The following is a 72,089-nucleotide window of genomic DNA, read 5'->3' on the forward strand; positions in this document are numbered from 1 at the left end:
GAACCTAAAAAAGGTAAGGCAACGAAACTACATGAAATGAGGTTGATGGAATAAATTAAAGATTTCTAGATGAAACCTAAATCATTTCTTGCGTAAGTGTTTCCTTTTTGAAATCACGCTTCTCATCTAAGAAACGGCAAATACTTGTAGCTGAAGATCTCTTCGAGCCGATTTAAATACTCCGGTAACTCGAGGTCACAGTGAGAAGAGTTTGCCATGCTATACTGTCGTTATACCAGTCCCGCTGCGATGCAATTCCAAACTAGCACCATACAGTTTCGTCGGAAAGTTCAGGAAGAGATAAAAAAATGGATGGTAAAAATGTCCACGAATTGCAGGAAATGAAACGTGGCAGTTTCCATGGATTCAATAATCTATAATCTTAGTTTAATAAGCCTAATTACATCACAGCTGCCGGCCGAAGTGGCCGTGCGGTTAAAGGCGCTGCAGTCTGGAACCGCGAGACCGCTACGGTCGCAGGTTCGAATCCTGCCTCGGGCATGGATGTTTGTGATGTCCTTAGGTTAGTTAGGTTTAACTAGTTCTAAGTTCTAGGGGACTAATGACCTCAGCAGTTGAGTCCCATAGTGCTCAGAGCCATTTGAACCATTTTTTACATCACAGCTGCCACATTGGATTCCAGGGTGTGGTGGTTAATTTCCATAGTATATTTGTTTCTGAAGATCGGCATAAGGGGCCCATAGGGGCTGACCGAACTATGTTTCAGGTGCAGAAATACTGCAAAAACTTCGTGTTCCATGCGCGGGAGTGGTTTTACATCAGCAGTATCCTGAACCTATATGTTACAAGGAGGAGCTGGAGTAAGTCTCTCTTTAACACAATCGAAACACCGCTTGGTGAAAGAAGGGTGAAAATAAATAGTTAGTTATTGAAATGTGCGTGTAGTCCTAAGGGACTAAACTGCTGAGGTCATCGGTCACTAGACTTACACACTACTTAAACTGACTTATGCTAAGAACAATACACACACCCATGCCCGGGGGAGGACTCGAACCACCAACGGGAGGGGCCGCGCAATCCGTGATACGGCGCCTCTAACCGAACGGCCACTCCGCGCGGCGACAGTTATTTTGTCTTAGGTACCAACACTCGATAGTTTCCGAGAAAGTGACAATCAAAGTTTTGACTCTACTGTATCATTTCGTACAAATGGCGTTAAAGCAAGCGAGTTGGTAACATAGTGGTTAACAGCACATACTAGAATTTTTGTGCTCCTATTTTTGTGACATCGAGAAATATAATGAAATTATTTACAAAATAAATTTTAAAATTAGATTTTATTATCGCAAACGTTATATAAACTAAAGTACCTCTTCTATTTTAACCTTTATACCAATGTATTCCCCAGTGAGACATCTATCATAAAAACGTTCAAAGCATAAATCATCAGCAGTGTGCGAAGGCACATTACCAGTCACATTCTTTAATGTGATTATGATTTGGAAAAAGCAACTCCGTTAACGTTCTAGATACCTCGCGATCTGAGGATAATTTCACGGCAAATATCAAAATATTTTCTCGACACCTGGAGCCTGCAGTTGATTACGGATCCAGATGTATATTTTAGTAGCTTCATCGCTTCTACTTCTGATTTTATAGTTTGCTGCGCGATGAGAACAGCGCACTTTTGCAGTGGGCAAAGGTAACACTTCAGCTGTCAGTAAATGTATACGTCATAGGGTTGACAGAACGACACACACTCTGGCGGAATGACTTTTAATGAACATGTCGATATTCCGATTACATCGACAACCAGGCCATCATATAAGAAGGGATAAACTTTGCCCATCCCACGAGTCCATAGTGCACAGAAATGCATTTATGTAAGGTCACAAAACTTTGTCCAAAAATTGAGATATCTTCAGTGAGCTTCCCATCTTTTGTAACTGTCGTGTACACTTTATAATTCCGTTCCATTGGCTGGTTTGCATCTTCTTGGACTCTTGAACCAGATATACCAGTGATTGGTTGGAGACGAAAAAAAATGTTAGTAACAGTTTCGGAAAGTGTACATTGATACTGTGGTGTATATAACTGCACAAGCTCACAAGTACAAATCAACTATCACGATGAAGGACCCAAGTGACAAGCAGAGGATTAATGCGAGATAAATACACATGATTGATTCGTGTTTGGTCGAACGTTTTACTGAGGTCAGATATAGTGTACATGTGGTTACTACAAGAGCACTGTGGCAGGGACAATGGTTGCAACAACTTCTTCGCTGTCAGAAAGCTATGAATTCATACTATCAAACACCTGCTGCGATTCATTCAAAAGGAAACACACAATTGAAGCTCGGCCAATCCATAGGGGCCCAATATGTCGGTCTTCAGAAACTGAAATACTATCGAAATCAATCACCACGTGCTGCATCCCTTTTGACAACTATCATGTAACTAAGCTTTGTAAGGTAAGATTAAACAATACTGATTGCCTGGAAATTGGCATGTTGCATTTCCTGCAGTTCTTGGATTTTGTATTATCTCTTTTTGTCTCTCTTCCTGAAACTGTAAATTTGCTGAACTTTTCGATGAAACTGCAGGATGTTAGTTGGGGACTGCATCGCAGCAGGAATGGCATGACGAAAGTATCAGGTGACAAACATTCCCCACTGCGACCTCGACTTACCAAAATGTTTAAAACTATTCGAAGAGATCTTCAGCTACAAACATTTAGCGATTGTTAACTGAGTAGAGGCGATTTCAAAACGGAAATACTTACGGAAGAAATGATTTAGATTTCATCTCTAGATGTTTAATTTATTTCATCAACCTCAGTTCATCTAAATACGTCGCCTCTACAATGCTTAACTTTTTCAGGTCATTCCATAGTGACATAAAGAGTGAGGTGTCTAGTCTCCACGCATATGTGTTCTTCTGGTTTTATCCTCTTTATGTGATCCACAGCTTTTAGTTAAGCAAGAGCTGATGAGCAACTGTCTCACGAGACAAGTCGATGTGTGCAGCGAGTATACTGAAAACGTTATTAAAATTTTGCAATAGTCTACAACATAAAATGAGGCTACAGTTAGCGTTGTTCACTGAGTCATATCTGGCCACCAGAGCAGTAATATATAAAATTGCACCCTGTTTAACAATTACAAGTCAATAGTTCACGCTGGATTGTTGTGATATCCTAGAGGATTCGTTACTGTGAAACAACTGAGAAATAAACTACGATGAAATGTAAAAACTGTCAAATTCTTTGGTTCCTCTCTGTCTTAAGCCGTCTGAAAACTGAAAAGCTCATTCATGAGGCGATTTCGTTGATACGATCAGACGTGTCTTTGGTTTTGTCAAAATCAGTGACAGTTTTGCTTAAGAATGACATATCTGACACAATTACTGTCGGCAATATTTGTTTCTTTTTCATATTCTCACCACAACTGCTTCTCATTACATGTTACCCGAATATGGAATCCAACTTGCACTACAATGACTCACTTGTTTAATTATCCTCGAGGCTTTTTCGATCATTGCGAAAAATCCCCTTGCACGGTTCACTTTTGTGATTTGAAACGCATTGGAGAAATATTGAGTCATGCTACAGAGGCAGCGAAGGTGTTGCCAGTGCAGAATTATGTACACGGACTGACTCTCGATTACGTCCCTTAAATTATCGATGGGATTCATGTCGGGCGATCTGGATGGCGAAACCATTCACTCGAATTGTCTAAATTATTCTTCAAAACAATCGCGAACAATTCTGAGGCAAACGCCTTTGCTCTCGATTGTTAAGTAATGACCGTAGACAGCTGCGTTGTTCGCAGCGAGAGGTAATGCCTGCAATTTGCCATTCTCGGCACACTCTTCATACTGTGGATCTCGGAATAGTTTGTTCCCTATCGATTTCCGAAATGGAATGTCCCATGCAGACAAACAAAAATTACGCGAAGCGAAATGTAGTGTGAGAAGGGCTATGCGAGAGGCTTTCAATGAATTCGAAAGTAAAGTTGTATGTACTGACTTGGCAGAAAATCCTAAGAAATTTTGGACTCATGTCAAAGCGGTAGGTGAATCAAAACAAAATGTCCAGACACTCTGTGACCAAAATGGTACTGAAACAGAGGATGACAGACTAAAGGCCGAAATACTAAATGTCTTTTTCCAAAGCTGTTTCACAGAGGAAGACTGCACTGTAGTTCCTTCTCTAGATTGTCGCACAGATGACAAAATGGTAGATATCGAAATAGACGACAGAGGGATAGAGAAACAATTAAAATCGCTCAAAAGAAGAAAGGCCGCTGGATCTGATGGGGTACCAGTTCGATTTTACACAGAGTACACGAAGGAACTTGCCCCCCTTCTTGCGGCGGTGTACCGTAGGTCTCTAGAAGAGCGTAGCGATCCAAAGGATTGGAAAAGGGCACAGGTCATCCCCGTTTTCAAGAAGGGACGTCGAACAGATGTGTAGAACTATAGACTTATATCTCTAACGTCGATCAGTTGTAGAATTTTGGAACACGTATTGTGTTCGAGTATAATGACTTTTCTGGAGACTAGAAATCTACTATGTAGGAATCAGCATGGGTTTCGAAAAAGACAATCGTGTGAAACCCAGCTCGCGCTATTCGTCCACGAGACTCAGAGGGCCATAGACACGGGTTCACAGGTAGATGCTGTGTTTATTGACTTCCGCAAGGCGTTCGATACAGTTCCCTACAGTCGTTTAATGAACAAAGTAAGAGCACATGGACTATCAGACCAATTGTGTGATTGGATTGAAGAGTTCCTAGATAACAGAACGCAGCATGTCATTCTCAATGGAGAGAAGTCTTCGGAAGTAAGAGTGATTTCAGGTGTGCCGCAGGGGAGTGTCGTAGAACTGTTGCTATTCACAATATACATAAATGACCTTGTGGATGACATCGGAAGTTCACTGAGGCTTTTTGCAGATGATGCTGTGGTGTATCGAGAGGTTGTAACAATGGAAAATTGTACGGAAATGCTGGAGGATCTGCAGCGAATTGACGCATGGTGCAGGGAATGGCAGTTGCATCTCAATGTAGACAAGTGTAATGTGCTGGGAATACATAGAAAGAAAGATCCCTTATCATTTAGCTACAATATAGCAGGTCAGCAACTGGAAGCAGTTAATTCCATAAATTATCTGGGAGTACGCATTAGGAGTGATTTAAAATGGAATGATCATATAAAGTTGATCGTCGGTAAAGCAGATGCCAGACTGAGATTCATTGGAAGAATCCTAAGGAAATGCAATCCGAAAACAAAGGAAGTAGGTTACAGTACACTTGTTCGCCCACTGCTTGAATACTGCTCAGCAGTGTGGGATCCGTACCAGATAGGGTTGATAGAAGAGATAGAGAAGATCCAACGGAGAGCAGCGTGCTTCGTTACAGGATCATTTAGTGATCGCCAAAGCGTTACGGAGATGATAGATAAACTCCAGTGGAAGACTCTGCAAGAGAGACGCTCATTAGCTCGGTACGGGCTTTTGTTGAAGTTTCGAGAACATACCTTCACCGAGGAGTCAAGCAGTATATTGCTTCCTCCTACGTATATGTCGCGAAGAGACCATGAGGATAAAATCAGAGAGATTAGAGCCCACACAGAGGCATACCGACAATCTTTCTTTCCACGAACAATACGAGACTGGAATAGAAGGGAGAACCGATAGAGGTACCCAAGGTACCCTCTGCCACACACCGTCAGGTGGCTTGCGGAGTATGGATGTAGATGTAGATGTAGATGCTTCTAGCTCCATCTACCATTCCGCGTTCAAAGTACTGCTTGTCTGTTAGCTTTGACAACTCTACGTAAATGCCGCTGCTCTCGGTCGTTAAGTGAAAGCCGTCGGCCACTGCGTTGTCCATGGTGGGAGGTAATGCCTGAAATTTAGTACTCTCGGCAGACTCTTGACACTATGGATTTCGGAATATTGAATTCCCTAACGAGCTCCGAAATGGAATGTCCCATGCGTCTAGCTTCAACTACCATTCCGCTTTCAAGGTCTGTTAATTCCCGTCGCGCAGCCATGACCAGGTCGTAAGCCGTTTCACATGAATCACCTGAGAGCAAATGACAGCTCCATCAATGCACTGCCGTTTTTTATACATTGTGTACGCGATAATACTACCGCCGTTTGTATATGTGTATATCGCTATCCCACGACTTTAGTCACCTCACAAGGAACCCCTTGAGTCCAAGGCTGCAAAATGCCAATGAAGTTTACGGCATTTGACGCTCTACATATTGTCTACCATGCAACCAGAATGCTGGTTGCCCGAAACAACAGGGGGGCGGAACTGGAGGTAGCCATTGGTGAGCACAGCATGAGGCTACGGAGCGTAGTTGAACTGCTTAGTCGGCGAGTAACTCACAACGATGCTGCAGTGCTGGTGGCGTTCATACGAAGGAGTACAAGGGCAACGATAAACGAACATTACATTATATGTACAAGAACAGTTACCGAAACTGACTTTTCATCAGAATTTCGCAAAATGAGAAAAATGTAGCATATAAAATAATAGCGTTTTTACAAGATGAGTCAGTGAATGTGTTGTGTCATTTACACTTGACTCTGCGGGCCACAGGACTCAGGAATACAACGGTGACGATACGTTCTAAACAAGTGAAAATGAAATTGAAACAGATGTCGTGCCATGTAGTTCATAATCCTTGTCGGACAGGGAGGTACATGTCCCGTCTCCAGTGAAACGTAGTAAAGAACAGTCGGCCAAGGAGCGTTTACTGAATGTAATTACGTACATGGAAGGTCAGCCGCATAAAAAAAAGAAAGTAACTATTATGAAAAAATTTCGAATTATTCCGCTGCAACACGAACGGTGTAGTGCATGAGAAAAACTATGGATATTCGAGGGAGAACAAGTCGCATTTGTTACAAAAACTGGTGTTTGCACATTTCAAGAATGCTCGATAAAATTTACAGGATGTGTCTGAAGTGGCCTAATACGTTAGGCACTTCAAATTGCGTGCGACGTCGATTACAGTGATTTCAAGGGAAGCAGTGGATATTTGCAGAACTTCAGACGGTGTTGCAGAACTGGGAGACGTAAGATAACGGAATTCGAAACAAAGCGTCAACTTTATGATGCACAGCAAACTGTGGATACGGTCCGAAAATTTGTGGCTGAGGTAAACTTACCCCATCGTTCAGTAAGGAATTTGTTTTCAACTATGATCAATCGAGATTTGAAGAGGAAAAGAACATGAAACGAATCCTGGAAATTAGAGGTGCCAGAGATTTGTATCATGATCAACTAACTTAGCATTCGTATACAATCATGCCAATTGTTAACCTGGATGGTAAATTGTCTGGGAAGTTATATGTTGCGCTGCGAGAAGTTGGAGGTGCTCTGATTCCTACGATTCCTTCTCGTGTGTGATCTTGCAAGGGCAGAAGGGAATATTTACGTTGCAGCAAGCGGGAGTGAGAAAATGGGTGTAAGAGAACTACAACTGTGATACGAGCACTGCTTTTGGCCAAAAGCTGGTCAAAATGACTCGCATTTGCTTGAAAATGGCTCTAAGCACTATGGGACTTAACATCTGAGGTCATCAGTCCCCTAAACTTAGAACAACTTAAACCTAACCAACCTAAGGACATCACACACATCCATGTCTTAGGCAGGATTCGAACCTGCGACCTCAGCAGCAGCGCAGTTCCGGACTGAAGCGCCTAGAACCGCTCGGCCACAGCGGCCGGCACATTGGCTTGATTCCTAGTTTGTATATAAAAATCATACTCCTTTAGAGTAAACTATCCCTCCTGAAAAGTGTGTGACATCGCAATTCGTATCATCTGGAACTACTGGACAAATTCAGCCTCTGGATGTTTATTTTTTCCATGCATATAAAACATTAATCGTAATATCTGCAGTTACTTGTTAAAGGACAGCCAGTTTCACTGTAAGCTGCAAGACATACTGTTTTGCATTCGGTTGCAAAGCCATCACATTCCATCAGTTATCACCACCCAGTAACTCCAATATGTTTCTATACGCATTCTTTAAGAGTGAATACCTAGCTGAACATTCTGCACTGTTGTAACTCCCAAGGTGTTCGCCTTCGATCTTGATGGTGCGAACCTTTAATAGTGATCACTGTGGGGCGCCATTTTTCATTTGGTGTTCACGGTGCAAGTTAATGGTTTCTTTTGAACATTTCTTGAATGTCGACAGTGTCCACTTTGTGAAGTGTAATGCATGCATACCTAGACACTAATTTTCTGTCGACCTCCTGATGCATATGGTGAGTCATTAGGAGCTAATACTTTTCCTGTCATAGTTGTGAGGCGCGCGGAGTGGCCGCGCGGTTTGAGGCGGCATGTCACGGATTGCGCGGCCCCTCCTGCCGGAGGTTCGAGTCCTCTGTCGGGCATGGGTGTGTTTGTGTTGTTCTTAGCATAAGATAGTTTAAGTAGTGTGTAGGTCTAGGGACCGATGACCTTAGCAGTTTGGTCCCTTAGGAATTCACACACGTTTGAACATTTTTTGAACATAGTTGTGAACACAACACTTTCAAATGACTTACTAAAGATTGATCTTGCGACCTCGCACCCAAGGTGTTCTTTGTCAGTGTATTCGCAGTAGTGATTTCTAATGTTTTGTGGTAAAGATATATGTCATTTTAGGATGGTTAAAATAAGTTTTGGCACAGAGCTGGGCTGTGTTGTGGAAATGCAATCCGCCGGTGTACGATCTCGGATTGTTTTGAGGAAGAGTAATAAAATCGGCCGTGCCCTTGCAAAGAAACCATCTCACTATTTGCCTGGAGCGGTTTAAGAAAATCACGGAAAACTTGAATGTGGATGGACAGACTCGGATTTGAACCGTTGTCCTCTGTACTACGATACCGCCCACTCGCTCGCTTTTTCCTCCAGGGGCTTTGCAATGTTCGACCTTAAGAAACGCTCATTTTGAGGCTATTTTCTAAAAACATTTCGTCTCAACATGATTACCGAGTTCAAAGACAAAGCGGCAGAATCAACCAAACGCTGTTACTGAAATAACAATGTTACGAGGTTAATGGGAGAGAGACGAGCAGGTAAACTACGCGGTTAGTGCGTTAGCTGTCGCAATAAACATGGTGTCCTTTTCACTTAATGGGAAATAACACACATATAAATTTCCGCGGGACAGCGCCATTAAGGTAACCGTGCAGCGGACAGAGCTCCTCGGCGTTTGGTTATGACGCAGGCGTGTCGCCTTAACGGGAGGGTCGCGGTGATTAGTGGCTATCCCTACGCACCCTCATTAGCTGCGCCGGCTGCGAAATCGGGTTAACAGCTCCACATGTCTCCACCACTGGCCACTCAGCTCCACTAAGGTAAGCCGGCCGCTGTGGCCGAGCGGTTCTAGGTGCGTCAGTCCGGAACCGCGCGACTGCTACGGTCACAGGTTCGAATCCTGCCTCGGGCATGGATGTGTGTGATGTCCTTAGGTTTAAGTAGTTCTAAGTCTAGGGGACTGATGACCTCAGATGTTAAGTCCCACTGCGCGGCTGGTCCCGGCGGAGGTTCGAGTCCTCCCTCGGACATGGGTGTGTGGGTTTGTCCTTAGGATAATTTAGGTTAAGTAGTGTGTAAGCTTAGAGACTGACGACCTTAGCAGTTAAGTCGCATAAGATTTCACACACATTTGGACATTTTTGTTAACTCCCATAGTGCTCAGAGCCATTTGAACCATTCACTAACGTAAACAGCCGGTTTCTGCCGCACAGATGACCGGTTTCGCCAAAACAACTGCGGCGCATCTCTGACTCGTTGTTCTGCCCAGGACGTCACGATGCACTGGCTTTCCATAGATGAATCAATACAGAGTAATAATTGTTGAAAATGTGGTGATATTCAGTCCAAAGGCCGATTTGATACATTCTCCACGCTAGTCTGACCTGTGCAAGCCTCTTCATATCTTCTCAAGTACCGCACCATACTACAGCCTCTTGAAGCTGCTTATTGTACTCAAATCTTGGTCTCCCTCAACAATTTACACCCCCCCCCCCCCCCGCCCCCCAAGCACATCCCTCCATTATCAAACTGACAATTCCTTCATGCCTCGTGATGTGTCCTATCAACCGAAATCTTCTTTTAACCAAGTTGTGCTACAAGCTTCTTTTTCTCGTGTTCGATTCAGTACCTCCCTTAATTATGCGATTTACCAATCTAATCTTCAGCTCTCTTCTATAGCACCACATTTCAAAAGTTTCAGCCTTTTCTTGTTTGTGGTGTTTATCACCCACCTTTCATATTATCTTATCCATTAGAGATGGTTTTTCAAAGCCTGCGGCTAAGAAAAAAGGGTTTGCTTGTAAATAACTTTTCTGCTATTAGTAATGATTTGCGTTCATTTATTTATATTTCACATGACGCGTTTCGGGAAATGTTTTCCATTTTCAAGTGCATTTCTCTCTGTGTACTATTCGATTTTCTCGTAATGTTTTTGATGTGTGAGCTTCTGCATTTTTCTGTTGGCTTTAAGTTTTCTTGTGCTCAATATGTGCAGAGTCTCATACGAATAAACATTTTACACAACTTTTTGAGCACAGTATACATCGAGAATAACAAACGTACGTAAACATTTTCCGAAACGCCTCGGGTAAACTATAAATAAATGAAAATTGTGACTGGTAGCACAAAAGTTATTTATAAACAAACCAACCCACATTTCACTTCAGTACTTGTCTACATTCCAGACAAATACATTCATAAAAGATTTCCTAACATTTAAATTTATATTCAGTGTTAACAACTTCCTTTTTTTCAGAAATGCTTTCCATGCTAGAGAGAGTCTGCATTTTACATCCTCTCTACTTCGGCTACGATCAGTTATTTTGCTGCCCAAATAACAAAACTCGTCTACTGTGTTTAGGGTTTCATTTCCTAATCACCCAACATTTCCTGATTTAATTCGACTTCATTCCCTCAGCCATGTTTTGCTTTTGTTGATGTTCATCTTATGTTTTCTTTTAAAGATACTATTTATTCCATTCAACTGCTTTTCCAGGCCCTTTGCTATATCTGACAGAATTACAGTGTCATCGGCAAATTTTGAAGTTTTTATTTCTTCTCCCTAGACTTTAATTACTTTTCCAAATATTTCTTTGGTTTCCTCTACTGCTTGCTCAATTTACACATTGAATAACATCAGGGATAGGCTACAACACTGTCTCACTCCATTCTCAACCACTGCTTCCCTTTTATTCGACTCTCATAACTGCAGTCTGGCTTCTGTACAGGCTGTATATAACTTTTCGCTCCTTGTATTTTATCCCTGATAACTGCAGAATTTCAAAAAGTGTATTCCGTTCACCACTGTAAAATATTTCTCTAAATCTACAAATACTATAAACATAGGTTTACCTTTCTTTAACCTACCTTCTAAAGTAAGTCTACGGTCAGTATTCCCCCGCGTGTTCCTACACTGCTCCAGAACGCAGACTGATCTGCCCTGAGGTTAGCTTCAACCGGTTTTTGCCATTCTTCTGTAAATAATTCGTGTCAGAATTTTGCAACCATGATTCGTTAAACTGACGGTCCAGTAATGTTCACACCTGTCAGAACCTGGCTTATTTCAAACAGCAGCTATTGCATTTTTCTTGACGACAAAGGGTATTTAGCCTGTCTCATATATCTTCCGTACCATATGGAGTAGTTTTATCGTGGCTGCCCCTCCCAAGAATGTCAATAATTATGAGGGAATGACGACTATGCCAGGGGCGTTCTTTTCATTTCTTGTCTTGGATTCTGCGGCAAACTTCATTTAACCATTAACGTTGTCATCAGCTTGATATTTAATTTGACAACACAATTGTTAACTGGTATGATATATAGAATACAATATTTTCTAACTGTCGCTGACTGTGGATTGGTTCACGCAGGCAAAGACAAAAATTACATGTGACATCCAGTTCAAGGACGGGAACACTGTTTATTGCTCAGAAAGGTGTAAAGAAATGTTAAGCACCACAAAACATCTATATGATTTCTTGGACGTTCCTGAGTGAAGGGTAGTCTTCGTAAGCTGCTACGAGAGATAGTTTTGGAGCTGAGATCTGTCTGACTATGCTCAATCTTGTCACACCGAAGGTAATCCATCACGACGTCTGGTGATTAAGCCAGTTATCAAAAATTTTTGTATCCTTGTCGCAAGTCGGAAAAAATATTTTTGATTGACCCCAAAATCTGTTGATGCTTAACTTCAACCTGGCGTTAAGATTCGTTTTCATGGGTTTAAGTGATCTCGCTCTCGTTTTCCCAAAGTTGCGTATGTCAAGCGTGTGGGTATCGCGTCATTGATTGTGCCGAGCGATTTCACTGTGCAGCGTAATGTTTTTATTGATGTGTACAACTGCGGGATGAAAGATGGAATCTGATAGCAGTACATAGTCTACTCCCCCAGTTCAAATGCACTGCTACCAAAGCGTAATGCTCCCATGCTGTGGATGGATCACCATGAACAATGTCACATTCCCAAACTCCGTGAGATTGTATGGAAAGTTTTAGAATTGAGTCCAGTACATTGTAACGTAGTCTGTTTAAAATGGTTCAAATGGCTCTGAGCACTATGGGACTCAACACCTTAGGTCATAAGTCCCCTAGAACTTAGAACTACTTAAACCTAACTAACCTAAGGACATCACACACACCCATGCCCGAGGCAGGATTCGAACCTGCGACCGTAGCAGTCCCGCGTAGTCTGTTTATCAGCTGTACGCAACCATTCGTCGTTGCTTCAGGTCCAAAAACCAAAAATAAAAATTTCTTCAAAACTATCACCCGAACTGGCTACATCCACATGCAAAGGCCGCCACACATACTTAAGTTTGGTACAAAGACAAATGTACCATATTACTAACATAAAGGTGGAAGTGCATCCAATAAAATCCATGACAAATTCACTTCTTCCTAAATCTCACGGAATAAGGTTGTGGCCTGCGATGTCGTAAGTAGTTGTAAAGTGCTTTTTTGGCCTGATTTTCTGGGGCGCTGACGTCATCGATGACGTTGTCAATGAGCCATGCGATTTCCTCACCTCCCACCACCCACCCCATCTCACCCGCGCCCCTCCGTCAACGGCCATTTGCCCTATGTATAAAATGGAGAGAATTAAAATTTTGCCTGGAATTTCAACATTTTGGCGGAGGCTGTCCGCAGATGATGCTGTTGCATGTAGAGAAGTCGCAACGTTAGAAAACTGTGGCGATGTTGTAACTGGAAGTTGACTCTCAAAATAAACAATGTAGCTTAATGTGCGTGCATAGTCTATTGACCCATTATTATTTGCTTAAATGACTGCCAAAAATCGTTGAAAACAGTCACACCATTAAATAACTTGCAGTATATGTACGGAGCGGTTTAAAGCGGAATGACCACCAAGACAGATCGTAGGAAAGGTAGATGCCATAGAGAGATTTATTGGGAGGACACTATGGAAGTGTAGTATACATGCGTAGGATGTAGTTTACAAAACTGTCGTTCAATTGATCCTAGAGGTTTACAGGTACAATGATTTGCAGCTTGTACGAATCTCAGGAACTTTATGGCAAGTAAAAGTCGACGTCGGTGTCATTCAAAATAAAGTTTCATCAGTACCTGAATATTAGTCATGTCGAGGATCCTTCCTAGGGGCACTGACAGAATTTTTATTCAAAATAAAGTTTCATCTCTACTTGAATATTAGTCCTGTTAGAGATTCTTTCCAGGGAGGACTGACAGAGGTAATAGAGGAGTACAAAGAAAAGCTGAGTATTTCGTCGCGGTTTCCTCTGGTAAGCACGAAAACGTCATGGACATGCTCATCCAACTCTAATACGCGTTGTACATCGCATTGTGGTTTGCAGTGTACTTTCTCAGAGGAGTCAACGATCATGTATCAACTTCCTACACATATCTCGCGAAGATACCACGAGCGAAATACTAGATACACTCTTCCTCTTACGGAGGCTTTCCAACAACCATTACAGAATGAATGAATGAATCTGCGGATGACTGAAGATACGAATGTCCATCCCACGTGCTAATTGCGACTGGAACTGGAGAGGAGGAAATGAGAGGGGTACAGGAAGTAAGCTCCACCACATACCAGAAGCTGATTTGCGAAATATGGATGAAGAACAACTGAATAACGTCACTGGGTAACTAGCCTATACCATAGATCTTAGTCATGACCATGATTTTAGATTGCAACAAATCTTAAAAAAAAAAAGGTTCAAATGGCTCTGAGCACTATGCGACTTAACTTCTGAGGTCATAAGTCGCCTAGAACTTAGAACTAATTAAAACTAACTAACCTAAGGACATCACACACATCCATGCCCGAGGCAGGATTCGAACCTGCGACTGTAGCGGTCGCTCGGCTTCAGACTGCAGCGCCTAGAACCGCACGGCCACTCGGGTCGGCAACAACAAATCTTATTTTATACTGTGTAGCCAAAGGGATGTGTATTACCTTGAATTAATGACGGGTATTTTGTGACCCTGTTAACCCATCATGCATTCTAATTCAAGTTTGTGGCGATGTTTCACATGTCAATATGCAATGTAGATACACTTTCCATCCACCTCATTGTGACCACTTGTCAAAAAACTGAATAACCACTTTTTGCAGCGCGGATCGCTGTGAGACAAGTAGTAAGAGGGTCAATGAAGTGCTCGAAGGTACGACAGGAGTGTGGGGCCATGCCTACTCCACTGCCAAGGCTAGATGCGCTAGGTTTCGACCCTGAAAGTGGAGTAGAAAAGAGTTTGGCACCTGCAATAATTTAATTTGATGAAAGAAAGTTTCATTAGCGTAGTGAGAAATGAAAGGGTTGCTCTACCCATCTACAGAATGGAAGTTCTGTCCAAAATAACAATTATATTTATTATGACTAAACTCAAAATAATAAACATTTACAATACGTCAAATTGGATACTCAAATAAATGCTATGAGGGTGAAGTTGTCCATAAACTAGCTTGACATTTATGACCAAGTGGTATGTGGAGCCAATTCCCTGCAACTCAAATCTTAAGAGAAACACGCAGCCAACCCAACATTAATTGCTGCTACAGTAGTGAGAACTCAGACAACGTTAGAAAAGACGCAAACAGGCGCGCTCTGCTGAGCTCTGATTATCACACAGCAAAATTCCCTAATCTGCCAGTGCTGCAGACATTCATTACCAAGCTGTCTTCTTAACTGCAAGGACACGATCTGGCGTACCAGAGGCGATGACTGGTTGCTTCGACGTCCCGTCGTGGTGATGATAATGTTGCGAGTATAGCCCGAAACAAATTATCATGGTCTGGTCCTTCCAGACTAAAGACTGCCTATCAATACAAATCCGCCTCTGAGGGAGACGTAGAAGCCTCGCCACACAATCACTGATGGTACAGTGATTGATTTTAACAAGCCAAGTCACACAGTAACTCCGATACAGTCAACGCTAGCCAAAACTGCTCAAGACGGACAACATTGACCGCTTGTACGCAGAACGCTCAATTTCCAACTGTACTCGGAAAGTTACGTTGAAGTCGAAACTCCAGCAACTTCGTCAAACAGTTACAATTAAATGAAAGTATATCAGACAGCCATCGGAAGGCAGGCTGTCCAGAGCAGTGAGAGCTCAGTCTTGTAACTTACTCCGACTGAAAAGCGAGAGCCGACTCTACCCAGAGCACCTGTACAAGCCAAACACAGAACATTACAGCCCCCACCACAGTGGCTGTGGTTAAACATGCCAAGCAGCAACTCGAAAACCGGCGGAAAATTCCACTCTACTGCCGAAGCACTACCATTCCACCAATGGAGATACTTGGTGCCAATTTCTGCGTCGATTTTGCTACGTCATGGAGCTATCCCCTGAGCAAGCCAATCACAGTTATGATTTTGCAGAAAACGCGGGAATTTACACGACAAGACTGCCTGGGAACACAAGTCATTCCCACGCCTCGCTGGTAGCGCGTCAGAAAGCGTTTTCACTAAGTTTATGCGAAGTAACGGAATCTCTAGCCCAGCCGCTCCGTCAGACCCCTGTGGGCGTGTCGCTGCCGCTCTTATGTCAATGTCAGCGTCTGGAAACCATCCACTCGACTCCCTCACACCCGTCGGCTTAACCCTTTCAAGATCAGCAGAACCCGCCTGTCACCGGACCACCTGGGTGACGAGAGACACTGCGTAGGTAGTCCACGTGTGAAGGAATAGCAACTTTTCACTGCATGCAGTTAGAGAGGAAAATATTCATATCTTCTGAGTTCTCAATACTAGCCTTGTAATGACAATACTCGGCTATACTTCCCCAAATCAAATTACTCAGAGTAATATATAAATATGAGAGGGGGCAAGTAACTGTGTGCATCGTAAAGGCATGCCACCTCTCAATATCAGTCTGGACATGATGAGCAAAGTAAATGGACTACGGATGGAAAAGACCCACTGTGGCTTAATAGCAAAATTCTGAAAATTCTGTGGAAGCACATATTGTTGCACCTTCGGTTCAAAATAGAACATCCAAATGTCGACAGGAAAGTGTTAGTAGAAATTCGTGCATCCGTAAGAAGACCGACGTGAGAGGCATATAGCAATTCACACTGTCATACCTTAGCGAAAGATCTCTCCGAAAAAGTGAAAAAATTCTGATCATACATAAAATCACTAATCGGATCGAAGGCGTCCATCCAGTCATTTCGACCAGTCTGGTGTGGCAATAGAAGACATAAAAAAGGAAACGTGAAGTTTTAAAATTTCTAGTTTAGAAAATCAGCAGAACCATAGTACAAACATAGCTTCGTTTGACTGTCGTACAGATTCCTGCATGGATGACATAGAAATAGGCATCAGTGTTGTAGTGAAGGAACTGAAAGAATTGAAAAGCAGTATGTCACCCGGTCGGAATGGAATCCGAGTTCGGTTTTACAGAATATTCCCCGGGGCACTGGCCCCTTACTTAGCTTGCATTTATGGCAAATTACTTGCCGTGTGAAAAGTGCGAAGCGCATGGAGAAAAGCGCAGGGGACTCTTGTATATGAGAAATGTAACAGAACTTAGCTTGCCTGCTTCACACATGATGTCCTGCGAACCATGAATGAAGGGCAACAGGGAGATTCCACATTTCGAGATTTCTGGAAAGCGTTGGGGGAAGTGCCCCACTGCAGACTGCTGCCGAAGGTCCGAGGATATGAAATAGGTTCATCGGTATGTGAGTAGTTCGAAGACTTCTGAAGTAATTTATCTCAATAGTTTGTCCTCGAGGGTGAGTGTGCATCACAGACTAAAGTATCGTCGGGAGTAGCAGTTTCATAGCCTAATACAAAAGAGCAACCTGAAACCTTCCATAAATTGCCTTTTCAGTTCATAAAAATCAAACGTCGACTTCGCTAAAAAGCTATCCCTAATTTCATACTAGTTAAAAATTGTTAAATAAAATGTAACACATGGCCTTCTTATCCAACTGTCAGGGTTAGATGGTCAGACAAGTAAGGGATACATGGCCATCATATAAAACACTTTAAAATCAAAGAGAAAAGTATTAAAAAGCTTTTAATAGTTTAAACATGTTTTTTGGAATCTCTTGATGAAAAAATATTTTATAAAGATATGAATTGTCAGTAAATTATATCTTAAACACAACTCCATCTGTAAAAAGCATCTTACAATTACTGAATTTTTTTAACATTTGTCCGTCCCTCCCAATTAGCCGGGAGAGACGACCATAGCTCGTCATTAAACATAGTCGATGCAAACTCAGACAAAATCTACGAGGGTCACTCCAAAAGAAATGCACACTATTTTTTAAAAAATACATTTTATTCTGCATGTGTGAAAGTTTTACAGTGTGTAAATACATCCTTCCCGCTTGTTTTCACACTTAGTTCAACCTGTTCCCGTGAGTGGCGCCGTCACAGGATGTCTTCAAGATGGCTGCTACACTTCACGTTCGTCAGAAGCAACGTGCTGTCACAGAATTCCTATGCTGTGAAAAACGAGACAGGTTGAAAAATGTGTATGGAGATTCTGCTGTCGATCGCAGTACAGTTAGTCGGTGGGCAAGCTGGTTACGTGATGAAAGCGGGCACGGCAATATTGAGGATTGTCCTCGCAGCGGCAGGCCTCGTATTGCACACACTCCAGACAATGTGCAGAGAGTTAACGAACTGGTGACTGCTGACAGACGCATCACAGTGAACGAATTGTCACGCTACATTGGGATAAGGGAAGGAAGTGTTTGCAGAATACTGAAAGTGTTGGCGTTGAAAAAGGTTTGTGCCAGGTGGGTTCCCAGGATGTTGACAGTGGCTCACAAAGAAACAAGAAAAACGGTATGCAGCGAACTTTTGGAACAGTACGAGACTGGTGGAGATGAATTTCTTGGAAGAATTGTGACAGGTGATGAAACATGGCACCATCATTTTTCACCAGAGATGAAGAGGCAATCAATGGGGTATCATCATGCAAATTCATCCAAGAAAAAAAAAGTTCAAAACCACACCTTCTGCTGAAAAAGTTATGGCTACGGTGTTTTTCGATTCCGAAGGACTCTTGCTTGTGGACATCATGCCAAGTGGAACCACCATAAATTCTGATCCATATGTGACGACATGGAAGAAACGTCAAGCTCGACTGAGTCGTGTTCGACCACATCGGCAAAAGCGGGATGTTTTGCTGTTGCACGACAATGCACGGCTACATGTCAGTCAAAAAACCATGGAAGCGATCACAAAACTCGGATGGACAACACTGAAACACCCGTCTTACAGTCCTGACCTGGCTCCATGTGACTATCACCTCTTTGGGAAACTGAAAGACTCTCTTCGTGGAACAAGGTTTGAAGATTATGACTCCCTTGTTCACGCTGCGAAACAGTGGCTCCAACAGGTTGGTCCAGAATTTTACCGTTCGGGTATACAGGCGCTGGTTCCAAGATGGCGTAAGGCAGTTGAGAGGGATGGCAATTATGTGGAGAAATGAAAGTATTGTTCCTAAAGGATGTGTCTACACGCTGTAAAACTTTCAAACATGTAGAATAAAAGACGGATTAAAAAAAAAATAGTGTGCATTTATTTTGGAGTAACCGTCGTACATATCGGAGTGCAGTTAGACCTAAACAACGCTGCTTATAGCCTAAGTTATGTTTCAATCGATAGGTTAGGACATACTACATAATTTCACGGAATACTGAAAACTAAAATCATGGAAATCATTTACTTTTAGTTGAAATAAAGAGTCATCCGGAGCAGGAACACTCGCTCACGTTATTAACTAACTACTAATTGCTTTGCAGCGCTGTACAGCGGATCTAGGAAGAATTACAGACGTTGGCCATCTCTCCGGTATGGCCGTCCACCCCACGAAAAGGTGACCGGTCTTATTATCTGTATACATAAATGATCTGACGGACAGGATTAGCAGCTGTTTACGACGGTTTGCTGATGACGCTGTGGTGTACGGCAAGGTGTCGTCGTCGAAAGCCAGTTGAGGATGCAGGATGTCTTAGAATTTTTAGTTGTTGTGAGGAATGGTAGCTTGCTCTAAGTGTAGACAAATGTAAATTAACGCGTATGAGTAGGAAAAACACACCTGCAACGTTCGAATAAAGCATTAGCCGTTTGCTGCTTGACACAATCACACCGATTAAATAATCAGGCTTAACGTTGCAAAGCGATATGAAATCGAACGAGTACATCATGTTGGTAGTAGGGAAGGTGAATGGTCAACTTCGCTTTACGGGGAGAATTTAAGAAAAGTGTAGATCGTCTATAAAGGAGAGGGCGTGTAAAACAATAGTGGGACCCACTCTTGAGTACTGTCCGAATGTTTGGAATCCGCACCAGGTCAGTTTAAAGGAAGAGATCGAAGCAATTCAGAGGCGTGCTGCTATATTTTTTACCGGTAGCACGCAAGTACTGATGCTTTGTAAATTCAGATGGGAATCCCATGAGTAAAGCCCAAGTTGTTTTCTCGAGGCACTATCGAGGAAATTTAGAGAACCGGCATTTGTGGCCAACTGCTGAAGGATTTTACTTCCGCCAACTTACTTTTCGTGTAATGACCGCGAAGATAAGATGAGAAAAACTACGGCTTGTATGAAGGCTTACAGTCAGTCGTTTTTCTCTCGCTCTGTTTGCAGATGGAACTGGAACGGAAATGTCTATTAATAGTACAAGGTACCCTCCACCATGCTCCGTACGGTTTCAAGGTTTCAAGTGCAGTATCTCAATGCACTCGAGTACAGTTGGGATTTTATTATTGTACTCCCCCCCCCCCCTTTCTTTGTTCAAAGGACCTTTGCCTCTGTTCCATATTTCAACATGTCTTAATTTATGAATTACTTTCTCAATTCATTGTACATTGATTTTAATTTATTTAAAGTTTGGGTGAAACGGCCTGAATTAAGCACTGTCCACAGTTGTATGATGTAAGAATTTTCAGGTTTATAGGTAAGTCTACGTCGCTGTGAAACTTCGAGACTCTGCCGGTGGAGACGGTGTCATCGAGATGATTTCTGATACCATACAAGCTCAGGTTTTTTCAGATTATTAGGTGGCATAGGACACAAATGGCAAATACATTTGCCTCGCACAAATTGCATCTATAAGATAAAATTTATTTACGTAGACAGTCAGTAGATACATGATATCTACTATGAGGATTCTAATATCTGTTTAGTCTTAGTTAAGTGTAGCGAACCTGCCATTCTTTCATAACGTTTTGCGAAAGCGCTGCCACTCAGAAACTTTAGTCATCACAGTGAGATTGCGTTTGCTTGCATGTGGGTCAGATTTAATACAGCCCGCATCTCGTGGTCGTGCGGTAGCGTCCTCGCTTCCCACGCCCGGGTTCCCGGGTTCGATTCCCGGCGGGGTCAGGGATTTTCTCTGCCTCGTGATGGCTGGGTGTTGTGTGCTGTCCTTAGGTTAGTTAGGTTTAAGTAGTTCTAAGTTCTAGGGGACTGATGACCATAGATGTTAAGTCCCATAGTGCTCAGAGCCATTTGAACCAGATTTAATACAAAGGAGTGACATTTCAGGGTGTAAGACCAGGGCCATAAACTCACATGAACTCCGAGGTCAAAGTGAAATAAAAGAAGGCAACTCTAGGACGCGAGCTATGTGAACAACGGTCCTGTCGTCTTGGAACACAGCATTGTCACTGGGGAGCACAGGCTGACAATGGGATGGGCCTGATCAGCCAAAATGGTCAAATAATCCTTGGCAGTAGTGCGAATTTGCAGAGCAGCCGCGGTGCCCACGGTATAAAACGATATGTCTACCCAAATTATCACCGGACCCCCACGATGTTTCACTCCTGCGACGTAAAGTCGGCCAGATACTGGAAACAGTCTGCAACAACACTTATGCCACCAAATGACTTCCTCCTACTGCTCCACAGCCCAGTTTTTGTGGTTTCAGTGCCACGTTTTCCTGTTACGGTTATTTGCATCACTGACTGGTGGTTTTGGAATTCCAGTTCACCTTGTAATTCCCTCCTTCTGGAGCTCCCTTCGTGTTCTTTTGGTGCTGACAGGGTTCGTGAGTGCGAAATTCAGTTCAAAATGGTTCAAATGGCTCTGAGCACTATGGGACTTAACATCTGAGGTCATCAATCCCCTATAACTTAGAACTACTTAAACCTAACTAACCTACGAACATCACTCACATCCATACCCGAGGCAGGATTCGAACCTGCGACCGTAGCAGTCGCGCGGTTCCAGACTGAAGTTCCTAGAACCGCTCGGTCACAGCAGCCGGCGACATTCAGTTCTTCAGTGACTTTTGCAGCTCTCGTCCCATATTTTCCGCCACAATCCTCTTGAGTGACAGTCTGTCACGATCACTCATCACTTTCGTCGGTGTGGTGACTTAGTAGATGATGTTTTTTTTTTTTCGCTTACTCTGTATGTGATATAAATCCTCGATACAGTGCCTCTTGAAACAGCAAACACCTCGACTCTCTTGGTTCCGAAAGCAGCCACCAAATGAGCACCAACAATTTTTCAAAGTTCGAATTCACTTGTTTCCAACACATTGCACTCACAACTGCACAAAACGCTGTTCTGACAACGACTGACAGTTGCAACGTATCGTGAATATTGCACGGGTCATATACAGCAGTGCCACCTATTACCTTGGCTAGCATCTGCATTTATGTTCAATCAGGCATTGCTCGCAGTGTTTACATATTTTTGTTCAATGATTGTTACGTGACAGTACCTCCGGCACTTGTCTGAGCAAATGATCTGTGGCCACACGCGACTCGTGTATCCTGAAATAGGGGAATACCAACGAGCGCCGCTACTCATAAGTCCAGGTGACCTGTCTACGAGTGACCGACGGCGGTATTCCTGTTAATCTCTATGATCTGTGGTATGCAGAGAGCGAAGGTGCAACTGAGAGGCAATCGCTTTTGTACACACAGCGTCGAGCTGTTTACAAATAGTTCATGTACATTGAAATGGCAGGAAACTTGCTTGATCATCAGCTGCTACAATACGCAATACTCCACGACAGTCTCTGTCAAAACAAGTTTCTGTCCACGGAATTGGACTTCGGCGTGGTCGGTTCCCTCGTATTGCAGCACTCACGGTACGCACTTGACACGGTGGAAGGGTGAAAAGCTCGGTGCCTTCACGATGTCAGAGATGGAGCGCCCTCGCGCCGACACCCACCACATGGTCGCTATCAAATGCACTGATACGGCGTGTCCTGCCCGGAAGCAGTCGCTCTTGTCTCCTGCCCCAGTCCCGTACGGGGTCTGACAACATCCCCGTCAGGTAACTCACCAACTGTTACCATTCACTACTGTGACAAGGACGCTCTTTCTACATCTACATCCATACTCCGCAAGCCACCTGACGGTGTGTGGCGGAGGATACCTTCAGTACTTCTATCGGTTCTCCCTTCTATTCCAGTCTCGTATTGCTCGTGGATAGAAGGATTGTCGGTATGCCTCATCCCGCTAATTTTATCCTCATGGTCTCTTCGCGAGATATACGTAGGAGGGAGCAATATACTGCTTGACTCCTCGGTGAAGGTATGTTCTCGAAACTTCAACAAAAGCCCGTACCGAGCTACTGAGCGTCTCTCCTGCAGAGTCTTCCACTGGAGTTTATCTATCATATCCGTAACGCTTTCGCGATTACTAAATGATCCTGTAATGAAGCGCGCTGCTCTCCGTTGGATCTTCTCTATCTGTTCTATCAACCCTATCTGGTACGGACCCCACACTGCTGAGCAGTATTCAAGCAGTTGGCGAACAAGCGTACTGTAACCTACTTCCTTTGTTTTCGGATTGCATTTCCTTAGGATTCTTCCAATGAATCTCAGTCTGGCATCTGCTTTACCGACGATCAACTTTATATCGTCATTCCATTTTAAATCACTCCTAATGCGTACTCCCAGATAATTTATGGAATTAACTGCTTCCAGTTGCTGACCTGCTATATTGTAGCTAAATGATAAGGGATCTTTCTTTCTATGTATTGGCAGCACATTACACTTGTCTACATTGAGATGCAACTGCCATTCCCTGCACCATGCGTAATTCGCTGCAGATCCTCCTGCATTTCAGTACAATTTTCCATTGTTACAACCTCTCGATATACCACAGAATCATCCGCAAAAAGCCTCAGTGAACTTCCGATGTCATCCACAAGGTCCTTTATGTATATTGTGAATAGCAACGATCCTACGACACTCCCCTGCGGCACACCTGAAATCACTCTTACTGCGGAAGACTTCTCTCCATTGAGAATGACAAGCTGAATTCTGTTATCTAGGAACTCTTCAATCGAATCACACAATTGGTCTGCTAGACCATATGCTCTTACTTTGTTCATTAAACGACTGTGGGGAACTGTATCGAACGCCTTGCGGAAGTCAAGAAACACGGCATCTACCTGGGAACCCGTGTCTATGGCCCTCTCAGTCTTGTCGACGAATAGCGCGAGCTAGGTTTCACATGATCGTCTTTTTCGAAACCCATGCTGATTCCTACAGAGTAGATTTCTAGTCTCCAGAAAAGTCATTATACTCGAACAAAATACATGTTCCAAAATTCTACAACTGATCGACGTTTCTCCAACAGCAGACACCTCTGGCTCCGTGGGTGCATAGAGTTTTGTGAGGCTTACGGAAATTACTACTTGCTGCGTAGACAGCTTGATCAAAACTACCTAGACACCTTTTAGTGGACATTAATATGGGGTGCGTCCACCCTTCGTCTTTCCTGGGGACGCTTCCAGTGAGCTGTCTGAATGTTTTTGGAGGACTATCAGCCCAGTGTTGCTCAAGAGGTGAAACCAGAGAAGGCGGTGATATGGACGCTGGGCTGCGCAGTGACGTCGGCGATCTAACTCATCCCACAAATGTTCCATTGCTTTCAGGTCGACACTCTGGGCCGGCCAGTCCATTTCCGGAATGTTGTTGTCCATTAACTATTGCAGCCATCATCTCCGAACTGTTCCTGTAACATATCCTTCCGCATTTAGTATTTTCTTAAGCAAAATAAAGGGACCGCACCCTAACCTCGAAAACGCACCCCCATATCGTGACACTATCTTCTCTGTACTTCGCTGTTGCCACTACACGTGATGGCATGTAACGTTCTGTAGGCATTCGTCAACCCCGAAAACCTTCCGTCGCATTGGCGTGGGGTGTAGCATCATTCATCACTCCACATCATTCGTTTCCAGTAGTTCATCGTCAAGTGGCTTACGAGAATTTCCTCGGCCATTGTATCCCTTTCAATTCCCTACGCACAGTCATTGCGGTAGCTGAACTACTGGTAGCACTTTTGAACTCACGAGTCACTCCTTCTGCTGATTTCATCTAGTTTTTCACAACAACCTTTCGGAATGTTCGGCAGTCCCTGTATATCAGTACATGAGGTCTGCCTGGTTTTGGTTTTGTGGTTGTTCCTTTGCGTTTCCTTTTGAAAGTGACATCAGTATCGGTCGACATGGGGAAGTTGAGCTGACATATGTGCTACTAGCGTGACATCAAATGGCTAGTTCACGTTCGAAATCATTGAGCTCTCCGGCCGATTTTTGCTAATATTGCTTCCCTACTGTCAACATAATTCTCCTCGACACCTTCTCTACTGGTATGTGTTGTTGTTGTTGTTGTGGTCTTCAGTCCTGAGACTGGTTTGATGCAGCTCTCCATGCTACTCTATCCTGTGCAAGCTTCTTCATCTCCCAGTGCCTACTGCTACCTACATCCTTCTGAATCTGTTTAGTGTATTCATATCTTGGTCTCCCTCTACGATTTTTACCCTCCACACTGCCCTCCAGTACTAAATTGGTGATCACCGGATGCCTCAGAATATGCCCTATCAACCGGTCCCTTCTTCTAGTCAAGTTGTCCCACATATTTCTCTTCTCTCCAATTCTATTCAATACCTCCTCGTTAGTTGAGTGATCTACCCATCTAATCTTCAGCATTCTTCTGTAGCACCACATTTCGAAAGCTTCTATTCTCTTCTTGTCTAAACTGTTTATCGTCCACGTTTCACTTCCATACATGGCTACACTCCATACAAATACTTTCAGAAAAGACTTCCTCACACTTAAATGTATACTCGATGTTAACAAATTTCTCTTCTTCAGAAACACTTTCCTGGCCATTGCCAGTGTGCATTTTATATCGTCTCTACTTCGACTATCATCAGTTATTTTGCCCCCCAAATAGCAAAACTCCTTTACTGCTTTAAGTGTCTCACTTCCTAATCCAATTCCCTCAGCACACCTGATTTAATTCGACTACATTCCATTATCCTCGTTTTGCTTTTGTTGATGTTCATCTTATATCCTCCTTTCAAGACACTGTCCATTCCATTCAGCTGCTCTTCCAGGTCCTTTGCTGTCTCTGACAGAATTACAATGCCATCGGCGAACATCAAAGTTTTTATTTGTTCTCCATGGATTTTAATACCTACTCCGAATTTTTCTTTTGTTTCCTTTACTGCTTGCTCAATATACAGACTGTATGTACGTCTCTCAATTCTCAATTGCATAGGCGTGTACGCACACTCTTCATCAAGACAGCGCATAATGGCAATATTAATTATAAATAAGAATTGAGATGAACAGGAAAACGTATGTGTTGGGAATGTAGGAGGACTGCGTAGGTCAATTTCAGTCATAAAGATTCCTTAAATTAGTAATAACATGATATTTATGAAATGTAAAGAAATTCTCAAATGATGCTTCTTCTTGTGAAATGTCCAGCACAATTAGACGTTTGAAGTCATTACAAGTCCTCTAAAATATTAAAGTCCTGTCACTAATGCCTACGTAGAGCCCAGGGCTGGTCCACGATGTCTACGGAGCCCAAGTCTCGGAGACGACCGACGAACACTGCAGCTTGTAGAACCGGCGCTAACTGTCGACTGTACACTACTCGGCGCAATGAAGAGAACTGTCCGCCGTAGCTCAGTGGTACGTGACGCCCATGGGTTGGCAGCTGCGGCCCCTGGCGGACCTCGATATAGCTAGTACTGGCAACCCATACAGCTGCTGCGCTACGAGTGTTTTGAATGCGGCTTATCGATTATGGTGCGCTACTCTCTGGAGTCGTGAGTACCGTCTCTACAGTATGCGGCTTTCATTAAGCGGGGAAGATATAGAATGGACTGGAAGATACTGTTTAGAGAAACTAAATAAAACTGGCATAGACTGAAGAGATAAAAGAGTTGATCTCAGTTTACACAGTGTATTCTCAGTCTAAACTAGAATACAGAAACAGATATCAACGGCACTATAAAACATACTACATTTATTTAATTTATGTCTAGAAAGCACGATATAAATAATGAAAAGTGGCACGAAAAGGATCGCAATTAATGAAAAACAAATAAATTGTGTGTAGTCTTTGCAGATTCTGAAAATGATGTGATCTATATGCTAAGGATTTGTCTGATGTGTCGACAAACACAAACCAAACATAAACGCAGGTAACAGTAAAATAATGGTAACAGACAACTAAAAAAAAATTGCTCTGAGCACTATGGGACTTAACTTCTGACGTCATCAGCCCCCGAGAACTTAGAACTACATAAACCTAACTAACCTAAGGACATCACACACATCCATGCCCGAGGCAGGATTCGAACCTGCGACCGTAGCGGTCGCGCGGTTCCAGACTGTAGCGCCTAGAACCGCTCGGCCACTCCGTCCGGCAACAGACAACTCAGACAGACAAGCAAGGGCAAACATTAGGATAAGAAATAAAATATTATTTCAATAAAATTAATTTTCCTTCTTTGGAAGTACTATAACATACGACAACACAAGTATTATCGTTACTAAAAGAAGATTTGCAATGACTAAACAAGTCTTCATAATTAAGAATAATTTATTAACATCCAACCACATTAATTGAGAAACAAGAAGAAATTCATCAAAGGATTTATTTGAAGCATTTTAAGCTATGTTTTGAAGGACGGGCTTTCAGAAAACAAACAAAGAAAAAATTATAAGTAACACAGATGTGGATATGGAGAAGAGCCAGGAAAACATCCTGGACTCAAATCTAAAAAATTTAACCTAAAAAGGACATTGGTTAACATCAAATCTAAATGAACTGGATACCTAATTCGACATAACAGCTTCATAAGGAAAATGCACGGAAAAAATCAAGAGTCAGCTTCAGAACATTCATATTACAAAGGGTTGTAAATGGTATTAATTGCAGCATCAAATGGTGAAAATCGGAAAAGACAGAAAATGGCTCTGAGCACTATGGGACTCAACTTCTGAGGTCATTAGTCCCCTAGAGCTTAGAACTAGTTAAACCTAACTAACCTAACGACATCACATACATCCATGCCCGAGGCAGGATTCGAACCTGCGACCGTAGCAGTAGCGCGGTTCCGGACTGAAGCGCCTAGAACCGCTCGGCCACATCGGCCGGCTTACGGAAGTGAATTGTATGTTGTAAATGAACTCCAAGAAAATCGTACGCAGGCAACAGAGATGAGACTTCGAAGAACAGTAAAGGGATGCGCAAGATCTGACAGATTTCGAAATTTGGAAGTTAAAGAGGAACTGAATACACAGGGTGTTTATAAATTAGTTACACAAACGTAAACTTTGATTGTGAAAAAGATAAATAACTTGCAGAAATGTTTGATACAGAAACGAATGCAGCTATCTTCAACGTTTATTTGCAAATGTTGAATGAGGCTACCCTTTGTAATAGGACAACTGTTCCATCTGTAATCAGTGTCCTGCCAAATCCTACGAAGCACAATGTACAGTGGCAGCCGCTGCTGATATCAGTTGTCGCGACTCCTCGACGTTTCCCGGAATCGGAGGAAGAAACACTCTGTCTTTAAAGCAGCCCATTACACAGGGATTAAATCAGGTGACCGTGGCGGCCAGGATATTGTCCCACCACGTCCAATCCCAGATTCCTGGCCCACCCTGAGCCGGCGTCCTACGTGGATTTCGGAGAAATCACAGTTTGACTCTGAGGTGATGCTTTGCGATATTTAGTCCTGAATTGTCTCTGAGCTGTAGCAGCCGATCTGGATTCGTAAAACCATAAACACCTTGCATTCTGGAAACATCCCCCAGGCTGTGGCTAAGCCATGTCTCCGCAGTATCCTTTTTTTCAAGAGTGCCAGTTCTGCAAGGTTCACAGGAGAGCTTCTGTAAAGTTTGGAAGGTAGGAGACGAGATACTGGCATAAGAAAAGCTGTGAGGACCGGGCGTGAGTCGTGCTTCCGTAGCTCAGATGGTAGAGCACTTGCCCGCGAAAGGCAAAGATCCCGAGTTCGAGTCTCGGTCGGGAACACAGTTTTAATCTGCCAGGAAGTTTCATATCAGCGCACACTCAGCTGCAGAGTGAAAATCTCATTCCCTGTACAGGGTGTTCAGAAACATCCTGAAAATCATGTAAGGATGTTGCAGGTTAGGTTGTGCTGAGAAATTAACGTTAAGAAAAAAATTCTGTACTTTGCGCTGTTTCCGATTTAATTAGCGTTGACGTTAGCCAATCAGATCGCTGCGCGCAAATTCAAGCACTTGCACGCGATAAACTGCGGCAATACACAGAGCTATGTCGGTCCGTGATCACCACTTGTTCAAGTGCTCATTACCAGTTAAAATGCGCCTCTTCCGTATGTGATATATATAAAAGACCAAGTAGATAGTGTCGGAAGTTCCATGTATGATGCTTTAGTATACAGAGAAGTTGCAGCATTAGAAAATTGCAGCGAAATGGAGGAAGATCTGCAGCGGATAGGCACTTGGTGCAGGGAGTGGCAACTGACCCTTATCATAGACGAATGTAATGTATTGCGAACACATAGAAAGAAGGTGGTGGTGGTTAGTGTTTAACGTCCCGTCGACAACGAGGTCATTAGAGACGGAGCGTAAGCTCGGGTTAACGAGGGATTGGGAAGGAAATCGGCCGTGCCCTTTCAAAGGAACCATCCCGGCATTTGCCTGAAACGATTTAGGGAAATCACGGAAAACCTAAATCAGGATGGCCGGAGACGGGATTGAGCCGTCGTCCTCCCGAATGCGAGTCCAGTGTGCTAACCACTGCGCCACATAGAAAGAAGGATCCTTTATTGTATGATTGTATGATAGCGGAACAAACACTGGTAGCAGTTACTTCTGTAAAATATCTGGGAGTATGCGTACGGAACGATTTGAAGTGGAATGATCATATAAAATTAATTGTTGGTAAGGCGGGTGCCAGGTTGAGATTCATTGGGAGAGTCCTTAGAAATTGAAGTCCATCAACAAAGGAGGTGGCTTACAAAACACTCGTTCGACCTAAACTTGAGTATTGCTCATCAGTGTCGGATTCGTACCAGGTCTGGTTGACAGAGGAGGTAGAGAAGATCCAAAGAAAAGCGGCGCGTTTCGTCACAGGGTTATTTGATAAGCGTGATAACGTTACGGAGATGTTTAGCAAACTGAAGTGGCAGACTCTGCAAGAGAGGCGCTGTGCATCGGGGTCCAGCTTGCTGTCCAGGTTTCGAGAGGGTGCGTTTCTGGATGAGGTATCGAATATATTGCTTCCCCCTACTTATACCTCCCGAGGAGATCACGAATGTAAAATCAGAGAGATTCGAGCGCGCACGGAGGCTTTCCGGCAGTCGTTCTTCCCGCGAACCATACGCAACTGGAACAGGAAAAGGAGGTAATGACAGTGGCACGCAAAGTGCCCTCCGCCACACACCGTTGGGTGGCTTGTGGAGTATAAATGTAGAGGTAGATACGCCTCATACAAGAATGTAGGACAAACTGGAATCAACATCTCAAAAGAATGAGTGCAGAAAGATTGCATCGATAAATAAAATGATTTAACCGAGGTGGGAGAAGGAATGCAGGAAGACCGAGGAGGCGATGGGTACCGGAACAAACAAAACAAAAACGGTCACGTCTTGCTGCGATAGCTGTTACGTGGTTCTGATCGTTTACAAGTCACATCTGTGATGAATATCGATGTGGAATTTTCCCTTGTAGTGTTGCAACGCGCACCAACTGCGACGTCTAGTTAAAGTTTTCGCGGACGTCACGTTAGCAACAAATACGAAGGAGCAGGGAACTCGGCTGGAAAGCAGCGGCCCTCACCCGCCGGCGGTTCGTATGGGAGCGGCGGATGCAGGAAGAGCGTGCGTGATGCGCGGCGCGCGCTGCGTGGGCGGAAGTGGGCGTTCCAGGGCACGCACGCTGCGCCGGGACGCTGCAGCCTGCAGCAGCGCAGCACAGCTCGCTGGCTGCTCACAAAGCGTCTGTCACACTCAGCAGCTCTTCAAAGCATGGTAGGACTGGCGACGTTACACACGACAAAAACGCCGCTTTTATTTGCACACGTGGGATAAAAGTCTACATCTGGCTCCTTACTATGCAAAGCACTGAATCGCATTGTGCAGAGTACTATCCTTTGGATTAGTTAATAGGGTTTCTTCTCTTTTCACATGCATGTGATGTGCTAGAAGAATTATTGTTTGCATACCGCTATGCGCCGTGTAATTATTCTTTTCTTCGCGGCCCCTACGGAGCTGATGGACTCTGAGGTGGCGAAAGTCATGGGATACCCCTTAATATTATGTCGGACCTTTTTTTCCCGGGGTAGTGTAGCAGCTCCACGTAGAATGGACTCAGCAAGTCGTTGAAGTCCCAGAAATACTGAGTAATGCTGCCTCTATAGCAGTCCATAATTTTGAAAGTGTTGCCGGTGCAGGATTTCGTGCACCTCTCGATTATGTTCCACTAAAGTTCGATGGGATACATGTCGGGCGGTCTGGGTGGCCAAATCATTCGCTCGAATTGTCCAGAATGTTCTTGAAATCAGTCGCGAACAAATGTCGCCCGGTGACATGCCATCGTTGTTTGGGAACACGAAGCTCATGAATCTGACCAGGCTACGATTTTTCAGTCTTATGTGTCAATCGATAAAGGTTATTGGATGAAAAAACAGTTTTTGATGTCATCCATTTATCTAGTTCCCTGCAATATATGAAACGATTTGTACAGATTAAAAGTATAGAAGCTGTGGGTTCCGGAAACCTCCACGAAAAATGTGTTTTCTGCACGTAAAATCCAAACGAAACAAGATAATTTCAAGATGTTAAAACTTATCTTAGACCAAGGTCTGACGCACCGATGGACCAAAGTTGAACCATCAGTCTTGCTCCAGTCCGGAGTTATTTAAGGCTGACTGTTCTCGCACATAAAATCCGAACGGTACACATACAAAAACGCAATTAACTGAGCATAAATTGTAGCCCAATTAAAGTCTTCTGCGAAAGGATTTAATCTATTCGCTCAATTCGCCTGGCACCATCTCCAGTTCCTTGTTCAAATCTTTGCTTCATATACTGTAATATAGTTACAGTAAGACAAATGTACGAATGGCTATAAAAATGGCCGCTGTCCAGGTAACCCAAAAGCTTTTTACACCATGTTCCTAGATCAATACAAACCGAGCATCAAGACACCCAAAACGCGATTCTGCACGCAGCCTTTTCGGACATGCAGTATTTGTTACGGCGCTTCCGCGCTGCAGCGATATACAGGAACTCCTCGGGCTAAACGGATCCAGCATTCCAGTGCTACAGCGAACAGCAGCTGCAGGAAGCAAGGGGAGAACCACAGAAGCAATAAAGTTGGCACGGCGAATACATACACTAGTCTGTAAAACTTAAGGACGAAAGTAACTGTCATGTGATACGTAGCTGCCAAGTAATATTGCTCTATGAAATTTGGACCATACATAGGAAGATTTGCTACACAGTGGGACAGAAAGCGACTGAAAAAATATGCGCAATGTGACGAACAGAAATGACACTTTTATTCAGAGACAGTGATTACACTGAAATCAACGCCATTTATGATGGTCCCCGACGTTACAAAAGGAGAGTCATGATTCTTAATTGGGTGGTTGATCAACACGGACGGCAGTGCATGCTCTGCAATGCGCTCCCATGTTGCCCACAAAGTTGGTAAGAAGGTCTTGTGTAGCTGCCCGCTGTGGCCGAGCCGCTCTAGGCACTTCAGTCCGGAACGGCGTTGCTGCTACGGTGGCAGGTTCGAATCCTGCCTCGGGCGTGGCTGTGTGTGATGTCCTTAAGTTAGTTAGGTTTAAGTAGTTCTAAGTCTAGGGAACTGATGACCTCAGATGTTGTCTGTTGTTGTGGTCTTCAGTCCTGAGACTGGTTTGGTGCAGCTCTCCATGCTACTCTATCCGGTGCAAGCTTCTTTATCTCCCAGTACTTACCGCAACCTACATCCTTCTGAATCTGCTTAGTGTATCATCTCTTGGTCTCCCTCTACGAATTTTACCCTCCTCGTTGCCCTCCAATGCTAAATTTGTGATCCCTTGATGCCTCAAAACATGTCCTACCAGCGGGTCCCTTCTTCTTGCCAAGTTGTGCCACAAACTCCTCTTTTGCCCAATTCTATTCAATACCTCCTCATTAGTTATGTGATCTACCCATCTAGTCTTCAGCATTCTTCTGTAGCACCACATTTCGAAAGCTTGTGTTCTCTTCTTGTCGAAACTATTTATCACCCATGTTTCACTTCCATACAAGGCTACACTCCATACAAATACTTCCAGAAACGACTTCCTGGCACTTAAATCTATACTCGATGTTAAATTTCTCTTCTTCAGAAACGCTTTCCTTGCCACTGCCAGTCTACATTTTACATCCTCTCTACTTCGACCGTCATCAGTTATTGTGCTCCCCAAATAGCAGAACTCCTTTACTACTTTTAGTGTCTCATTTCCTAATCCAATTCCCTCAGCATCACCCGACTTAATTCGACTACATTCCATTATCCTCGTTTTGCTTTTGTTGATGTTCATCTTATATCCTCCTTTCAAGGCACTGTCCATTCCGTTCAGCTGCTCTTCCAGGTCCTTTGCTGTCTCTGACAGAATTACAATGTCATCGGCGAACCGCCAAAGTTTATATTTGTTCTCCATGGATTTTTTTTCCTTCTCCGAAATTATCTTTTGTTTCCTTTATTGCTTGCTCAATATACAGATTGAATAACATCGGGGGGGGGGGGGGGGGGAGGCTACAACCCTGTCTCACTCCCTTCTCAACCACTGCTTCCCTTTCATGCCCCTCGACTCTTATAACCGCCATCTGGTTTCTGTACAAAGTGTAAATAGCCTTTCGCTCCCTGTATTTTACCCCTGCCACTTTGAGAGTTTGAAAGAGAGTATTCCAGTCAACATTGTCAAAAGCTTTCTCTAAGTCTACAAATGCTAGAAACGTAGGTTTGCGTTTCGTTAATGTTAAGTCCTATAATTCTTAGAGCCATTTGAACCATTTGAGGTCTTGTGACACAGCGTCCCATTCCTCCACCAGCGAGACTGGCAACTCCTGGATGTTCGTTGGTGCATGTGGACATGGTGCAATACCTGTCTCCAACGCGTCCCACCACAGGTGCTGGATGGGAATTAACTCAGGGGATCGGTGAATACAATGCATTTGCCGAATATCCTCTCGTTCCAAGACCTCCTTCACCTGGGCTGTTCCATGCGGTAGTGCTTAGTCGACCATGACGATGAAATCTGGGCCGAATGCACCCCTAAAAAGACGCAAATGGTGAAGTAGCACAATGTCGAAGATTTGGAGTCGTGCAATATTATGCCTCCGCACACCATAATACTTGGATCACTAAGACGATAATGTTCAACAATGCTCCTGGGTGCGTTACGTGGTCCCAGCTCTTACCACGTGAGGGTACGTCCAGAATGTCTACCGAGACTGAATCTGCCCTCATCCGAGAAGAGCACACGACCTCACTCCGCGTTGGGCGAGTCCCTATGCACAAAAGCTGCAACCAATTTGCAGATGGCAGCGGAACACGCCGTACTGGTCGTCAGGCAAAGAGACAACCCCCATGCTGTCGCTGTGCCACTGTGAACGCGAGACTGCGTGCTTTTGAGCTCTGTTAAGTGTGGTTGCAGTCGCACAGACTATTTGACGTTGGTGACTTCTTGCCTTGTGCGCAACTTTGCGGTCATCTGCTGCTGCAGTGGACACCGTGGCCGATCACCTCCTCGCCTTCTGGCTGCAATACCTGTGGTTCGGATCACTCCCCATGCACGTGAAACAATGGTGTTGGTAATAACAAACTCCTCGGTTATACTCGTCACACTTCGTCTTTTTTTCAGTTTCCCGATGGTTAACCACGAGTGAAGTCATCTAAATGTTGTCTCAGTGCCATGTTGTAATGAAGAACAGCACTGTAGTGCACAGTAACTGCTCGCTGATTAACACACACTGTCTTCTCCCGTTCCTTCAACTGCTTCGTGTTGCGGATCCAGTTTGGCGCTACAGTCACGCTGACTGTATGACGTCCACCTTTCTGTTAATCACTGGGAGATCTCTGGAAATATGCTCCCGCACGTTAATTCGTTCCTGCCGAGTTGTTAATATATTATGTTCCTTTATTTAGCTCGTCCTTAAGTTTGCAGGCAATGTATAATCTCCACCCACGATCTCGACTCCAATCCGCCACGAGCAATGGAGGCTGAACCTTTGGCAATGCCAGCCACTCGTGCTGGTGAAACGTCAGAAAAATCGTCAAACGTCTGCCGAAGAACCCGATAGAGAAGCAAACAGGCAATATGTCACTATTACCACTGGCCATTAATACACGACACGAACAGGGGGGGATTCCAGTTCAGTTCCCTGGGGCACGACTGAATTTACTCTTCAATCCGGCCGGCCGTTGTGGCCGAGCGGTTCTAGGCGCTTCAGTCTCGAACCGCGCTACCGCTACGATCGCAGGTTCGAATCCTGCCTCGGGCATGGATGTGTGTGATGTCCTTAGGTTAGTTACGTTTAAGTAGTTCTAAGTTCTAGGGGACTGATGACCTCAGATGTTAAGTCCCATAGTGTTCAGAGCCATTCTTAAATCCGTTTGTTGTCCTGCGTTACGGTCGTGGTCTTTCCGACAAGATAGCAGTTAATTCGAGTTGGTCCGAGAGAAGTTCACTAGTCTTCCGTCTTTTTATCATTCGATTTTCGACGTCCAACCACTGGTTGTCCTCATGATACCGTCTTCGTACCACCAACGTGCTGGAAGCAATTCGGAGCCAACAATTTGTCAGGATTCCCAGGTTACTTAGGCTACTTTTTACAAAGAATGTGTCGAACGACCCGTAAGTTTCCTCCTTCTGATTCATTACAAAACTCTTCTAAACAATACAACGACAGCAAGTTTGTACAAAGCATTTCATTCAACTAGGAAGGAAACTGCCATCATTGGATAAGAACCAGGCGTGCGTGCGAGGCTCAGGAAACTTAAGGGAACATAGTCACTGCCAAAGCCTGTTGGGTAAAAGTAGAAAATCAGTATGATAGTATGACTAACACCTCTATTACTTTCATCAAATAACACGCTTAAGCATGATAAGAATAAGGTGGGAGTGCTTAGGGTGCCAACCAAGTAATACAGTCACTTCGCCCTGAATACGTTAATAGAACAGGCCAGAAACTCCCTAGTAATGATTGGCTGTACCGTACACCGTACATTCGCTTCTGATCTGCACATGTAGCTACATGTTTAGAAATTTCTTCCAATTTTCGTCATAATGAAGTAACGTAAGTTGAAACGTCCCCTTAGAAAAATTATAAATGACAGTGCTGGAAAAACTCTTACGTTATTTGATACAGAAACAGCTGAGCAAAACTCAACGTACTCAGACTGTTTTCTCTTTACTTTTTCTGAACATCACTAGACTGACACACAATATTTTTAGCGAAATGCAATCTGACTTTCAATAATCCCTATAAAAGAATGGCCATGACTAACAATAACCTATACCTTTCATGAATCACTCACTTCACAAAAATTTTCGTTACTCGAACTACTACAATACAGCGAGCGCGAATACTGCTAAGTAAATAAAAGATTCTAACTACTGAAGGCACTAACTACTGATAGGCATAGTTAGCAAATGAAAGATTTTGACAGAGAACAAACAATGTATTTACGTTAATAATGTTCAAAAGTCATCATATACATATCTATCAATTCATGGCATCCATCTTTACAAATTTCCTTTTTCTGGCGGACACACGTCCAGATCGTCCTCTGGCCACTGGTGGCGGCTCACCTCCAACTGCCCAACGCTACGCGCTTTTCACATCCGTCTGCCGAACACTACACAAGTGAATATTCCGACAATGAGTCCAACCAGCCACACACTGCACACAGCGCAGTCAGCAATTTTCATTTTCATACAGAGCACTACGTGGCGTTACCAGCATAAAAACCTAAACAGTGTACTTACGAAGTCTCCACTAAAGGAAAAATTTGATAATTTTGGTTTAATTCGAGAACTACCGGAGTAATAATATGCCCGTTACACAACACATTCGTTTTTAGAGTATATTTTCCCCTTTTAATGATACTGATCTTCTGAAGATAAAGTTATGAGATATGAGCCACTTCACTGCTCTCTTCAAACTATTAACATAGGCGTGTGTTTAAACATATCTACAGCGTAATGGCGTTCTACTACATATTATTTACGGCCATTCCGCTACTTCGCAAATTACTTTCGTTGTCGGTGTTTTGTTTCAACCGTTCCTTTTATTTCCATACACGAAAGGCGTTTTCTCCTCGACGGAGGTGAAGCATTTTTCGAGTGACGCACTGAATGGTAATAAAAACTCGTGTATAAGAAAAAGGACACGAGAACAGATTAGAAGTTCCATCTGGATAAGTCACAAAGAAATGGAGATGCGTCACGGATCATCTGGTTGTGCTGTTCCGCATCTATTCCCCGAAAGTAAGCCGAAGGTATTTCCAGTAGTAGAAATAGCTGCTGCCATTTCCGTAAACCGGAGCTGTCGTCCGTGGGAGGCAGTGTGTGTCACGTACGCACTGAGTGGGTCGCGTGGTGGCGTTAGTCGGCATAGTATTATTGTACCTGGCGGTGAGGGCGCTTCGCTCTGCTTATCACTAAGTGAGGGCGTTATCGGGGTTGACAGTTCACGTAAATCTCGTTATACGCGATAGTTACCTTCCGCGGAATCGGAGCGCTTACCGAATTCCCGTAAATCGAGAGTAATTCTGTATGTAAAATATGGAGGTAAGTTCTCGTTTACTCACACAGTAAGTTTAAAATATTAACGTTTCTTAGTATTTTTGCCTAATACAACTACTATTATTTTAGTGAAACGCATTTTAATGCGAAATTTTTACGAACAAAAAATTTAACACTGAAACACAAAATAATTCACTGAACTTATTATTGCGTCTGCAACGAACTCACAGTCTGCTCTTATCACAAGCCTTTAGTGCCCTAGAATTCTGAAAGTGAAATGATAATTAAATCGAGACCCTAAGCTGTCGACTGGCGTTGACATACAACGGGGACAGTTGAAAATGTGTGCCCCGATCGGGACTCGAACCCGGGATCTCCTGCTTACATGGCAGACGCTCTATCCATCTTTTTATTTTTCATTGTGTTCGGTATTGTTCGTTGCGTTTGGTCTGCGCGGACGTCGCAAGACATCCGATCTGCTGATCGTTGATTCCTTTATCAGTTTTTTATTACAGAAGTTGAGCATCCCTCTGACCGAACACGCTGAGCTATCGTGCTAGCTTCCCTCTGAGCCACCGAAGGCACAGAGGACAGTTCAACTGCAGGGATTTATCCCTTGCACGATCCCCGTGACATCCACATTGCCAACTTAATGTCCACACACTACATTCGTAGATTCTAAGATTGGTACATAATTAGTAGTTTTAATTTGGAGTCCGCGCAGCATTTCGTCTGAAAAGAAGGGTGCAAAGGGTCATTGGCAGCCTTAATCTAGGTGCTGTTTTTGCTTCAATTGAAATGAACGTGCCTCTAAGCATTCGCTTCCAAAATAATCTCGTTCCACAACGGTTGGAAACTTGCTTCGCTCTTTAGCCTTTTTCTGTCACAATTCCTTTAAACCCCTTTTTAAATTCCACGGCTCCAACTTCGTCTGCTTTAGCTGCCTCTCCTGTCATTTTAATGTCGCGAAAGCAAAAATGGTGCTTGAAGCGACTAGACCAACCTGAGCCGGTCGGGAAAGGTGCTTTTCTTTCGTTAAAATTGCACACAAGCTCTTGGCTTTAGCCTGAACAGCAGCTCCAGAGAGAGGAGTTTGCTGTTGGTTGTGGTGGTCAATCCAATGGCTTAGGATTTGTTGCCATTCTTTGCATCGCTTCCGTGGGAGATTTGGTCAATCGAATCATACTTAAGTTACTTGAACAGCGAACAGTTTTTCGAAATAGTTCCGCATTGTCACGAACAATTCTCACACTGGATTCACTAAGTCCCAAAGCATGATGAATGTCAGCAATACGCTCACTTTTCTCATAGTGATCCCAACTTCTCTCTTTGTTTCTAATAAACACCAACTTCTTATACGTTTCTTTCCCTGGACAGGACCACTAAATTTCCTTTTATACGACATTTTAAATACAGACCCGGTCAAGTGAAACATCATAGCTCTGATGTTGCTGTGGCCTTGAGTCCCAAGACTGGTTTGATGCAGCTCTCCATGCTACTCTATTCTAAGCAAGCTTCTTCATCTGCAACCTACACCCTTCTGAATCTGTATATTCATGACTTGGTCTCCCTCTACAATGACCGCTCCGATAGCTGAATGGTCAGCGTGACGGACTGTCGTCCTAATGCCGGCACGCTAGCTCAGCGTGTTAGGTCAGAGGGTTAGCTGCCCTCTGTAATAAAAAAACTGAGTTAATCGATCAACGACGAACTTTAACGGGTGTCTTCCGACGTCCGCCCCGAGCAGATGCAACGAACGAAAACCAACAAAATGAGATTTAAAAAAAAGGAGGGGGTGCGGGTTCGATTGACGCCTGAGTCGGGAATTTTCTCCACTCAGGGAGTGGGTGTTGTGTTATCATCATTTCATCCCCATCCGGCGTGCAGGTCGGCCAATGAGGCGTCGAATGTAATAAGACCTGCACCAAGGCGGCCGGACCTGCCCGTAAGGGGACTCCCGGCCAATGACGCCAAACGCTCATTTCCATTTTTCCCTCAACGATTTTTACCCTCCGCTCTTCCCTCCAATACTAAACTGATGATCCCTTGATGCCTCAGAGAACGTGTCCTACCAGCCGATCCCTTCTTCTACTCAAGTTGTGCCACAAATTATTCTTCTCCCCAATTCTATTCAGTACCGCCTCATTAGTTACGTGATCTGCCCATCCAATCTTCAGCATTCTTTGTAGCACCACATTTCGAAAGCTTGTACTCTCTTCTTGTCTTAACTATTTATCGTCCATGTCTCACTTCCATACTTGGCTACACACCATGCAAACACTTTCAGAAAAGACTTCCTGACACTTAAATCTACACCCGACGTTAACAAATTTCTCTTCTTCAAAAGCGCTTTCCTTCCCTTTACCAGTCTACATTTTATATCCTCTCTGCTTCGAGCATCATCAGTTAATTTCCTCCCCAAATAACAAAACTCATCTATTACTTTAAGTGACTCATTTCCTAATCTAATTCCCTCAGCATCACCTGGTTTAATTCGACTTACACTACTGGCCATTAAAATTGCTACACCAAGAAGAAATGCACATGATAAACAGGTATTCATTGGACAAATATATTCTACTAGAACTGACATGTGATTACATTTTCACGCAATTTCGGTGCATAGATCCTGAGAAATCAGTACCTAGAACAACCATCTCTGGCCGTAATAACGGGCTTGATACGCCTGTGCATTGAGTCAAACAGAGCTTGGATGGCGTGTACAGGTACAGCTGCCCATGCAGCTTCAACACGATACAACAGTTCATCAAGAGTAGTGACTGGCGTATTGTGACGAGCCAGTTGCTCGGCCAAAATTGACCAGACGATTTCAATTGGTGAGAGATCTGGACAATGTGCTGGCCAGGGCAGCAGTCGAACATTTTCTGTATCCAAAAAGGCCCGTACAGGACCTGCAACATGCGATCGTGTATTATCCTGCTGAATTGTAGCGTTTCGGAGGGATCGAATGAAGGGTCAATACGAACAAGAGGCGACCAAGACGTGTAACCAGTGGCACCCCATACTATCACGCCGGGTGATACGCCAGTATGGCGATGACGAATACACGCTTCCAATGTGCGTTCACCACGGTGTCGCCAAACACGGATGCGACCATCGTGATGCTGTAAACAGAACGTGGATTCATCCGATAAAATGACGATTTGCCATTCGTGCACCCAGGTTCGTCGTTGCGTACTCCATCGCAGGCGCTCCTGTCTGTGATGCAGCGTCAAGGGTAACCGCAGCCATGGTCTCCGAGCTGATAGTCCCTGCTTCTGCAAACATCGTCGAACTGTTCGTGCAGATGGTTGTTGTCTTGCAAACGTCCCCATCTGTTGACTCAGGGATCGAGACGTGGCTGCACGATCCGTTACAGCCATGCGGATAAGATGCCTGTCATCTCGACTGCTAGTGATACGAGGCCGTTGGGATCCAGCACGGCGTTCCACATTACCGTCCTGAACTCACCGATTCCATATTATGCTAACAGTCATTGGATCTACATCAACGCGAGCAGCAATGTTGCGATACGATAAACTGCAATCGCGTTAGGCTACAATCCGACCTTTATCAAAGTAGGAAACGTGATGGTACGTATTTCTCTTCCTTACACAAGGCATCACAACAACGTTTCACCAGGCAACGCCGGTCAACTGCTGTTTGTGTATGAGAAATCGGTTGGAAACTTTCCTCATGTCAGCACCTTGTAGGTGTCGCCAACGGCGCCACCCTTGTGTGAATGCTCTGAAAAGCTAATCATTTGCATATCACAACATCTTCCTGTCGGCTAAAATTCCCTTCTGTAGCACGTCACCTTCGTGGTGTAGCAATTTTAATGGCCAGTAGTGTAAATCCATTATACTTGTTTTGCTTTTGTTGATGCTCATCTTATATCCTACTTTCAAGACACTGTTCATTGCGTTCAACTGCTTTTCCAGGCCCTTTGCTGTTTCTGACTGAATTACAATGTCATCGGCAAGTTCAAAGCTTTTATTTCTTCTCCACGGATTTTAATTCTTCTCCAAATTTTCCTTTTATTTCTTTTACTACTTGCTCAATATACAGATTGAATGACATCGGAACTAGTCTACAACCCTGTCTCACTCCCTTCTCAACCACTGCTTCCCTTTCGTGCCCCTCGACTGTTATAACTGCCATCTGGTTTCTGTACAATTTGTAAATAGCTTTCTGCTCTCTGCATTTAACCCATGCCAACCTCACAATTTGGGAGAGAGTTCTACTGACCTGAATTGAATATTCACGTCTCAACAAACACGACAGAACATGCGCGTTGAGATGCGCTAAGTAGGGTTGCTTCCGTGTGCTGTTGACAGATGGCAACAGTGGACTTAAAACTAAAATCGCTTATACAGGATGTAATGCGTGTAAGTGCAGATATTTCCATTGGTGTCTGGAAGGTTTATTGAACATCATTACATCAGTATTTACGTCATTCGAATACTCATAATAATTATAACTATTATAACTGAACTGTGGTTTATTTTCAAACAATATTCTTAAGAATTTATTTTATTTACTAGTGATTCATCAAGAACATTAACACATTTAATCACACTATGTAAGCATGGAAGTAGTTGCCAGGGAGTAACTGATGAAATCATAACCAAATTCCTTTTAACAAATGGGAGTTTTATTCACTTTAATAGTGCCTAAAAGCATTTTTTAAAAGAAACAGATTTAAAATTATAATCAGAAAGCACCCTCTAAATATCAAAGTTACATTTTATTCAGAGGCAGAAAGAAACAAGTTTTGACTGTATGAGCTTTCGGGCAGAGAACCTTGCCGCTCCCTTTTGACACGGTCGTAGTTACAACCGCTCACAACAGCCTCTGAAAGACTACACTGGTACAAATCTGCAACACACCAGATAACTTTAAACTAAGAGTTTTAACAATTTACACAAGCACACCAACTATGCACCCCCTGTAGGAGGGATGGAAATGGTACAAAACACTAACAATTAAAATATTAACCTTGCCAGCGAAGGTGCAACTTGATTTTAACTTCTAAGAAAAGTCTTACGGGGAAAGGGTGGCAACTCTATATACTAAAATGATCATTTAAATAAAAGCCCATGAAGTGCAATCTTATATAAAATTCTACAAGGTTGGCCAAACAATAGTTAAGATGCTCCACAGTACACAGATACCTCCTCTCAAGATCATTGGTAATAATATCAAAGTTTCCAAAGTTCAAAACATGTTTCAGGTATAAGGCCGTTACACTCCAAGCAATAAATTCGTTAACACACCAAATCCGACAAACATGACACAGGCAGCTACTAACGTACGGTAGATTGATAGGGAGAACCGAACCGAAGGTTGCTCTAACCCGCCCCTACTCCACAAAGGAAAAACGGACCACCCAATTTATAAACAACCACCTTCCCGCGGGTGGGCAAACGGAGAAGAATGGTGGGACGACCCCAAAGCAAAACGGCTGGTAACCTCACCAAGAAAACAAGTAGAATTTAAGAAGAGTAAATCAAACTACATATCACCAATCACTTAACTTCTAATAAACTGCGATTTCTCGAGAAGACCTGGCGCAGCACCCCCAAATCGCTCTCCCGAACCGTCCGCTGCCAGCCGCTTCAACGGACGCAGGAAGGCGCGCCGATCTCCCGTCTCACGGCGTCGCAGCTCGCACCGGCCAGACTGACGTCGTGGGTTGACTCCTGTTGCTCTCGTGTCGACCGCGAAGCCACTACCCCTCGCTATACGCCGCGGCCCCCTGGACTCACGTGGCGACCTCAAATGCGCCGACGCTCAAGACGGACAAGTTATCTTGTGTCCCAGTGCGCGACCGACCAACCGATCGATTCAACCGCCAATGACCATTGCCTGAGCAAACTCGAGCAGACTGGCGGCCTAACGCGCAGACTCAGATGCAGGAACTAAGCCCCGACCGGGCGATCACTCGCTGAGTTCTCTTACTGGCGGAGTGGAAAGACTCTCATTTTGCCGGCTTTAAAGGTTGATCCGAACGACAGACATACTGGCACTCCTGACGACAGATACTAACTGCCTAACAAATGCGGACGAGAGACAGACTAGCAAACTGGGGACGAGAGACTGACCCAGACTGGCCCACTGGGTAGCTCATAGCGCCCCTTAAATGCACGTGAACAGGCAACCTTTCCCCTTTCCCACCAGAGGAAGACACCAAAGCTGCGATTGCCACAGCGGCGCCACCGCCAGAAATGGAGGGCGACTGCTTCACACTACGCGCTGCGGCGCGCTCTTCACAACAGCAAATTTTTACCACGGCTCAATATGTTAATATTATTTTAGGTTGGTTAGCACCTCCAAACAAGATCAAACGATTAATGTTTATTTTCCTCTGGGCAGCAGGTCAGGTGCTTAAGTGTGTACCCGTGGCCACAAATCTTTTAGTCTGCACTGACAGGCATAGTCCACTTAGTGGTGCAGTTACGACTGTGCAGAAAACTTCAGGTACTAAATAGCGTGACTTGTTTGTGGGAAGACACAGAGAAAAAACAACGGCCACACTGATGCATGTACATATTAAGATACCACATATATCTCCACTTATACCCATCACACCATTGTATGGAGTACGTCGTCATTAGTATCGAATGTGTACTACCTGTTTAGAGTTTCAAGGTAGCAGGTTTAAAAGTCATGGCAATAAACTGAATTGAGTGTTTAAGGCGATGAACTCACTTTCATGAGGAGCGGTGTTCAGACGCTGTCCAGCAATTCGATGTAGGAGTGAATCTTTCGTTCTGAGATTGACTGCGCTCCCCAAATAACGTGAAATGTGAAGAAGGGCGGAAACCTCCACCAAGCCCCAAAAATGTGGCAAGTGATGAAGTAGGTGTAACACCATCAATCCCCGGAGATGTAGCGTGTGACGAAGTAGGGGTATCACCATCAATCCCCAAAGATGTGCCACATGATAAAACAAGAATACCCGAATAATATCCATTGATTGGCGTGGAATGAAGTAGTGACAACTGCATCAACCACTAATAATGAAAATATAAATCAGGCGATAAGGGCAAAGCCACAGTAGGCAGTGACAAGATCAGCAGGATACAAAAATTTATGACAAAATGTAAATCCATAAAAACAAGTTGGGGAACAAATTTAACTCTCATACTAATGAATGTAAAAAATATACGCAGGTGGAGGTGCACAAACAAACGGTGAAGAACATAAAGCTCGAACAAGTATGTAGTCATAAGCAGGCGATAACTAATTACATTAAGTCTGAACTGAAAAACACACAGGATCAAGAAGTACATAATCATAATCGAGAACCAGAAAACTGCCGTGCGTTTGAATTGAACTTAAAGCAAAGGGATATCCTGCCAACTGCACAAAGATTACTAACACGATTAACACGTGAGAAGGGCTGTTCCATTTGTTTCCCTACAACCGAGCGGACGGATGCGGTAATCATTCAGACGGAAAACTCGCCCACTGTTGGGTATGAGATTGCTGTTCTCCTGAGAGAGGAGATCTCAGCATGAAGAAAATGTATAAACACCTGGTCAGGGCTCACGAGAGATTGTACTTTGACCCATAACAGATGGGCGTGAAGTGCTACGTGTATATAAAACAGCCGCAAAGATCTTGCAGCTTAATGCTGTGAGGAGTAGAATTGTAAGAGCGCAACTTCCCAGGCTGGCCCAAGAGTTTAACGTTGATGTCAAGTGTTTTCAAGAACCATACAACAGAAATGGGAAATTGATGTGCTTACACTCCCCCCCCCGAACAACTCAGATAACATCAGAAAGAGAAGCTATGGCTGCTATAGTGATAATGGACACCAAGTGCTAGACTATGAGAATCACACAGTTGTGCAAGAGACATGTTGTAACGGTAGAGGTCACCAAGGACACAGGCACATGTGTACTGGGGAACAATTCATCCATACACAGGCGTTATTCAACAGATAGCACTTTGCTCCAGAGGGAAGAAGATGATCATTGCAGCCGACATCAATGCTAGATGCAGCTTGTGGCATTGTGATCGGCCTGTTGACCGAGATCAGATCGTCAACGATATCCTAAGTGCGAACAATCTGTACATCACCAACAAAGAAGGATAAGCACATACATGTACAGGAAATGCTGGTTGCAGTAGCAATATAGGCATAACTATTGTTAACCATATATATATAACTATATTTGCGTGTGTATCTGAATGTAACGACAAGTGATCATAATGCAGTCATTATTGACACAGACTAAAGTACATCATACACCATTATCAAACAAATACATGTTAAGCAGGGAAAATTGGGAGGCGATTCAAAAATATGTAAGACATAAATTCGTGGAAAACTTAGATGCAAGTGCAGACCTAAGGGCATATAGACTTCAGCAAATATTACAAACTGCCCAACGAAAATACTTACCGACTTTCATTCACCGACATAAGACAGTTTCTCCCTGGAGCTTCGAGCTGTCTAGACTACGACAGGAAATGAGACGCAAAAAAAGGTTCTGTCAGAAGGCAATTACCACTCAGGGTAGACAGATTTGACTTCGAGAATACAGGGTTGCAAAAACTACATTCGAAACCGAACTAATCACGACTAGACAAGATCATTGGGAACACTACGTCACAACACATCTACAACAGAATACATGGGTAATACCATACAAAATTATAACAGAAAATGAATTCCCCTCTTGCCCTGGCTACGCTAAGGCAGGATGACAGAACTATGACACGGGGAGGAGACAATGAGCACAACATCTGCTGGACAAACTCCTCCATGATGACGATCCACGAATAGACACATAAGCACACGCACATCTTAGGGAGACAATGTATACGCATTACACCACAGAAACCATCACCTACCCGTTTACGCAAGAGGAGGTCGGGAGGTCGCCCCAGCAATTGCTGGCTTGAAAAACAAGAAAGTGCCAGGACCAGACCATATCCATTCAGAAACACTGCGGCAGGTTGCGAAGTGCCGGGGCTAGCAGTGTATTTAATACTAAATTCTTCTAGAATCTACATATGTAAATGATGCTCTAAGCCCCCCCCCCCCTATTCTAACTCCGACTTTTGCTGTTGCACATGGATTAAAAAGAAACGCAAACCGACTGTAATCGACCCTGCAAGTGCAGTAGAAAAGAGTTTGGCACCTGCAATAATTTCATTTGATAAATAAGTTAAATAAAGGAAAGTTTCATTAACGTAGTGAGAAATGATAGGGTTGCTCTACCGATTAACAGAATGAAAGTTCTGTCCAAAATAACAATATGATTTATTATAACTCAAAATAATAAACAAAAACACATGAAACATTTACAATACATCACATTGGCCCAAATTGGATACTCAAATAAATGCTGTGAAGGTGAAGTTGTCCCTAAACTAGATTGTGACATTTATGATGAAGTGGTATGTGGAGCCAATTCCTTGCAACTCAAGTCTTAAGAGAGACACACAGCCAACCCAACATTATTTGCTGCTACAGTAGTGAGAATTCAGACAATGAACACCCAAGACAGAACAAAGTTAGAGAAAGACGAACAGGCGCACTCTGCTGAGCTCTGATTATCACCTAGGAAAATCCCTGTCTGCCGGTGCTGCGGACATACAGTACCAAACTGTCTTTTTAACTGTAAGAACACGATCAGGCGTACCGGAGGCGATGGCTGGTTGCTTCGACGTCCCGTCGTGGTGATGATAATGTCATGAGTATAGCCCAAAACTAATTATCCTTGTCTGGTTGTTCCAAACTAAAGACTTCCTAGCAATACAAATGCGCCTCTGAGGGAGATGAAGAAGGCCCGCCACACAATCACTGACGGTACAGTGATTGATTTTAACAAGCAAGTCACCCAGTAACTCCGATACAGTCAACTTTAGCCAAAACTGCTCAAGACAGACAACATAGGCCGCTTGTACGCAGAATGCTCAATTGCCAACTGTACTCGGAAAGTTACGTTGAAGTCGAAACTTCAGCAACTTCGTCAAACAGTCACAATTAAATAAAAGTATATTAGACAGCCAACGGAAGGCAGGCTGTCCAGAGCAGCGAGAGCTCAGTCTTGTAACCTACTCCGACCGAAAGGCGAGAGCCGACCCCCACAGGAGCACCTGTACAAACCGAACACAGAACATTCCCGCCCCCACGACAGTGGCTGTGGTTAACCGTTCCAATCAGCAACTCGAAAACCGGCGGAAAATTCCACTCTATTGCCGGAGCACTACCATTTCACCAATGGAGATTCTTGGCGCCAATTTCTGCGCCGATTTTGCTACGTCACAGAGCTATGCCCTGAGCAAGCCAATCACAGTTACGATTTTGCAGAAAGCGCGGAAATTTGCCCGCCAAAACTGCCTGGGTACACAAGTCATTCCCACGCCTCGCTGGTAGCCCGCCAGAAAGTGTTTTCGCTAAGTTTCTGCGAAGTAACGGAACCTCTAGCCCAGCCGCTACTTCAGCCCCTGTGGGCGTGTCTTTTGACAATGTTGGCGTCTGGACAGCATTCACTCGACTCCCTCAAACCCGTCGGCTTACCCTTTCAAGATCAGCAGAGCCCGCCTGTCACCGGACCACCTGGGTGACGAGAGACGCTGCGTGGGAAGTCCGTGTGTGAAGGAATAGCAACTTTTCACCGCATGCAATTAGAGGGGAAAATCGTAAGATAGAAATATGAGAGGGGGCTCATGCCACCTCTCAAGGTCTCACCGCAGATAACCCCGTATTTAACAAATCTAATAAACGATGCCCTGAGGCTGGGACAGGTGCCTGTAGTCTGGAAAACAGCCAACACAGTAACTATTAAAAAAGCCGCAGATAGAGATCCATCAGAACCAAAACTGTACCTACCAATTTGCTTGTTAAATACACTACTGGCCATTAAAATTGCTACACCACGAAGATGACGTGCTACAGACGCGGAAGTTAACCGACAGGAAGAAGGTGCTGTGATATGCAAATGATTAGCTTTCCAGAGCATTCACACAATGTTGGCGCCGGTGGCGACACCTACAACGTGCTGACATGAGGGAAGTTTCCAACCGATTTCTCATACACAAACAGCAGTTGGCCGGCGTTTCCTGGTGAAACATTGTTGTGATGCCTCGTGTAAGGAGAAGAAATGCGTACCATCACGTTTCCGACTTCGATAAAGGTCGTATTGTAGCCTATCGCGATTTCGGTTTATCGTATCGCGACATTGCTGGTCGCGTTGGTCGAGATCCAATAACTGTTAGCAGAATATGGAATCAGTGGGTTCAGGAGGGTAATACGGAAAACCGTGCTGGATCCCAACGGCCTCGTATCACTAGCAGTCGAGATGACAGGCATCTTATCCGCATGGCTGTAACGGATCGTGCAGCCACATCTCGATCCCTGAGTCAACAGATGGGGACGTTTGCAAGACAACAAACATCTGCACGAACAGTTCGACGGCGTTTGCAGCATCATGATGGTCGCATCCGTGTTTGGCGACATTGCAGTGAACGCACATTGGAAGCGTGTATTCGTCATCGCCATACTGGCGTATCACCCAGCGTGATGGTATGGGGTGCCATTGTTTACACGTCTCGGTCATCTCTTGTTCGCATTGACGGCACTTTGAACAGCGGACGTTACATTTCAGATGTGTTACGACCCGTGGCTTTCCCCTTCATTCGATCCCTGCGAAACCCTACATTTCAGCAGGATAATGCAAGACCGCATGTTGCGTGTCCTGTACGGGTCTTTCTGGATACAGAAAATGTTCGACTGCCGCCCTGCCCAGCACATACTCCAAATCTCTTAACAATTGAAAACGTCTGGTCAATGATGACCGAGCAACTGTCTCATAACAATACGCCAGTCACTACTCTTGATGAACTGTGGTATCGTGTTGAAGCTGCATGGGCAGCTGTACCTGTACACGCCATCCAAGCTCTGCTTGACTCAATGCCCAGACGTATCAAGGCCGTTATTACGGGCAGATGTGGTTGTTCTGGGTACTGATTTCTCACGATCTATGTACCCAACTTCCGTGAAAATGTAATCACATGTCAGTTCTAATATTATATATTTGTCCAATTTATACCCGTTTATCATGTGCATTTCTTCTTGGTGTAGCAATTTTAATGGCCAGTAGTGTACATTGACTAGGTGTACGAGAGGTTTCTGTGTAACCGCCTCGAAGCTTACAGGGAACTCCATAGCTTTAGTCAGTATCAGTTTGACTTTAGGCCGGGAAAATCTATTGTCGATTCCATTAATCGGTCATTCCAAATTGTAGCATGGAAATTACAGAAATATGCAGTTGCGATTTTTATTGACATTGCTGACATCTTAGATAATCTTTGGTGGTCAGCAATGTTTGCACAATTTCGAGAACTACAGGCACCCGGATCCTTGTACAATTGTCTCTGAGACAGTTGTGGAAATAGAGTGGCTGAGTGACAAGACAGCACTCGAAACATTGTAAGAAGGATTACGAAAGGATGTCCACAAGGCTTTATCTGCAGACCCATCTTCTGGGATATCGCAACTGAAACGCTCTTGAATTTTATAGAGGGAGATGATAGTTCAGGCGAGATCGTTGCATATGCTGACGATCTGTTAGTTGTGATATCAACCAATACAAGAGCACTGTAGGAAAACAAGGCCAGTGGTATGCTACACACAGTACAATAATGGTGCAACTAAAATAAATTATCCATAGTAAGACGTGTATATTTCTATTGTCTATTGTCAAAAAACAATTTATGAAAGATGATTATATTTTATTAATAGGATTAAGTAGAAGTAATTAATATTTGTCTTGTTGGAAATAATTGTGGCAGAAGGGAATGTCTGCACCAAAGTATTGTTGGCAAGAGATACCGCACATTGATATAATTTTAAAAAGGGCGGGAAAGACAGCGTATGGATACATTTTAAGAAAAGAGCGGGAAAGACCGCGCATTAATACATTTTGTAATGGAAGCAGGGATTTTCTGCACCAGAAAGCATTGTTGGCAGGAGAGACCGCACTTTAGCTTTCGTAGGAAGTCAGTAGTAAGCGAGATGTGAAGCGAGTCGGTAGCAGGTCTGAAGCGATAGGTTGAGAGGAGCGGTGTGCCTACCAGCCACCAGCTATGATTTACAAGAGATTATAAACGGATGTACAGAGAAATCAGCTAACTATTATAATAAGAGGAACTAATATTATTGAATTAATTTTTTGAGAAACTCAAGACTACTGAAGGTATGTTTGCGCATTGCTAGTTGTAAGATTATTGTAAAAGGTAAGTCCCATTTGAATATTTGTAAAATCATTTCATTCAGAATATAATTAATTTTTGCCAGCAATATTGCATTACTGATTATAATCCATCTCAAAAACAGTCAACGTAAAAACTTCGAAAATTTTATTGTTGTCAAGAAAAAACTTAACTATGAATTACGTAACTTCAGTCAAATTAATTAAAGATTAACGCCATCTTTGCTATTAAAGAATAAAGTCAGCTTTGGTAATAAATACAGCCATTTATTATGACAGCCCACCAGCAGCTAATAGAGTATAGTAAAACAGAGTAAGTATATTCATGTCGCAGTTCGATGCAGCAGTCAGATGGCGATCCAGTAACAGTAAAAAAGGTAAGGAACAGTTTTGGGCTATTGCAGATAACGACTGAGGGCCACGACGAAGACACATTCTATGTTTCGTCGAAATAATCAGAAAATCACTTTTAATAAGCAGCAATTAAATTTGTATGCGAAGATTGAGAAAGAGGATAAATTTCAAAGGGAAGATTTCATTTGTTATTATTAAGCAAGAGATACTAATCCTAAGGGAAGGTTTCATAGGTTATTGTTGAAGGGAAGGTTGCGGAACAAAAGATATAGAGAGGAGACGGGAAGGTTTCAGCAGCACAAAAAACAGTGTTCATAGTGAAACTTCCTGACAGATTAAAACTGTGTTGCGGACCGAGACTCGAACTCGCGTCCTTTGCCTTTCACGGTCAAGTGCTCTACCAACTTATACTTTTTTTTATCTCATTTTGTTTCGCTTTTGTTCGTTACATCTGCTCGAGTCGGACGTCGTAAAACATCCGTTGTAGTTCGTTGTTGATCGATTAACTCATTTTGTTTTTTATTACAGAGGGCAGCTAACCCTCTGACTGAACACGCCTGTGCTCAACTAGGCTACCCAAGCACGACTCACAACCCGTCCTCACAACTTCAGTTCTGCCAGTACCTCGTCTTCTACCTTCCAAACTGCACAGAAGCTCTTCTGCGAACCATGCAGAACTAGCACTCCTGAAAGAAAGGATATTGCGGAGACATGGTTTAGCCACAGCCTGGGGGATGTTTCCAGAATGAGATTTTCACTCTGCAGTGGAGTGTGCGCTGATATGAAACTTCCTGGCAGATTAAAACTATGTGCCGGACCGAGACACGAACTAGTAATAACGTTTGTTCCATTCAAAAACCTTTGACAGTTTTTACATAAAAAACTCGGAGGCATTACTTTTCAGCACACCCCCATACTTCGAAATTTTCTTTTAGAATTTCAGACTGTGGTGTGATTAAACTGTATCCGGTTATGGCTGATGTCCTTTATTTAAACGCTGAAAAGAGTAGGTCATACACCTTTGTTTGTCAGAATTTCGTCAGTTTTTTTTCTGTCTTTGTTTCTAATCATCATTGCGTCTTTGTACTGATTTTTCATGGCGTCTGTTAATTTCTCAGGTTGCCTATACTTCCTGTCATTGACTATGGTTGTTTCTAATTAACATTGTCGAATGCTTTGACGAAGTACACAAATCCTATGAACTTCTATAAATTACAGTCACACCTGTTCTGTAATATGTGCTTTGAGATAAATGTACAATCTGTAGTTCAGTGTTCTGTATCTCCTAATTTAATTCTTTAGTACAGTTCAAGACAGAGTAATGATATTCGAGAGTGGATCGGATGATAATATCGAAATCAGCCCCCTTCGCCGATTACTTACATTTTATAAGACTTCTTCAAATGAATTCAAGCCTAACATCTCCTTTCGCAATAGTAATGTTTCTGTGGTTATTTCATATCAAGGTGCTGAGGACGATAATGGCTACATATAATTTCACTTATTGAGGGGCTGAGGATACAAATCGCTGAAGCAATCTGAACAAACGACTACCATACTGAATGACTATTTATAAATTATGTAAGTTATTTTCGAAAAGTAAGATATTCTTTCCCAGTGATCTGTAAATCTGTGTATACTTGCATGTATGGTTAGAGATTGTACTATCTATGTATTATTTTTATAATGTATTAAAAATACCTTTTCTCCTTGCGTCTTAATGTTTTAAAGGGTTAAACAGGTACAAGTGCAAAAACATGTTTGTTACTCTGCTGTATTCTGAAGATTACTTGGTACAGCACACGTGATATACATAGTACAATAGACGTACATGTCCATTATAAAACAAGGACATCCGAGTAAGTAAAACGAAATTAACATATCAAGTTGAAAAAATAGGCGAATAGCAAATAAAATTAAAATACCAAAAAGAAAATATGTTGGTGTGGTTCCAACACATAGTCACCTTCCATAATCTCCTTACAGTCAGCGTCAAAAGACTTACAATCGATTCCTTCTGTAGTACCTCTTGAAGAATGTCCTTCTTTTTCCACATCCTCTTCTTACAATCTGTGAATGGGATATATGGTTACAGTGTAGAGCTCATGTTAAAATGGAGGGATTTAGTTCTTCAACTCCTGAATGTTTTCGCGTTTCTCAAATTTTATTTCAAACTCATCTCGATGTAAAGACTGCAGAAGAGCTATTGATGGGAAAGGAATATTGGGCTTCCTAAAATCCGCTTCTACAAACTCAGGATCACGGTTTAGTGAATACATGAACTTCATTGTTAGAGGATTTTCTTTGCTGATTCAGATCCACATGGAATTCCCCAACTGTTTTTTGTTTCCTTCTTTCTTTAGAAACTTTATCCTTTGCTATGCCACCCATAGCTTTAATTGAAACAATATTTTCTATTTCCATTTCCACTACAGTAAACTTCTGCTGATCTTCTTCACTATTTCCATCCTGTCTTCGGGAACAAATACATGTTTGGAGTATTTCTTTGCCTTTTCAAAGGAACCAAAAGCCTTATCACATTCCATATCTGTATGACCAGGTTCAAAAACCTTATGAGCTATTGTGTCAATAAGCTGATATTGCCTCATATGTTCAAGTTGTATTTCAAAACATTGTGTGTTTAAATATGCATTAAATATTACTATAAGTACTCTTAAAATCATACAAATTACGCTGCTGCTGTGCTTTCGAAAAATGCAACCTGAAACTTCATTAAAGATAGCAGCAATTCTTCTTCTGTCCGCCATTTCACTTATACTAGCTGTGTTCTAAATGCAGTTCAGGCATTGTCTTAGTACTTAAATTTTATCATCACAAAGTGTGGCACTATGCAGAAAATACTTGCAATTATTTTACTTGAAAGAGAGCCACACTTAAGATTTCCAAATGGGCATATGTGCATTTAGGTCATTTTCTTATGAAATGTGACTTCCATTACTTGTACTGTCAGCCCCTCAATTAAATGTCATATCTGGTGCAGCCAGACGCTACAGTTCTTTAAATCAATTTACAAATTTATTTAAAAATCCTTTTATGAGAGACCTTAAGGCACCAGAAGGGTATAGATATGTCACATAATGGTAAGACAGAAATTTCGAAGTCAGTTTTTAAACTGGAGTACATGTGAACTATGGCCTTAATTTATTAGTTACGAATTGCACATTAAAACTAAAGAAATTGCAGTAAGATAGATAATAGAACCTGGATAAATTGAAAGAACCAGAAATTGTTGAGAGTTTCAAAATTAGCACTAGGTAACTTATGGCTGACACAATGGAAAGAAATGCAATAGTAGATGTATGGGTACCCTCGAGAGATGAAATAGTGAAGGCAGCAGAGGATCAAACAGATAAAAATATAAGGCCCAGCAGATATCGCTGGATTAAACAAAATATATTGACTAAAAAATGTACAAAATTGTAGAGGGTTGGGTGTGACCTCTACTGTGTCCAAGACCTCAGATATATTAGCCGGTTGCTAACCTTCATGGTGGCGTCCAGATGATAGACACCTTCAAGGGAGACTACTAAACCATACATTTCATTCATCAGTGGTTAGTGTCATGGGAAGCAGGGGTCAGGAATGAAAGTGTGAGTTGTACCCAAGTGGGGAAGCCCTATCTCTTGCAAGCTGGTTAAATAAAGAATATGCATCAATATATTATTGACACTGATTTGAATTTCATATCGCATCCTCTCCAGATAGAGTGAGGCTTTTTCTGCCAGTTTTTGTTGGGTGGGAAGGGGAGGTGGGGGGCGAGGGTTTGGGTGGAGGGGGGGGTGGTAAGACGTCCTCTGGTACTGACATTGTGCACTATCTCAGTCGATTCCCGCCTGTCAAGGTGAGCACACACATGAAAATTTCCCTATAAGACAACACTTCCAATCTACAGAAGTGTAATTATGTAATTAGGACATTTAGTGGTGGATGTGAGCATTCCCGCCAAATAAAGAGATTCAACCCCTGAATATTGAATTTTATAAATAAACAGCATATGCTTGGCTATGTAATTGAATTTGCTGTGATGAGACCCTTCTTCTCCAGATCAGACTGAGTCCTTTTGCCTCCCAGGATTCGCCCAAATCAACTAATTCTATATCAAAGATATGATTTTATCAGTGAGAGGAGTTCCCAGAGGGGTGGTTGAGGTGGAGAGGGATGGTGAGGGGTGAGGGATTCTCAGCAGGAGAGATTATCCCTCATGGGTTATAAATCACTTAGCTGCACAATAGGTTAAAGTCATAAATCAATCAAGTTTGCCCCTGAATGTATGCAACCCACACTAACAAAATGTTTCAGACCCCACTTTGTCCCACTACTCACATCTCCACAGCTGTCATTCACCCTAGTCATCTGTGGTCCGTGGTGCACCACAGTTGCCTCATCACCAGTTTTGGATAACGCTATTTGGCCACACATGATATGCTTTAACCACAGCAGTATGCACATACTTTACAGTCTTAGCCGTTTCTGAAATGCTTCCACCATTTGTCCAAAAGCCAGTGACCATACTCTTTTGGATGTCAGATAGATCGCTCCATTGCTGCATTATGGCAATCAATGCACTGTTTTTCTGCGTCTTCCCTCCACTGCTAGTGCTGCTGCCTGTCGTCTGTGAGTGATTATTGCACGATGACGTCGAACATAGGTGGTGGTTACACTGATGTGACTGTAACGTGTATGAGGGGCTATCAAATGAAAACTAGACAGATGGAAAAGACGTAACTAAACTGTTTATTATTTCAAATGTATTCACCATAACTGTTAATACACTTAATCCACAGTGAGACAAGATGGTCAATGTCTTCATGTAAAAATGTTTGCAGTTGCTTACGGAATCATGACTATACCCAGGCACACTCGTCTTAGTCCAAAGCAAATTGATTCCACGAATGTCTTTGTGCAGCGTTCCAAAAATATGGAAATTGCCTTGGGAGAAATCGGGACTATATGGGGAATGACTAAGGGCTTCCCAGTGAAGTTTCTGGGTGGGCTCTCATGCTGCCGACATTTTTTGACTATGCTGTAGAAGTTTCTTTGGGAACACCACCACACCCTCTCCGTACACCCCCGATCTCTCCCCACGCAATTTCCACACTTCTGGAGACCTGATGAAAGACAATTTGTTTATGATGAAGAGGTGTACACCTGGATACAGTCACGGTTGTGTAGCCAACCGAATCATTTTTTCATGAAGGCACTGACCGTCTTTTCACATAACCGTATAAATATATCAACAGTTACAACGTTTACTTTTGAAATAATAAACAGTTTACTTACTTTTATTTCATATGTCTTGTTTTCATTTGACTGTTCGTTATTTATTCGATCTCTTAGAGCACGCAACCATTGTGTGTCACATTGACCAGTTTTCATTCTTAATTGCAGCTTAGCTACTTAATTTTTAATTTCATTGAACATGTTAGGCACTCTCTTCTGGTGTTAAGATTTGCAACAAGCTATCTGTTCCATACTCGCCATTTTCTTCTTCATTTCTGATTCTTAGCAAGGAAATCGTAGTACTGTATGTGTCTCAAATAAAAGTAAGCTTGAGTGTAAGCAGTGGGTGATGCGATTATGTGTGTTACCTCATGTTGTGTAATAAATTCAACATCGTGGTGAATCATGGTTAGTTTTTGTGTTATTTGTTTTGTGATTTGTCGTCATGGTGGGGAATAATGGTCATTTATTTGGTTGGTGCATAAGTTTTTAGCGTTTATGTTTTGTATGTTCGTCTTCTGGATGCCATGGGTTTATTTACCGATACTCATTTTTCTATTTGTACTTCATTGTTGTTATTCGTGTTTAAATATCGTCATTTATTTCGTTTGGAGGTAGTGAATGGACCTGCGGAAACTAGAAAATAGAGTGACGAGTGGAGAAATCGGAGCGTTTCCGACATAGTCTTCTGTTTTGAGTTCAGTAGACGGCGTGTCGGCAGCGGAGGCAACCAGAAACATTTGCGCCGTGTCTGAGGATAATACCATTGGACAGAGCAATGCAAGGAATGGTTTTCTCGTTTTAAGGAGGACTGTCTTAACATTAGAGATTCTCTACATGACAAGCAGTAAAGGAAACAAAAGAAAAATTCGGAGTAGATATTAAAATCCATGGAGAAGATATAAAAACTTTGAGGTTCGCCGATGACATTGTAAATCTATCAGAGACGGCAAAGGACTTGGAAGAGCAGTTGAACGGAATGGATAGTGTCTTGAAAGGAGGATATAAGATGAACATCAACAAAAGTAAAACGAGGATAATGGAATGTAGTCGAATTAAGTCGGGTGATGCTGAGGGAATTAGATTAGGAAATGAGACAGTTAAAGTAGTAAAGGAGTTCTGCTATTTGGGGAGTAAAATAACTGTGATGGTCGAAGTAGAGAGGATATAAAATATAGACTGGCAATGGCAAGGAAAGCGTTTCTGAAGAAGAGAAATTTGTTAACATCGAGTATAGATTTAAGTGTCAGGAAGTCGTTTCTGAAAGTATTTGTATAGAGTGTAGCCATGTACGGAAGTGAAAGATGGACGATAAATAGTTTGGGCAAGAAGAGAATAGAAGCTTTCGAAATGAAGAATGCTGAAGATTAGATGGGTAGATCACATAACTAATGAGGAGGTACTGAATAGAATTGGGGAGAAGACGAGTTTGAGGCACAACTTGACAAGAAGAAGGGACCTGTTGGTAGCACATGTTCTGAGGCATCAAGGAATCACAAATTTAGCATTGGAGGGCAGCGTGGAGGGTAAGAATCATAAAGGAAGACCAAGATATGAATACACTAAGCAGATTCAGAAGGATGTAGGCTGCAGTGGGTACTGGGAGATGAAGAAGCTTGAAGAGGATAGAGTAGCATGGAGAGCTGCATCAAACCAGTCTCAGGACTGAAGACCACAACAACAACTACATGACAATAAACAGGAAGACCTTCGAGGTTTAATGAAAATCGTGTAAACGCATTAAACCACAATGATCCACGTCAGGGTATGAACTGTGATCGTCGTCGTGCGACATTTGCAAACAATGGGGAACGTTCAAACATCGGGTGTATGGCTACGGCATGCTCTAAGCCAAAATCACAAAAATCAGCGTCATCAACTGGCTCGTGAACAGCACTGACCATTCCTATCTGGTATCGTTACGTGTGACGAATTGAGTGTTTACATAGCAGCAACTCTCTGTTCAAAGACGTGCGCGCATTCACAAAAGGTGATTTTACGCATCTAGTGGAACAACGATAGTGTGGTGTAGTACGAATTACTTCACCGATGTGTAGCCATCACTGCTGACATTTGTTGCCAACAACTAAGAAGTCTTGCAGACGCAGTAAAGGAACAGCGGCGGGGAAGACTGGATGAAGTGATGCTACACCACGATATCGCCCGCCCACATTCTGCTAGACTGACAAAAAATATTGTACAGGAGTTGGGTTGGGAATCCGCACCCATCTTATTCTCTTCGTCTTGTGTCCTCAGGTTTTCACCTTTCCCGCTCTCTACTGAATAACTTACAAGGAACGTCCTTTCCGGATGAAAATGAGCTCCGAAGAGGGCTCGACGAGTTCTTTACTTCGAAACCACGTGATTTCTACAGTCACCGAATAGAAAAGTTACCCCAGCGTTGGCAGACTGTTGTAAATGGTGAAGAACAATATGTTATTGTTGGCTAAAGTCTCTGTAAACTTATGGAAAAGCGCTACCAACTTATGTACCTACCTAATATTTATCTTCTTTAACAGTTTTCCGAACTAGCTTGAAAAAAGGCGTCTCTAACTCAGTGATTGGTATGTCCACTGTTGTCCCTGAAAGTCAGCTGCTCATTGCTATATACTCTACTGAAAATAACATTTAGTACCGAGCATAAATAGTTGCACTGTAAAGTACGTGTGAAACCATTCGTAACTTCGACCATTTCTATGAAGGCAAGTTTGAAAATGTGCAAGGTTTAATTATGATGACATAATTGATGACTTTACTGAAAAGAAGCGTCGAGGAAAAGATTCCTGAGTGTAATGTTCAAACGTTCAAATGTGTGTGAAATCTTATGGGACTTAACTGCTAAGGTCATCAGTCCCTAAGCTTACACACTACTTAACCTAAATTATCCTAAGGACAAACACACACACCCATGCCCGAGGGAGGACTCGAAACTCCTCCGAGACCAGCCGCACAGTCTATGACAGCAGCGCCCCTAGACAGCTCGGCTAATCCCGCGCGGCTGGCAAGTTTTAAAAAGAAAATCTCTTTACGTTTGAGTCAGTAGAACACATTTTCTTTTCCTGTCACGTACGTTACCTCTGAGCCACTCCTTCCAGAGGCAGTATTACTCCAACAGAAAGACGCTGAAAAGCTCTAACATCTTCTCCCTTATGTCTTCTGCACTTTTAAAGCGTGAAGCCCAGAGCAGATTTCTCAGGTGAAGGGTCGCAGCGCGAGAGCGTCAGGCGAAGAAAGGGATCTAGGACCAGTCATCAGGCATATGCGTCACAATTTATGAACCTCCACAAAATTAATCATCATAGATTACAAAAAAAAATGGTTTTTATATTTTGGGCTTTCAGACGCTGATAGAAAACTTTTAATTACTTCCCGCGGAACAAGATGACGTAGTTGCCATGATTCAGGATTCCTTTTCGGCACCTAAGGAATTCAGATTAAAGGTCTCGATTATGAATCATTTCTCTCGTGACAGATCAGTTTGCACTGCGAATGATTCCATTCGCATGAACGATAAGAAATATGAAATGCTAACAAACGATATTTCTCTATCTAACTGCAGTTAAGTATGTTTTGGAACATTCACTATTAGTACGTTTGTTGCTTCAACTTTTTAATGGTTTTTCTCCTGTTTACTAGTCATCCTGATCCTAATAAAATGTTACACATATTATCTAAGGCAGTCGTCTTGATGTTCCAAGGCTGGCGGTGCCTTTATACTTGCTCACTGGTGGCAGAATGCCAGCTACGCAGCCTCTGTTAGAAACAGACCGGTGTGGTAGTCGTACTGAATTAATAAGGCTTGCGGGAAGACATTACGAGTGAATGTACAACAAGCGGTAGGTTTCTGTCTACAGACAGCCACATATTAATGAACAAGAAACATCCTATCATCACGAAAACAGCATTTTATTGAGATTGAAAGATTGTAACTCTAATTTGCTTTGCTGAATAGCGTAAGATTGTGACTTGAATTTGGTATGCTGAAATCGGGTGCTAATTAGACCATGAAAGCGGTTTAAAACTGTGAGCTGTCTTGTGAGGTTAACCGTGCGTTTACTGGGCCACTGTTTCACGACTGGGTAACTAGTCTAGGTTTACCACATTACCAATCAGACTATCATTGATTATAATCTTTTACAGTCATACAACAACCGGTAATATATCTATATAAAAAGGAGAATTTAAATAAAAAGAAAGAAATCAGTTTATATTTGCAAATTTATTTTAAAGATTGTTCATTGAAATTTCAGCATATTATACGTGAGTTATAACTGAGCTGGTGCCTTATTTACGATTGTGAGACTGTGAGATTGGAATATTACGGAACACATAAAATATGGAGTCAAGATTGGGAGACTGGGTACAACACTGCATTCATAAAACAACACACAAAGAACATTGAAACACATGCAACAGAAAGTTCACCACAACCAATAGATTCAAATTTTCAGTTAAAGAAATTATTTTCGTAGCACAATCCTGTCCGTCTTGTAATTACCCTTCACGTGGTCAACTTGGTTTACAGAAAGCGTATAACTCCACAATAATTTAGATAATAAAAATAAATTAGATCAAAAAGCAAATTACAAAACAAAAACCTCGAACTGGTTACTAACGTCCTACTATTAACCTGATGGGTCAAACAGTTATATAAGCACGTGGTACTGGTCTCACAAAGTACACGCCACGTGGGTTGAACATAAAGAAAAGTTGGTATATTCAAAATCTTTTCAAGACGATACGTTATAATCACACAAGCATTTGCATTTAAGATTGATCTTACTTAGAGTTACTGACCAACACGTGGTTCCACTTTACTCACAAAGTAGTAACAAAGCAACTACCGCCAAATAATCTGAACTGGACACGAGAATCACACTCCGCTGCAATTAAAGATAACCTTAGCTATTTTAAAGCTAACCCGAAATAAAATGATTAAATTCTCAGTTAAGCTGAACTTAACAAATCCATTGTCCTATGGACTTAACAGACACGCGCTTGGCCGGAGATCTTACCACTTCAGACGCTCGCTACCGCCAGACTGCTACTGCTGGACTGCCCTGCGCTACTACTGGACTCCAACTGCCGACTACCACCGAACTACCCAGCGTGCTCCTGAGAGTCGCTCACAAAGACAAACGGAAGGCGCCAGAGGGGCAGCTTCCTATACCAACATGACAGGGGACGGACCGGACCATACTAAGAATGGAAACCTCTCTGCTTTTAGGAACCGTAGCTACCTGTTTCAATGTTGGTCCTACTGTTCTCTAGCAGACAGCCTTGTCTGCTACCCTCAAGCATGCAGCTACAAACACATTTGATCATTCATCCTCTCACACAGAAGGGAAGGGGGATGACAGTATCTTATCATACACAGTATATAAAAGAAAGCGGATGTAGGTTCCGTATGAGACTGTGACATGAATTACATATAAGAATTACATATAAACTGTGCTTTAAAGTGTAGTAGTGTGAGAGATCGTTCTTGTTTACATGTAAAAGTAACACGTTCCACTACTCAGTCTCCTCCCAGATAGTCAGAAACGCCACAGTAAATTTAGAAGAGGAATTTATTCCATAAAAGACAACAAATTTGAGAAATTAAACATGAAAGGAATCCAACAGAGACCTTTCATAACCCCAACGCTCCGGGAAAAGACTGTGCAGGGAATTTTCTGGCCATGCTAGGACATTCCCAAGCAGGCTTCTCACACCCTACTTAAACCAAAAGTGTAAAGAAAAAAAAAGGCAAAAGGTCACCAGCTACTTGCTAAAACACAATAATTTCAAACATCTTTACAATCTACCAATTTCAAAGAGAGAAAAATAAAAACACACAATCTGTGACACCTATTTAAAAGATCATGTAGACCTAAATCGGTCAGCAAGTAGAAACAATGGTTCCTGTGTCATTAATATGAAAACAATTTCTGGTTGTTACCCTTATGGAGTTCACCAGTATTTGCTCATTGCAAGAGCCAACTGATCACAGGCAAATTTATGACTGTTTATTAACAGGCAAAATTTATGAAAATAGCAAAGGTGCCACAGCAATTAAAAAAAAGAACATCAAATAACATCAGTATCATAAAGTAGAACATTACAATGCACAATTCGCAAAAGGCAAAAAATCGACAAAAAAAACATGTTTTACTAAGTGGTTATCGCAAAAAAATTCTATATCTTATAAAACTAATAATCTGTAGGATTAACGTAACTATGTGGCACTAATTTAATCACTCTACAATATTTCAGTTGGTTAGCAAACAATGAGCACTGTGTCATTATACTGAAACTACAATAATTGTGTGATTGTTACCCTTAAGGGGTTCCTCACAATAAATATGCCCCATGCAAAGGCTAATCGATCACAGTCCAATGAGAATGAATAGCTATCTGACTCATAAAGGAAGCAGTGCCACAGCAATGAATTTTCGAAACAAAATATCACAGATCCAATACCTAACACAAGAACAAACATTGATCAATAAAACAGTACAATAGTCAACATCTAAAACAAAACACCAATAAATAAAACACCTGCAAAATACAATAGTCAAAGTTTAAAAAAATATAGAACACCTGCAAAATACAAGAGTCAGAGTTTAATAAACACCAATAAATCGAGTCCCTGCAAAACACACGAGTCACAGTTTCTGTGACAGAAACACACGTATATGCATTGAACTAAGAACCGTATAATCACTGTTCACTGATACACTCACTAGTTCCACTGTTCCGTGGCACAATATAAGGGGAGGGGGAGGGGGTTCGTCGCCGCAGCTGTCAGTAGGGATTTTTGTCCATCTGTTGCGTGCAATCCCGCCATCTCTGCCCTCTCATGAAGTTTCTCTTGTGTCACGTACATCTCGATTTTGTTCCATGTTTGTATTGTCAAATTCGTGCAGTATCCTCGATTGACATGCCAGGTTGATATTCCTGGGCAAGGATGACACTTCAATGGCTCTTCTTCGTGTCACCCTTAGCGACCAGAGAACATCTAACCATGAATTACTGTCGCTTGACAGTAGGCATCCGTCAGGAAATGTCGATAGGCGTCGTTGACGTCTGCAAGTTTCTTTGGACAGTACCTGTCAAAAGGCTCCACGCCCTTTGTGTTGTTACACCGCAGCCGTCTCGTCACGGTCGCGTGCGTGAGGTGCGTTGCCAGGAGATGGATTTCCGCGCGGTGGACCGCTCGCCCATCTCAGGTCATTCCCTTCAGCTAGGGTCGCGCGGGGCGGCCCTCCATTAGCTGCAGGTATACGGGAAAGTGTTTGCGGCGTAGGGTCTTTTGTTGTCGGCCGCGCTCCCGAAGTGGCCTGGCTGACAGCGTGTCCCGCTGGGAAACCCGCCAGTTTACAACTAGTCCGGCTGCTCCCGCTGTCTCTTAAGAGTTTTGCCGGTTCGCTTTCACGTTCTCAACTGCATTCACAGAAATTTTTTTTATCATCCTTATGTGATTACACAATGTCATACATAATATCACTTAGTATTGTCTTTCACAATTTTTAAGAAGAAAGTTAGATGAATCGACAATATAAAATTAAAAGTTAAATGACTTGACAATATAAAAAAATAAAAGTGAAATGACTTTACAATGTAAAAATAAAAATTAAATGAACTGACAATATAATATTTAAATCCACATCACTAATGTGGTTCACTTGTGTTTTAATAAATCAGATGCCACTTATTAATTCATTACAATGAATAGGGTTATGCCTTGCGCAAGTATAGGTCAGGACAGCATAGGGTTCGCATGTTATTTACACACACACATGCACACCTGTTGTCTATTCTACAAACTAACTACCCCTAAACATGCATTACTCAATATTCTACTTCTATCCACTACTAATTATCCAACAAGCTACTTCAATGCTATTTCAACACCGTGTATATACCACTACAACATTTTTTTTACTTCGTACTCTTCTTGACGCTCGCTGCCTACGTCTTGTCACATGATAAATATGGAGAAACTTTCCTTAAACATACACAGTAAAAAAAAAACAATGGTTATTTACACGCAAAAACATTTATACCAGTTCTCACACCTGAAAAGAGACTCGCAATTATACATTTGTCATACTCATAGATTCACACATAAAACAGTAAGAAAATTTCATCTAAAATTACGTTATTACAAGACTTAATCACACAGATGGCTCTGAGAAGGTAAAATATTTTAATTATACAGGTTATATTACATTTTCTTACCCATTTTGCTTCGATTTCGTTCCTTCTTTACGTTACCTTTCGCCTTCAAATCAGTTATTTCTCCTGTGGTGGTTATTCTGGATTCATTTCTCATGAATGGCAAAATTGTGGTCACCTTTATTCTGTAAAACAGTATCATCTTAACATATTGAACTTACAACAGACACAAAAGATCCGAATCCTCCTGAAGTATAAATGGCAATGTTTTGCTTCATCCTTATTACCTTAAACCAAGCTTTCCTTCGTTCCCATAATCAAAATTATTTAATCATCCTCTACCTTCAAGAGGGAAACTTCCTCAGTACAAACCATATAAGCTGCAGTGCATCCCGCACCAGCGAAAACAGTAGGCTGTAATGCTCACAGCATCAGCAAAACACAAAACACATAAACGTCGCTTTTCTGGGACAAGTATTCACGCAGAATAATTTTTCGGGCTTTGGCTCAACATCAATCAAGACTACAAAAAGGATCCATATTTCCGTTCCATTCTCCATTTGCTGAAAAAAACCGCTCGTATGACTACCACAATAATATTTCAGGGCCACGTAAATTACACAAACCACAATTCTTCTTTCACCTTGAAGGGAATCAATATACTTACGAGATCCACAGACATCACTTTACGTATTCAGCTATAAAGAACAAAAAAAACATATATCATCAATATTAACATATCATCGCATATTGGGAAGCCATTGGTTAAACAATCGTATTATCACATCCTGTTTTCAAGATTCCAAACTTACTCATTCCTTTCTCAGAGTTCTCCTATCTTAAAATATTCATACAGCACGCATACTATAGTAAGAGATCCTCATTTATACTGACAGATATAGAATAGTAATAGGTAGATAGTAGCACTGAAAACAGAAAATCGGAAACAAGGCTACTAACAGCTGGGGACCTGGGTTTGCCAGACCCATAATATCCACAGATCGGATATTCCCCTGAGTTTTTGCAATTTCAGCAACGATCTTGCTTCTCTCAGGAGCGACTCTTTTCAATTGACACAAAAAATAGCATTTCACTTGTTCACAAGGAAACCTTTTATCTTTACGTTTGAATCAAACTAAATCCTAATTGCACAAGGAAAGAAAACAAATTAACAACATCACTTCAATCAATCACATAAAAATATCTTTATCATTATTTTTACTAACATATTATTCAAAATTCATACGCCACAAATTTAAACTAATCAATTCATTCTCCTCTCTATAAATCCTATGTACTCATTTGCCATGTCGCTCATTTGTTCCGATTGGCGCCTTCTGGGCTGATCATTTGTCATTGCCGGTTTCGTTCATTCCCATTTGCTGGATTATGTCTAGGGTTGGCCGGCCGAATTTCCACATCATGTGGGGCTCCGCCTACAATCCTACTCCTACCGTGTTCATCGTAGTAACGATTCTGGTTGCCGTACCTGTAGCGTTCACGATCTTGTCTACGTCCTCGATCATTTCTGTTGTTCCACCTGTGTTCGCGACTGTTACCCCAGTTTCTATACGGCCTGTCCCGATTATTGTTTCGTTCGCGTCGCGACGACCAGTCACGCCGTTGATTAGTAATACGGCCACGACTGCGATCGCGCTGCTGTGCCCCGTAATAACTTTGTGTCTGATTAGGCGGACATTCTGCTGTATTGTATTCCATCTCTTGGAGAAGCGTTTTAAACGTTTCCACGTCCTCTTTGCATCGTCCCGCAAGAATGACGTGCCGCAAGTGCATCGGCAATTTGGTGATGCATATCCTAATTAGTTCCGCAGGTCCGTATGGGTCGTATAAAAATTGATTTGCCTGCAGCATGTGGTCGAATAGGCGTGCAGGGCTGCCGAAACCAGACTGGTTCAAATTTGGCAGCATAATTATGCCATGTTTGACCCTATCTTGTGCCGCTTCCGACCAATAGGCGGAGAGAAAGGCTTGTCGAAACTCCCGAGTGGAGTTGCAGTGACGCGCTGCCGACCTCATGCGACTCGCCGGTTCGCCTTCCAAATAGCCACACATATACTCTATCTTATGTGAACTTGCCCAGTCGGGAGGAAGACAGAACTCAAATTGCTCGAGCCATGCTCGTGGATGTATGCCTTTTTGAGAATTTCGGAATATCTCAAATTTTCTTACCGTAAGGAAATGTTTGAAATCATATCCCCGCATTTCCTCCTGGCGAGGCCCTTGAATGTTTCTATTTGTCTCATGTCTGCCCCTTAAATTACATTCTTCCCTGTCGTCAAAATCTCCCTCGTGGCCGGAGTCCCTCTCTGCACTGTTCGTACGGCTATTTTTATTGCTATTGGCGAGTTCGGAATCACACGCCATGCGGTTTTCCAGATGCGCCACGCGTTCTTGTAAATCGCCTGTTACAGCTTTGTGCTGTCTGTTCACTTCAAACTGTCCCTTCTGGAATTTAAGAAGCGAACGCACTTCTTCGGTCTCTGCGGCCGCTACCTGTGTGATATTGTTCTCGCTTTCCGTCAGCTTCATCGTGCCTACAATGTCCGCTAATGCCGCGATCTTCTCATCTATTTGTCTCTTGTCCTCCGCCCCAGTCTGCTTCAATTGTTCGACCTCCTGTTCCAACGCGTGGATCGCTAAACTGTTGTCCGCTATTGTGTTGCTAACGGCCGTGGGACAATGCGTTTCAGCTTCTTGGACCCTCGAGAGTACCTGCTGACGATCTCTTTGGCATTGTTCTCTCAGCTCTTGGAAATTCCTTAGTAGCCGTTCTTCGCTTTCTTTAGATTCGGCCTCGCCACACCGCTTGCTCTGTTCTAGGGCTTGCAGACGGTCGTCGATTTGTTCAAATGTACGGCCTAATTCTTTCATAATGTCACTTTTTATTTCACTTGCCAGATTGTTTATTCTTTGTGAGATATCATCGGACACTCTCTGCATCGACTTGTCAACTTTATTTGTCTGCTGGATTAATTTTTTGTCTATTTGTTCGCCTAGCTCGCGGATCGATTTTTCGGATTTCTGCGTCATTTGTTCGCCTAGCTCGCGGATCGATTTTTCGGATTCTTTTTGTTCTCGGAACAATTTTTCTGATAATTCTTTTTGTTCTCGGAACGATTCTTTATTTTGTTGTAATAAGGCTTTCACGAGTTCTGCCAAATCAATTTGGTTAGTTGGAGGCACATTAATTTGTGACTCTGATGTGAGGCCGTTCGTGCTGTTTTGCATTTCGTCTGAAGTATTCCCCATTGCATTTTCGGAACCGCCCGACGCGTTAATATTGGAAATCAAATTATCCCCTTGGTCCATGTTGCTTAAGTTGTCGGACCCCTTACTTTTAGCTTGGTTACGTGTCAGCATTAGTGCAGTTTACACCCAGTACGCAACACACTAATCACAATAAATGTGTCCCCCAAAAATTACGACAGTCACACGAAAGATACTCAACCTAGTACGCACTTTTTCATACGCAAAACAAATTTTTTATCTTTGTTCGAAACAGTGGAATTTACAAGCGAGAAAAAAAAACACACATATATAGAACAAACAAATATAGAAAACAAAACAAGACAAACAACACAACGCCGCTCAACAACGCCGTGAATCTTTTGAACGTCTGCTCAGAAACAACTCAAAAATTGTTTGAGCGCTGTAGGGAAAAAAAATTAAGATTATACAACGCTTGCAATCTAACGTCTCAGAGATTCCAGAGTCTAGCGGAATCACAGAACAGGGTGGCCATGTGAAAGATTGTAACTCTAATTTGCTTTGCTGAATAGCGTAAGATTGTGACTTGAATTTGGTATGCTGAAATCGGGTGCTAATTAGACCATGAAAGCGGTTTAAAACTGTGAGCTGTCTTGTGAGGTTAACCGTGCGTTTACTGGGCCACTGTTTCACGACTGGGTAACTAGTCTAGGTTTACCACATTACCAATCAGACTATCATTGATTATAATCTTTTACAGTCATACAACAACCGGTAATATATCTATATAAAAAGGAGAATTTAAATAAAAAGAAAGAAATCAGTTTATATTTGCAAATTTATTTTAAAGATTGTTCATTGAAATTTCAGCATATTATACGTGAGTTATAACTGAGCTGGTGCCTTATTTACGATTGTGAGACTGTGAGATTGGAATATTACGGAACACATAAAATATGGAGTCAAGATTGGGAGACTGGGTACAACACTGCATTCATAAAACAACACACAAAGAACATTGAAACACATGCAACAGAAAGTTCACCACAACCAATAGATTCAAATTTTCAGTTAAAGAAATTATTTTCGTAGCACAATCCTGTCCGTCTTGTAATTACCCTTCACGTGGTCAACTTGGTTTACAGAAAGCGTATAACTCCACAATAATTTAGATAATAAAAATAAATTAGATCAAAAAGCAAATTACAAAACAAAAACCTCGAACTGGTTACTAACGTCCTACTATTAACCTGATGGGTCAAACAGTTATATAAGCACGTGGTACTGGTCTCACAAAGTACACGCCACGTGGGTTGAACATAAAGAAAAGTTGGTATATTCAAAATCTTTTCAAGACGATACGTTATAATCACACAAGCATTTGCATTTAAGATTGATCTTACTTAGAGTTACTGACCAACACGTGGTTCCACTTTACTCACAAAGTAGTAACAAAGCAACTACCGCCAAATAATCTGAACTGGACACGAGAATCACACTCCGCTGCAATTAAAGATAACCTTAGCTATTTTAAAGCTAACCCGAAATAAAATGATTAAATTCTCAGTTAAGCTGAACTTAACAAATCCATTGTCCTATGGACTTAACAGACACGCGCTTGGCCGGAGATCTTACCACTTCAGACGCTCGCTACCGCCAGACTGCTACTGCTGGACTGCCCTGCGCTACTACTGGACTCCAACTGCCGACTACCACCGAACTACCCAGCGTGCTCCTGAGAGTCGCTCACAAAGACAAACGGAAGGCGCCAGAGGGGCAGCTTCCTATACCAACATGACAGGGGACGGACCGGACCATACTAAGAATGGAAACCTCTCTGCTTTTAGGAACCGTAGCTACCTGTTTCAATGTTGGTCCTACTGTTCTCTAGCAGACAGCCTTGTCTGCTACCCTCAAGCATGCAGCTACAAACACATTTGATCATTCATCCTCTCACACAGAAGGGAAGGGGGATGACAGTATCTTATCATACACAGTATATAAAAGAAAGCGGATGTAGGTTCCGTATGAGACTGTGACATGAATTACATATAAGAATTACATATAAACTGTGCTTTAAAGTGTAGTAGTGTGAGAGATCGTTCTTGTTTACATGTAAAAGTAACACGTTCCACTACTCAGTCTCCTCCCAGATAGTCAGAAACGCCACAGTAAATTTAGAAGAGGAATTTATTCCATAAAAGACAACAAATTTGAGAAATTAAACATGAAAGGAATCCAACAGAGACCTTTCAAGATGATAACATTACTTATTCGTGGCTGCGACCGGCGTTTGTTATCAAATTGAGATAAGTAAGCCTGAAGCACACTATGCCGTGTATTTGTACCGTCCGAACAAATTAACTGCACGCACCTGACAAAAACGCTACATCGTTACGATTTCCCGCGGGGGTAAACGGATGGAAACCTACTACTCGCAGCAAGTGTGTCGAAACAATTATCCTTTATTAAAAATGAGCATCTAGGCTGATAAACAAGTATGCGATTCGATCTAAGGCTAATACCATGCAGAAATCATTTCTCCGATCAGGCTCACCAAATGTGTCACTAAGAGCCTATAGCCTATTGTGATACCTGTGACAGGAGATGTCAATTATTACCCTGAAAACTTATTTCTACAATCCAGTTTCTGCATCAGTTGCACAAACAGATACGTGTCCTGAACTCATAACCTGCAGCAACGAACGAGCACGACCGAAATGGATCCTCAGAAGTGTAGGATGGACTTAACTATATCATGTGTTTGTGCTATTCACTCCATCGTTTTTTCAGCGAAAGGTCCCGCTTTCAGATAGAGTATGTCAGAAGAGGCTTTTTCCTCAGACTGTATACTTGCTACCGTTAAATATGACGGTGAAAGGCTATGAGGAATGTCATAGGAAAGTCATTAGCGACCGAGCTAAAGTTCTGAATGAGAGAAGGAACTATGCGAGATTACTTGTTATGTCATCTGCGAAACTACAGAAAACCAATATGTGGGTGCTTGAGCGGCATTTGAACCCCATTCATGCCGGCGATTCTAATGTTTCAACCACGTGTCATCTCACGTGGTCGGACATGACGATGTAGGAAGCAGTTTGATGTTATTCTCTAAGAGTGAAATACACTCAAAAATTATGAGGACCAGACTGCTGACCAAGTTCATCGATAAGTCTACATGAATAGAGAAATTAAAGAAGACTTTTCCCCAGATGTGATTCAGATCACATTTTTAATTCTGTTCCTCGTGGAATAGCGAACCATCAGATGAACTTCAAGGGATATCTGCTTCCTTGTCATTCAGAACACGTAAATATTGAAAATTGTGGAGTATTTTCGATCTGTTTCAGAACAAGAAATTTTTTGAAGATTCTGTTTCCAATTGTTAGTGTCAGAATTGATTGTTGTATCACACGGCGAATCGAGCCGCAGCTACAGCTAAGTACCGAATCTGCTATATTAGCAACTGGCGACAGTCTTGGATCTGCCAACGCAGTATCGAGCAGCAGCGAGGCGATTAAAATGGAATTCTTCCATAGGACCTAGTGGCCATCATTTTTACTTCTTATGAGCAAGGTCATTATAGTGGCACACCGGACCAATCTTCCGATTACCCGTCATCATCACTCGAAGCACTACCCTATGTATCACCCACACATTAATTTACGTTCCCGGACTATCCTTTGGATTGTGGGGCGACGGGTAAAAATTATTAATATTAATTATGCCGTCGTAACTCACGCGAGCCTGGTAACTAATTTAGTGGTCAGCCAGGAAGCAAAGGGAAACATACTGACATTAGCTTCCAGTCTGCACGGCCACATTCTGGTCCAGCCCACTGAAAGAAAATTTTCTATTCTCCGATTTCTTTGCGGGATCAGGACTATGAGTTTAAATTTCTCTCATACAGCACTTGGAAATTCAGTATTGTGAATTGAAGCAAGTCTTTGTATTCTAATAGCACATTTAGCAGTTCAGAGGCGACCTCTACGGTACGTTTCTACCAGATTGTCTTTCGCCCTGACTAAAATTACTCAAATGAAAGTTCGCAATAAATGTTCAAAATTAATGCTCGCCATATTAGTGGAAATAAAATCACCACTTGCCACGTGAAACTGTGATTCGTACGGACGGCACACTAACAGTTACTTTGGTGAATTCTAAGCGATCCAGGACGGTGTACAGTCCTCGCGAGTTCACTATTCGTTTTTACCGCAAAATACGCGCTTTGACACTCCACTGGAAGACTCTGCAGGAGAGACGCTCAGTAGCTCGGTATGGGCTTTTGTTACAGTTTCGAGAACATACCTTCACCGAACAGTCAGGCAGTATATTGCTCCCTCCTACGTATATC

Source organism: Schistocerca nitens, chromosome 1, assembly GCF_023898315.1.
Source record: "Schistocerca nitens isolate TAMUIC-IGC-003100 chromosome 1, iqSchNite1.1, whole genome shotgun sequence".
NCBI lineage: Eukaryota > Metazoa > Arthropoda > Insecta > Orthoptera > Acrididae > Schistocerca > Schistocerca nitens.